At 41.5% G+C, this 69,452-nt stretch overlaps 7 protein-coding genes across 11 annotated transcripts in view; 5 read left to right on the top strand and 2 right to left on the bottom strand.

Annotated features, from left to right (window-relative positions):
- Positions 1-12,340, top strand: part of LOC308390076 (oxidation resistance protein 1) — a 21,830-nt gene extending 9,490 nt beyond the window's left edge. For 3 of the 5 annotated variants that reach the window (XM_080871775.1, XM_080871776.1, XM_080871778.1), the window contains 12 exons: positions 947-1,090; positions 1,569-1,742; positions 4,169-4,300; positions 4,388-4,572; positions 4,655-5,022; positions 6,469-6,628; positions 8,271-8,454; positions 8,672-8,788; positions 9,728-9,880; positions 10,843-10,938; positions 11,142-11,215; positions 11,360-12,340. In XM_080871775.1, the coding sequence (XP_080727901.1) occupies positions 947-1,090; positions 1,569-1,742; positions 4,169-4,300; positions 4,388-4,572; positions 4,655-5,022; positions 6,469-6,628; positions 8,271-8,454; positions 8,672-8,788; positions 9,728-9,880; positions 10,843-10,938; positions 11,142-11,215; positions 11,360-11,495 (1,923 nt within the window). In that variant the 3' untranslated portion in view covers positions 11,496-12,340. Of the gene's footprint in view, positions 156-946; positions 1,091-1,568; positions 1,743-4,168; positions 4,301-4,387; positions 4,573-4,654; positions 5,023-6,468; positions 6,629-8,270; positions 8,455-8,671; positions 8,789-9,727; positions 9,881-10,842; positions 10,939-11,141; positions 11,216-11,359 lie in introns of all 5 variants that reach the window. The other 2 variants (XM_080871779.1, XM_080871777.1) reach the window with 2 other exon arrangements.
- A 78-nt stretch (positions 12,341-12,418) lies between these two features.
- selenon (selenoprotein N) lies at positions 12,419-20,678 on the bottom strand. Its single transcript, XM_080871780.1, has 12 exons — positions 20,262-20,678; positions 19,454-19,571; positions 17,759-17,889; positions 17,224-17,436; positions 17,001-17,125; positions 15,557-15,694; positions 15,374-15,455; positions 14,882-15,070; positions 14,699-14,804; positions 14,256-14,368; positions 14,031-14,132; positions 12,419-13,617 (listed from the first exon to the last, which is right to left on the bottom strand). The coding sequence occupies exons 1-12, from the start codon at positions 20,448-20,450 to the stop codon at positions 13,450-13,452; spliced, it is 1,674 nt and encodes a 557-aa protein (XP_080727906.1). The 5' UTR covers positions 20,451-20,678; the 3' UTR covers positions 12,419-13,449.
- Positions 20,679-24,577: 3,899 nt separating this feature from the next.
- On the bottom strand, positions 24,578-26,459 carry znf593 (zinc finger protein 593). The gene is made up of 4 exons (XM_080870478.1): positions 26,360-26,459; positions 25,916-26,130; positions 25,419-25,481; positions 24,578-25,323 (listed from the first exon to the last, which is right to left on the bottom strand). The coding sequence occupies exons 2-4, from the start codon at positions 26,113-26,115 to the stop codon at positions 25,197-25,199; spliced, it is 390 nt and encodes a 129-aa protein (XP_080726604.1). The 5' UTR covers positions 26,116-26,130; positions 26,360-26,459; the 3' UTR covers positions 24,578-25,196.
- A 630-nt stretch (positions 26,460-27,089) lies between these two features.
- rlf (RLF zinc finger) lies at positions 27,090-52,092 on the top strand. The gene is made up of 8 exons (XM_080870472.1): positions 27,090-27,370; positions 29,249-29,403; positions 36,476-36,557; positions 37,629-37,764; positions 37,875-38,077; positions 44,581-44,717; positions 44,881-45,022; positions 46,950-52,092. Exons 1-8 carry the CDS (start codon positions 27,143-27,145, stop codon positions 51,564-51,566), a joined length of 5,700 nt encoding a protein of 1,899 aa, XP_080726598.1. The 5' UTR covers positions 27,090-27,142; the 3' UTR covers positions 51,567-52,092.
- A 984-nt stretch (positions 52,093-53,076) lies between these two features.
- Positions 53,077-58,267, top strand: zmpste24 (zinc metallopeptidase, STE24 homolog). The gene is made up of 9 exons (XM_080870473.1): positions 53,077-53,452; positions 54,522-54,668; positions 54,763-54,966; positions 55,290-55,442; positions 55,600-55,741; positions 55,968-56,143; positions 56,412-56,516; positions 56,630-56,773; positions 56,860-58,267. Exons 1-9 carry the CDS (start codon positions 53,345-53,347, stop codon positions 57,082-57,084), a joined length of 1,404 nt encoding a protein of 467 aa, XP_080726599.1. The 5' UTR covers positions 53,077-53,344; the 3' UTR covers positions 57,085-58,267.
- Positions 58,268-59,368: 1,101 nt separating this feature from the next.
- On the top strand, positions 59,369-60,706 carry atp5if1b (ATP synthase inhibitory factor subunit 1b). The gene is made up of 3 exons (XM_080870475.1): positions 59,369-59,527; positions 60,185-60,297; positions 60,396-60,706. The coding sequence occupies exons 1-3, from the start codon at positions 59,384-59,386 to the stop codon at positions 60,535-60,537; spliced, it is 399 nt and encodes a 132-aa protein (XP_080726601.1). The 5' UTR covers positions 59,369-59,383; the 3' UTR covers positions 60,538-60,706.
- An 851-nt stretch (positions 60,707-61,557) lies between these two features.
- rpl13a (ribosomal protein L13a) lies at positions 61,558-64,790 on the top strand. The gene is made up of 7 exons (XM_080870474.1): positions 61,558-61,643; positions 62,360-62,432; positions 63,420-63,485; positions 63,704-63,805; positions 64,011-64,096; positions 64,294-64,353; positions 64,537-64,790. Exons 1-7 carry the CDS (start codon positions 61,623-61,625, stop codon positions 64,744-64,746), a joined length of 618 nt encoding a protein of 205 aa, XP_080726600.1. The 5' UTR covers positions 61,558-61,622; the 3' UTR covers positions 64,747-64,790.
- The last annotated feature ends 4,662 nt before the right edge of the window (positions 64,791-69,452 follow it).

Here is a 69,452-nt window from a genome sequence, read left to right as displayed (position 1 = left end):
TGATGAGACACAGATGTAGTTGGCTGTTTGTGGGAGGGCGATTTGGGGTGTATTTTGTTTGTTTTTAATTTTGTTTCTTGTCTTTTTATGAGTTTTTTCGTCTCCACGGGCCAAGTTTCCAGAATAAAGACCGATTGATATACATTGAAATCTGGGTGCGTTCGCTGTTTTCTCCACTGCATCTAATATGCACTGCACTCACAGCACTTATGTGTACACTTACTTGTCAAACTAAGGTATTGTGTATTAATGAGATGTTTGCTGCAACTCGCCAAATTATTGTGCGTTAGCCGGCACTAATGCGTACATGTCCATGTCCTAAGACGCGGCTAAAAGCCCACGCCCACACGAGAGCACTGTGATTTTCCACGGTTATATAATATGTCAGGCGCCACTAATAAAATTTAGGTCGATGGATCCATCTGTCAGCCGATGACAGTCGTTATGCTTTACTCCCACTGTTTCAAATTGATGATCTTACGTGTTTGTGTCTGTGTGTGTGTGTGTGTGTGTGTGTGTGTGTGTGTGTGTGTGTGTGTGTGTGTGTGTGTGTGTGTGTGTGTGAGAGAGAGAGAGAGAGAGAGAGAGAGTCCACAGGTTTATTGGAAATTCAATCCGATTCTCTGATGTTTGAACTTGTTTAAACTGGAAGCGCACAGAGGGCTCCATAACAAATGATGTCCCGATGTGCATTTAAGGAGGCTGTATTTATATTAAACCAACTCTCTGATAAGGAACCGAATGGCTTTTGCTGCACACAAACAATCAAATAAAAAAAATGCAGAACGATTATATATTTTATTTGGTCCCGGTAGTGTACTAGGCAAATCCAAAACAGGCCCATTTATATCTTTCATTATTAAAATATGACCTCTCCTTGTGTTGTGTAATCACATTTCAATTTACTGACGGAGACTTTCTTGTGTTTGTGTTTCTCCCCACTCAGGGTCTCCCTCGGGATGGTGTGTTCAGCGTCTCATCTAAGTTTAACAGTAATGCATCCTCAACGGAGGAGAGCGACATGGGTCACCAGTCCACCCTTACAGGAACTAAACCGTCCTCGTCGTCTGCTACCCTCATCGCCAGAGAGGTAAGTGTCAACTGTAAGCACACGATAGTTGCTGACATTTGACTCACATATTTAGTGCGCCTGTTAAGCGTGTACACACATCAGAATGACACATCTGCTGCAGCTGATTTGAAATGCAAAGCAGTGCCTCCCTCTTGCCTGCCTGTGAAAGTGTTTTGTTTTGTTTTTTTGCTCCACCTTAAACCAATGTATGCATCACTACCCAACCAGAACTTATGTTTATGAGAAAGAACAGGCTCAAAGTCATAATTTCTTTAAGTGTTGTCACATTAATGCTTTAAATTGGTATATTGTGGCTGTAAAACAAAGTGCTCAACCTCGCATCCAGAGCCCTATATGGAGCCTAGATGTCACTACAAACAAAGAAGTAGGAAAATGCGGGGCTGTAGAATGAGGAACTGCTCTGTTCTCTTCCAGTGTTACACGGTGTGCCCACGTGAGTGTCACAGCTATTCTTACAATGGCATTTTCTCTTAAGCAGCTGGTCGTCCCAAAAGGAAAAAACACTTCTCCTGGAGAAGGATCGTCACATCCAGAACTGGATTCCGATACTAAGGAGAGACCAGAAGCGGAAGTAGATCAAGACCCTTTGAATCCACTCGCTGCTCAGCCTCAGTCCCCGTCACCAGAAGCAGAATACGACAAACTACTGGTAAGCAGAAATACAACTGATAATAATAGCATGTGGTGCAATCCCGAGAGTACTGATTTTGCAGTTTTGTTGTTTTTAAAAAATGTGACTGAAGTGAAAGTAAGTGGTAAAAAAAAGCCCACTTTTATGCTTCCTTATGGTTTATACAGATATACTTTGCTATTTGATATTTTCATAGCTGAGGATCATAGTTACTTTGTATATAAGATTATAATAAAGACTTTGTAGCATCGTTCAGTAACATGTGTCTGGGTCTAGACTTTTGAATCCACTTCAGTTTCCAGTTCTGCCTGTTATCAGGTTACAAAGCCATAATAAAAGAGTGGTTTCATAAACATTTCTATTTAAAACTGATGCATCAGTGTTTGAATCAGGGATAGTATCATGGCACCATAATATGGGACTCTGTATGACGTATAATTTGGTTGGTTTGTGAGGCATTTAACTGTCCCCTGCAGTTTAATGAGAGAAAACAGTCATTAAGGTGTGTTTGCTCAAAGGGAACTGTTGGATTTCTTTTTATCATAAAAAGTATTTACGTGACAGTGTAAAGAAAGGACCGTGAAATGACTAATGTAAGGAATTGGTGCCATATTAAGAAAGCGTAAGAACTTAAATGTGGTAGTCTGAGACATTTTGCCTTTTTCAGAGAGCGTAGTGGAGACAGACGGGAAGAGTGGGAAAAGCATCGGGGAATGATTTGTAGCAAAGGTCCAGTTGGCTGGGAGTCAAACCCAGGAGCCAGCTGCTGAAGGCATTTTAGGCCATGTGATATGCATCCTTACTTATCTGTAAGGCTCCAGATCACAGTTTTTAATCAGCCTTTTACTCTTACATTGTGCATTTATTGCAATTATTAGGTTCGGTTTCTCCTCATAAACAGCCGATAAGTGCAGCAGAACATGTTGTATTGTGTAAACATTTGGCCAGGGTAGCTGCAGAGGGAAATGCAGTAAATGCTTACAAAAAAATAAGTGGCTGTTTTGAACCATAACAGCTTCTCTTGATGTAATTTGTATTTAACCCTTAGAGGATCCTTAAAAATCCTGACTCTCTCTACTCTAAGGACAGAAAACGCCATCTTCCCCAAAACTGCTGTAAAAATATTATATAGTAATATTGTTTTCCACTTTAAATGACTCAGTCTTTTAAAAATATAGTTGTCCTTTGGATAAAATGTGGCGTTTTTTTTGCATAGCTCAGCCATTTTAAGAAACTGAGACAACAATTCTTAAATTTACAGAAAATAATATCGTAAAGTAATGACAGATATGAGCTATATTCATTCAGAACAGCCAAAATAGCATGAAAATAACGAAATGGAATGGCACAAAATGTCCTCAGGATCATCTCAGGGTTAATCATTGTCTGGTCATAACATCACATTACCCCTTGAACTCCAAGTCGAAACGTTCCCTGCGGAGTTTTATTTTAACAAAACACCCAAATGTTTGGTTTTTTTTCCCCGTGGCACCATACTGGAAAAAAAAACATTCTCTTCCAACAATTCAGGGACAATTCTGTTTAAATCTGTTCATTTTCTAGCATGTTGGAGCTGATAATGCTTAAATAGATCCCCATCAATCAGGTTTTCACCCAGAAGCTGATATTCTGCGTGCCACAGAGAATTACAGAAGTTAATAAGAAGAAGGGTCAACATTTTAAATACTGAGTCTCTCATAAATTAGATTGTAGATTGTAAATATCCTCAGCACCCAAAGTATGTGTTAGATATGTTTGTTCATGGCATTAATTAATTAATGTGATGCCCATCCTTTTTATATTTATATGCATGAAAATATTCACTCATATTTAATATTTTGACATTTCCAAGTGACATTTTGATACCCAGGGTGCATTTTCGTGCTAACCTTTTGAGCTTTTTTTTGAGAGTCAGATTTTTATTGCAGATCTGTTATTAATAAAAGTATTTATAAACTCAGATATTGGTGCTTTTGCTTAAGACCTGACTAAAGCTGAATATGACAAGGTGATCCACAGCCAAGTCAACGTGAAAAACGATGGATTAATAATAAAGAAGCTGAAGAAGATTATGATTGTAATGAAAAAAACAAGAAGCTTTCATTATGGGGCTAATAACGGTTATTAGCCGTGGTGAGAAAAACATGAGGCCAGAAGGCTGTAAAATGAATCAAATGACTGTTACTGTGGAAACGAGCAGCAAAAACATCACAGCTCTGAGAACAGGCTGGAAAAGTGATGTGGGCAGTGAACAAACAGCAACATCTGACAAATGATGCACTGATACAGATATAAAATGCTTTTGATGTTATCTTCAGTTTAAGACCTTAAAAACAGAAACAGGTCAAACATTTACATTGACTAAAGCCAAAAAGCTTGTTGACTAAAAGTCCTTTTACTCTCTATTAAACGCTGTATTTTGTTGTTACCTGCGATCCCGACAGGATGTGGAGGCAGTACCGATGCCTGATGGGCAGCTCTGCTTATTGGCTCTGCCACCAGAGTGCTGTGAGGGGGAGGGACCAGAGCCCATGCCATATCTCAAACTGATCTGCCGCTACATCACTGATCGTAAGGTGAGTCTGAAGAACAGGTTAAGAAGGTTGGGGTTTTTTTTGGACGTTTGTAAGTTAACGTTAGCATTTTCTGTCTCTCTTTGTCAGGGTTGTGTTTCAGGCATCCTGCTGGTGACTTCTAATAAAATCTTCTTTGATCCGTGTAAGACACATCCTCTGGTGAAGGAGCATGGCTGCGAGGAGTACCTTCTGTCATACTCTGTTGACAATCTGGCATCTGTCTCCTTCTTCTCTGATATCTCACATGTTCACTTCAACACCTCTCAGCAGAGGTCAGCAGGGATGCATAGTTAAGCACGTGGATATCGGATTACATGAAATGCCAGTATAACCACTTTTTTTCACTTTTTTCAGGAGAAAAGGGAAAAAACTTTTCCAGAAGCTGAAAATGGCCAAAAAACAAGGTCAGTTGAATCACAAGGGGGAGTCGTGCCCACCTCTGGTGTCTGCTGCTCCAGCTGAATTATCCAGACTGGCTCTGAGCCCGACCAAGGAGGTTTCTGAAGATGAGGAGGCAGAGAGCAAGGACATGGCTGAAGTTGAACAGGAGCTGGATAGCAGCCCTCTGGAGGTGCTGACTGAAGCATCGGTCGGCAGCCTGGCTGTCATGAGCAGTGCTGCCACCTTCTGCTGTGGAAGTCAAGAGGTGGCGAGCAAAGTGAACATGGACCAACTGCAATCTGAAGAAATGGAGAAGACCTCTGTAAAAAATCAAACTGCAGGTCTGAATGTGAATTACACTCAACAAAAATATAAACGCAACACCTTTGTTACTGCTCCCATTCCCCATGGGATGGACATAGAGACCTAAAATTCATTCCAGATACACAATATAACCATCCCTCCCAAACAGTGGTCACAAATCAGTCCAAATGTGTGGTAGTGGGCACATCTGCTATATTGAGATAATCCATCCCACCTCACAGGTGTGCCACATCAGGATGCTGATCTGACATCATGAGTAGTGCACAGGTGTACCTCAGACTGCCCACAACAAAAGGCCACCCTGGAATGTGCAGTTTTGTCTCACAGCAAAATGCCACAGATGCCACAAGCAATGAGGGAGCGTGCAATTGGCATGCTGACAGCAGGAATGTCAACCAGATCTGTCACCCGTGCATTGAATGTTCATTTCTCAACCATAAGCCGTCTCCACAGGCGTTTCAGAGAATATGGCAGCACATCCAACCGGCCTCACAACCGCAGACCTCGTGTAACCACACCAGCCCAGGACCTCCACATCCAGCAGGTTCACCTCCAAGATCGTCTGAGACCAGCCACCCAGACAGCTGCTGGAACAATTGGTTTGCACAACCAAACAATTTCTGCACAAACTGTCAGAAACCGTCTCAGGGACGCTCAACTGCATGCCCGTCATCCTCATCGGGGTCTTGACCTGACTCCAGCTCGTCGCCATAACAGACTTGTGTGGGCAAATGCTCACATTCGATGGCGTCTGGCACGTTGGAGAGGTGTGCGCTTCACGGATGAATCATGGTTCACATTGTTCAGGGCAGATGGCAGCTGAGAACGTCCCAGTTCTTGCATGGCCAGCATACTCACCGGACATGTCACCCATTGAGCATGTTCGGGATGTGCTTGACCGGCGTATACGACAGCGTGTACCAGTTCCCACGAATATCCAACAACCTCGCACAGCCATTGAAGTGGAGTGGACCAACATTCCACAGGCCACATTGTCAATCTGATAGACTCCATGCGACGATGTGTTGCACTGCATGAGGCAAATGGTGGTCACACCAGATACTGACCGGTTCTGGGTCCCCAGACCCCCAATAGCGCAAAAAACTGCACATTCCAGGGTGGCCTTTTGTTGTGGGCAGTCTGAGGTACACCTGTGCACTACTCATGATGTCAGATCAGCATCCTGATGTGGCACACCTGTGAGGTGGGATGGGATTATCTCAATATAGCAGATGTGCCCACTACCACACATTTGGACTGATTTGTGACCACTGTTTGGGAGGGATGGTTATATTGTGTATCTGGAATGAATTTTAGGTCTCTACATCCATCCCATGGGGAATGGGAGCAGTAACAAAGGTGTTGCGTTTATATTTTTGTTGAGTGTATGTCTGTCTGGCTGATGTGTTAGATGTGTTATTCCTTTGACGTGAGGCCATCTTTGCTCTTTGTTTCCTTCACAGCACCTAAGAGGTCATCAGCGAGCAGTCCTGGGGGTCTGATGTTTGTGAGGCTGCGGGTTCAGCCATCGGCAGGAAAGAAAAAGGGTGTCGGAGGTCTTCACCTCGGACCAGCCAAAGCATTACCTAAAAGGGATACCTGGCTTGCACTGTCACAGGAAAGGTAACCAAAGCACTTCTAAGAAAAGTATCAAAGATTTAAAGAAAAACTCCATCAGACTTAAAATAATCACTGCATTTCTTGTCATGCAAATCAGGAGAGCTTTTTAAAGACTCCTAACCTTTACAACTGCACTTTATAATGAAAGCTCTTGGTTAAATCTCGAGCCCACGCCGCTGTGCTCTATAATCCAGGTTACTCAGAGGAGCACATTCAGCCAGAGAACTAAAGTATTTAAATATTCCACCCTGTCGTCATTCTGTTACACAAGTCCTCGTCTTTCTGCTTTAGCAAATTCTCCGGCTCCCACAGTCTTGTCCATCAATTTCAGGTATCAACGTCATATTTCCAGATACCGATAAAGCACTGATCAACTTTTATTAACATAATATAAAATCTTCTGAGCTAGAGAGGACATGCCAACTATTTTAACTGGCTATGTTGTCATCCATCTACAGTGCTGTGAACACCCTGTGTGAAAAGTAAAGCCCTCCACTTGTTCATTGCTACTAGACCTGTTGAATAAAGAAATCACTTAAATAGAACCTGTGTGGCAAAGTTGAAGTGGGCTAATAGACCTCAAAAGCATCATATTATGGGGCAATCTAAAAATGCCAAGTCATTGAGATTTATTACTCTGCAAAGGGTCTTTTTCAAGGCATTGGGACTCCAGCAAGAATCATTATGGACAGACTGAGAAATCTTGGAACAGTGGTGAACTTTCCCAGGAGGGGCCAGCATACCAAATTTACTCAGAGAGTGCATTTGAGGCTTATTTAGGAGGTCAGAAGAACCCCTAATATTTAAATTTGTTTGATGAAATGAAACATGTAAGTGTGACAAAAGTGCTTTTTTCCAGCACTGTACTCGTGCTAACAAGGGTCACTTCGTTAAATGCTTACTTGGCACGCTTATCTTTTGCCACTCAGCGAACAATGGACACATAAACATTACTTTGTCTTCAGAAAAATAGAGTCAGTCTGTCAGCTTGTGTGTGCATAATAAGGGCCACTGTGGCATCCAATAATAAAACGATGTTGGTCAGACTCGGTGCCAGTACCTGAATCTGTATAATGGTTTTAGTCAACTCTAGATTTCTACTCTATAACATTTCATAAATTCTAGTGTTTTTGTTTCACAGCTACATTTATCCTTCTCATCTATAGTATGAAGTAGTTCCAATTAGCTGTGCGTAAGCCAGCATCAGTAATAGTGATGCAGTAATAATAGAAACAATGTAACAACACTAAATTCGACCCTACTGCTGTTTTTCTTTCTGATTTTCTTACATGCTCTGGCATCACTACTTTCAAGTAAATGATTGTGAATACTTCTCACACGGCTATTCAAATGTAACATCCATGCAGTCCAAACAGTGACTCTTTAACTGAGCGATCCTCACCGAAGCACTGACTCCGTTCTGAGAAAGCTGAATCTCAGGAAAACAATGCAACCAGAAAATCTGCGGCAGTAAAAGGATAATTGAAAGCCACATAAACGAGCTGAACCAGCGTTCCCCACCTCTCCGCCTGCAGCTGAGCAGAAAACCACACCCGGGTGCCACGCTCTCACTGTGTTGGTGCAGCTGTCGTGTTGTTTGTCGATTCAACATTTCTGAGCGAGTGCCTTCTCCTCCCTGCTGTAGCTCCGACGAGCTGTACGCCTACTTAAAACACTGCCGACCAGACTTGTGTATGCTTGAGGGAGGAAAGGAGGACGGGGAAGGAGACCGTGATGATGAGGAATTCGTACTCATTGAAGACGAGGAGGAGGAGGAAGAGGAGGATGAGGACAAGCTGCTTCAGAGACACTCAGGGGACGAGTGGGAAGTGAGTGGATTATTATTGTTTGGGTCTCACAGGATAGCAGACGATGAGAGATGAGGTCAGTCGGACTTTTATGCCGATAATGGAGAATAACGTTTGTAAGTTTGTGACCTGCACTGCAGGTTAAAACATTTGTTTCCTGATGAAGAAAAACTTGTTTTTATTAGAATATTCTAGAAGAAAAACAGCTTTTTTCAAATGTACAAGTGTCTTTTTGCAGATGGTGTTGATGGAGGAGAGTAGAGACAAGCCGCTCTTGGTCGTTGATAGAGACCCCGAAGGACTCAGTAATATTGTTGAGAACAGCCAGATTTTGGAGGCTTCACACGTCAGAGAGGTTGGTGAGACCAAACAAGCGTTTATATGTGAGTTTTAATCATCTGATGATGTAAGAGCATCTAGGTTTAGCTTCAGAATTCAAGGGGACACAAGAAGTTAAAGGTTCTTTAAGTAAAGACATAAAGAAATTAAAACCGGGCTTATGATAAACAACAGCTTGTCTTTATGCAACAGAAATTACTGTCCTTTTTGCCTTTTTGAGACTTTTTAAGTAAATATAAGTAAGTATTGATGAAACTAAATATGCATTTGAAAATCATTTTAGCCTCCCAAGTTTTAAAGGGTTTCATCAGATTATAAGATAAATGTAAAGTGGGTTTTTGTTTTCTTACTTTGAAAGAGGAATAGCTAATCTTATTTAAAATGATGTAAGAAAAGAACTGTTTGACCTCATAAGCGACAGTATAATACAGTTAGATTTACTGCTTAGTGTTTTATGGCCAAGTATCTTCAGGAGACTATTTAAAGAAAGCTGAGTTGGCTCACACACTGCTCTTATATAGATGTCCTAGAGTAGTGGCACTCATTCTGTGGTGTTTCTGCTTAATTAAAGGTTGACAAGAAATGTCTTGATGCAAGCTCAATCATGCAGTTAAGGAATTCCCAGAAAGACGTTTCTGTTCATGTGCATAATGACCTGTAGTCAGCAGATGCTGAAGGAGTGACTGGGATGATTCTCACACTGAAAACGCTACAATCACATGAGCAGAATAAAACTTGTGGGGTTGACACGGAAGAGATACCATTACTTTTTCAATGCCTGTTATTGTTGTTATTATTATTACAGGTAGTTCATTATTCAGAAATGAATAAATGCCAGTTTCCTAACATTTTCTAGAAAACACACACAGATGGTATCTCCAGTATTTAATTGCTATGTCACCCTTTCTAATGTTCATTTCATTTATTTTACTTCCCGCCTTTCATCTGTTTCCAGCTGTGTAAGGAGCTTCCTCCCAGGACTGTTGGCTACACATGGCAGCTGGCTTACAGCACGTCGCGTCACGGCGCCAGCCTCAAGTCTCTTTACAGAAAACTCAGCGGCACGGACTCGCCTGTTATTATTGTCATCAAGGATGCGCTCGATGAGGTAAAAATGTACTGTCAGCTCTAGAGCCAGACCAGTCTAGGATTTCCATGACCGATATTTGGTGATTTTAAAATCTGATAAATCAGTAGACTATCAGCAGATTTCCCTAATGTTTGTTATGTGTAGTATTTATAAGTACTTGTTAAGATAATATGATTGTGCTTGCTTTATTGCCACAAGTCATAGATTACTGCTGAGAGCTTCCCATGAAGCACTGTTTCTTCTTCACTCACCTTTTCACTCACTATGTGTTTATACACCTCTCTGTATTTAATCTTTAGTTATTATTAATCGCTCGCTCTCTTCCACAGTCCTGTCTTCCTTCTTTCACCCCCAACCAGTCATGGCAGATGGCCCTGCCCCTCCCTGAGCCTAGTTCTGCCGAAGGTTTCTTCCTGTTAAAAGGGAGTTTTTCCTTCCTGCTGTCACCAAGTGCTTGCTAATGGGGGATATTTGATTGTCAGGCTTGGCTCTGTATTATTGTACTGTCTTTACCTTACAATATAAAAGGCCTTGAGGTGACTGTTGAATTGAATTACTTTTTCACGCTCTGCCGAACTCTCAGATCAGCTGGTTATTCTGGTTGTCGTGTTTGTGGTGTTCCAAACACACATTTACAGTACGGAGGTTGCAGGATGGCCAACTCTGAAACATTAACGCGTATAATATGGTTGAACGGTGTTTCTCCCTTCTCGTCTTTACTCGTCTTTTAATTTATCATTCATCAGCTGCTATAAATGAATATATATGTATGTATTATTGTACGGTCTTCCGTGTTGTTGTGATTTGGCACTGTTTAAATAAAATTGAATTGAAAATACCAATATATCTGCAAATATTGGCCGATACTAGCGACTTACCAACATATCGATTGGTAAAAATGAACTATTCTATCTCAAATAAACAATATATATCTTTAGTCTTTAGTTTTTTAATTTTCTCTTATGACTTTTTCTAATCAGATATTTGGGGCCTTCCTCTCTCACCCTTTGAGGTCTAGTGAGATGTTTTACGGTACAGGAGAAACGTTTCTCTTCATGTTGCATCCTCGCTTCAAGGTAACCAATCCAGATTTTTTTTTCTTTAGTGTAGAAAATATATTCTAAACCGTTTAAAATGCAAAATAACAGGATGGTATGACTGAAGGAATGGATCTGAGTTGTGATGAATGATGCTTCCTGGGAAAATGAATTGATGGAGGTAAAACAGAGACACTCCGTGTGTTATAAATGTGAGATGATTATCTGATGTCTCTCTGCAGTGTTTCAAGTGGACTGGAGAGAATTCCTTTTTTATTAAGGGAGACTTGGATTGCTTTGCTATTGGTGGAGGCAGGTAATTAAGTAGCTTTCTCAACTTCCACTCTTCCATAATTTATACTTCTGTGGCTTACAAAAAATAATATTGCTCTAATTTTCAAACCAAGCCAAGAAGGGTCGGTTTCCTTTCGCTAACCACCGTCTCCCTCTTTTTCCACAGTGGTCACTTCGGTCTGTGGGTGGATGAGAACCTATACCTGGGCCGTAGCAGTCCCTGCTACACTTTTAATAACTGCTGCCTTTCAGAAACCGATGACTTCCGAGTCATGGAGCTAGAAGTGTGGAAATTCAGCTGAGGAGATTGGACGTTTCAGCTTGTTTCACGTCGTCGCTGCTGATCGGCTTTAATTGAGACAGAATTATCACTGAGCGGAAACATGCAGCAGCTCCTTCATTTCATGGTAACATCCATAAACGAAAACAATCAACCTTAAACTTCTGGATTAATCCATGTGATTAAGTGCTGTGGATTTTAACAAAGTGAACTGAAATAAAGCTGATCCGTAACAGCCTACTGTCAGAGTGGGCTCTGAGGGTGGACTGCTTAGTGGCCGACTCATTCCTGTGGGTTTGGCAAACAAACTAAGTTGTGCTACAGTGAACTGTAGAGCTGAACTGGATTCTTTGAATCCTAATTTTTGGATGGACTACGTTACAAATGGAGTGAGTTATAAATCTCAGACTGCACTTTGCTGTTAATATGAATCGGTAACATCACAATATCCCATTATTTATTGTGTAAACGTCTCCCTTCATAGTTAAAGCATGCCCCCACTTCAATGCTTTCTGAACTGCATGTGTACAGCCCAAACTCTCGCAAACACTTCCCTTCCTTAACCACTAATCATCACTTTAATGGCTTTTCGTTCATCGGTGACGCAGACGGCTAAAATGAACGCCGAACACTTGGAGCTCCGCTTTTAGAAAGCCTTCTGAATAGAAGATCATCTGTACTTCTGACTTTAACAGCCTCATTTGTCACTATTCACCACTGTGGTTTCTGAACGTGCAAAAATCAATACTTCAGATTCATGTAATTATGTCATTCGGCTGTATCTTACTCTGATAGACCAATCTACTCTAACTACACTCTACAGTACTGTAGATGCGTTAATAAAAATCAGCACAATGTGAATTTAAACGTGTGTGTGTGTGTGTGTGTGTTATAAAGAAAACAATTCTTTTTGTTTAAAAAAAATGTTTTTGTTATACAAGTGAAAATCAAACGGCACTGCTAGTTACAGAAGAATATTGGGGGAGTTTTCTCTCTAAAGGCTCCAAGCAGCAAGATATTTCACATGGGTGTGTGTGTGTGTGAGATCATTGGGCTCTTCTGTTCTGAAATTAGGACTTGAAGATGCCAACTGTTCTGTTTATACGATGGGAAGAGAGACAGAGAAATTATTTGCTCCTCACTAAAGAAACAATCCAACTGTTTTTCACCCTGATTTACACAGATATGAGCCATAATAGGAAAGCAGCCTAACAAATTCATCTGCTTACACAGTAAAAGAGAAGTTCTTTGGTGTGGTCATATCGTTCTGTGAATAGATTGTAACATTTGGTTTTAAACACAAGCTATATGGGAAAACGTCTGATTCATTCATTTTACGTTCTCCAGTCCAGTTTCTAAGTTCCTCTTCATGCCTTTGTCCCGAGTCAGAGAAGGGTGTTTCCCTCCAGCAGCCTCAACAAGAACATCAGGCGTTACCCAGCTCGGGGAGAGCTTTCAGGCAAAGCCTTCACTAACTGCAGAAACACAGCTGGAGGAAACAACAACAGCAGCTCCGTCTCTGGGTACACTCAGCAGAGAAGCTCAGTTAGTCAATAAATACTGCACATGCAACACCACCACATAAAAGAAGAAATACTGAACACAATACTGGATGTAACGCACTAAAGAATGGTACTGACACTAATCTGGGACTTGGTAGGCCTCCATCTATATCTTATAGCTAAGTTATTCAGCAGCTACAAGGATAAAGAGCAAGTCTAAATGTGTGACATACTGTATTTGTTCCTGCTCAGCGTGGAAGGCCTTTGGATTTCTACTTGTCACAATACAAATACTATATAAAACTTTTTTTTTTTTTTTTAACCGAGAGAGTCGTCCAAATAAATAGTAGCAAAGAGTACAGAAGGCAAAAATGTTTCCAGCTGCCAACACACACAGAAGAGGAACGCCACCAGATGCTTAGTAGGTTTTCCTAATCTTGGATCATTTGCCCAGTCTGGTTAAGCTCAAACACATTACTGTGCCAGGTACTCCTTGGCTTTCTCCAAGCCCTCTTTCAGAAAGCTGATATAAGTGGATGTGGAGGGATCTTCGAAGCCGCCAGAGAAGCTGAAAGTTGCTTCTTCCTCCTCGGGTTTCATGGCAGTTTGATCTAAGAAGAAGTTGGCATTGATGTGATGAACCTGAAACCACATAAAAGAGGATAAAAGGCTTTAGAGGCTTCTTTCTTCTTCGCATCTATACTTGGTCAGTCAGGGTTAATATGGCATTTTCAAAGTAAGACTTTCTGCAATAGCTGCTAATAAAACTGTAAATAACTTTCTATGTAGTACATTTTTGGCAGAGTCTTCCATATCTCTGCCAGTTTTATTATGCTTGGCTAGTGTGTGGGCACTTACAGGGATATGATGCATCCACTTAAGCTAATGTTACCGTATTTCATTTTTATTATTTCATTGCCATCAGCCTTACAGTTGAGTGTGTCGTTTCACTGCTAATGCAACATGGAGAATGCAGATAGCCAACATTTATTATCCTAATATTCCCAATAGTGTGCTTTTGCCTATGATTTAATTCTATGAAAAATAATATTTACAATGGTTCCATTGGGCAGAGCCACCATCATCTCCACAGGAAAACTGTACTTTTCAAGGTGTAAGCGAGCCTTTTCACTCAACGCAGGGTTTTGCTCATCAGCCTGGGAAAACAGGAAGCAGGATATTTATTAAGTGGAAACACAGCTGTACTTAAAGTAAGAAGATAAGCACATTTTTCAGTAATTGCACAACTTTCTGGATTTTTCATCACTGTAGCTGCTTACTTGCAGGTTCTCCAGCTCTTTGACCAGAGACCAGCTGCTTATAAAGCTCTGGTTGAGGAGGGCGAGGACGGGCGAACTTTCCAGGACTGTCTCCCGGAGAGTTCGCCCCGAACCTATAAAAGCGTGGGGAGGAGACAAAGATACGGTGAACATATTAGGAACAAGGTAGAACTCCAAATAGGTGTAATGGTCGTCAAAGTTGGCAGACTGAATGAATTATAATTAACCAGCACAGGTATTAATAATGACATGAGTAACTGTCACAGATCCTTAATTAACATAATTAGTACATCATTAGTAACACCTGTATTTACCTGCCATTTCAGAAAATGGGCTTAAGTGCACTTTACAGTAATATTTAATTGGTAATGGTATGCCTTTAGAAAGCTAGCAGCTTAAATTTAATGACTGTGATGCACTTTTGAAGCATGACATTATCTCACCTCAGCATGACTGGTCATCTAAAGCTCCCCACAGCAGAATAGAGTGCACCAGCTTTTTCTCTGCTTGGGCTCGATCGAAAGCCTCTGAAAAAGGCAGGTAGGACACCTGGGAAGGAGCACAGTGTTACACCGACACTGTGTGCAATAACACAATCACCAACTTATTCGAACATAGAGAATTACCTTCTTAAAGGGATAGAAGGTGACCTCCACGCGGCGAGCAGCTTCCTCCTGACTGATCTCAGAGGTCCAGTGGATTTCCTCAAAGACAAACTGGATGGGCTCATTGCTGCTGTCACGCCGATCAATGATATTACCCTGCTCGTCAGTGATGACGGAGGGAGTGGACGGGCCCGCCGACTGGAGCTCTAACTGCAAACGCAAGTTCTCGTTAGACATAGTACACACGCTTTACATCAGACACTCTTGTGTGTCTTTTCTGAGGATCATCTTTTACATTCTGTGAAATTCCACACGTTCATAAGTATTTAATCCATATGTATTTTAAATTAAAGTCAAAACAGGCAGTTACCGTGACATTAATACTGTTTGATTGACTGGAAATCAAATAGATGTGACTTAACTTAAAGACTAAGTTAGGACAGTCAGCCAAAAACAATACTGATCTAGCTACACAGTGATGAGAACAGTTAGTGTTGAGATAAACAGCCATACCTGTGGCAGGTAACCAATGTCCACCTCCATATTGCTGCTCTCACTGGCTCCGTAGAGCCACTCCATGTCTACATTCAGAGACCTGTAACACAGCACAGGTGGCACCCAAACTTCACAACGATCCATCGATAGGGGAGTATATGAACACGTGTGACAGTTTGTGTGTGTATGAGAGGGATTTACCTGTTATTGGGGACATAAAGGTGGAAGAGGCGGACGTGAGAGGCGTCTTTAGAAAGGACAATATTGCCAGTGAACTGGCCTGGTGTGAACCAGAAGGGAAAATCTGGAATATCATTGAGCTGGAATTCTGCATGAATCCTGCAGGGGGTGAACAGAAGGAGTAAAAATTGAGAGCACGTAAGTCTCTGTCAGAAATCCCTACAAGAACTAACCAGGGAGTCGGGTCATAACATTTGCACGGTGTTTTGATTTTCGACCTTCACAAAGCTGTCAGAGGCTTTATTTTACTACAGCAGCATCACAAAGACTTCAAACCACAGGTGTCAAACTCAAGAATTAACTGAATCCTACCCACATATCACTTTGGGTTTTCAGGACATTTTGGCCAGCCCATTTCTGGGAATGGTCCCCATAGCAACATGCATCTCACGCACACAGCAAGTTAAAAAAAGGGTGCCCTTCCACTGCACCTGCAAGCTACTAAGCTCAGAGTAACAGAAAAGGCCAGTTGATGCTGGAGGCAGACAATTTTGCGAGAGGCGGGAGACTGATTTTTTATTTACCAAGTGTAAGGAATGGTCTGTACAACCATCTGCAATGAGATAAAGGCTACTGTCAAAGAATTTTAACTACTATAACTACTAACTGTTTTTCTTTTAATTGAAATCTCCCACATGAGTACTGAGTTGTTGCTTTCAGGCCCCTGAAACAGGCTCCGTGAGATTTGTAGAAATACATGCAAGATCACAAGTAGTAAATCTTCATTATTGTGTTTTATCTGATTGAATTTTGTCTTCTAAAAGCTGCCACTAGTTGTCACATTCAGGCTTGTGAAACGGGTTCTTGTGAGTTGATCGTAGGGCAGTCTACATATTTATTTAAAGCACATCAACATACGTGCTTTTCTCATTTTCCAACATGCCTTTGAGCGAGTTTGAAACTTCTGCTTTAAATATTTACAATTAGAGTGCTTTTTCAATTCAATTGTATTTATATAGCACCAAATCACCACAAAAGTCACCTCAAGGCGCTTTATATAATAATAAAGAGAAAACCCCAACAATCAGCCCACTCCCTGTGACAAGAACTTGGCGATAGCAGGGGGGGGGGGGGGGGGGGGGGGGGGGCAGAACCGGGCTCACTCTGTCTATGGTTTGTGGCTGTCATATGGAACTAAAGCTGGAAACTAAAAAGTCATGAATGAGCATAAAAACAAATAATTCCATCTTTTGCTTCCTTACGAACTAAAAGTGGAATTCATCCACACAGAATTCCTGTAAAACCTTTGACAGAATAATAAAGTGAACACAGTGACTCGTAATAAATTTAAAATTCACTGTGTGCTTTAGACATCAATCAGCACTAATGCATAATACACATATTTTGCAGTTTAATAGTTCAAACGTATTAAAAAACACCGCCATCCTCCTTACTCCCTCCTCACCTGAAGATAATGTCATAATAGAAGTCGTTGCTGGCTCGGATGCAGGCGACTGCACCCTGTGGAGCAAAGCGGGTTTTGATGAAGGGCCGAGGGTGGAACATGCTCAACAAGGAGTGGATGAGTACCTGCACCAAGAGCCAAAGAACCATCAGCCACTATACAGTGCAATAATCGCATGTTACAATCTAACCATAGGCCAAACAGAGATGGATTTTTAGGCTACCTCTCTGCCCCTCGGTGTGGGAGGGTGATAACGGTTATTGGGCAGGTATCCAGTGAAAATGTTGAGCTCGCTGGGGATCACCCACCACGTGTCACCGACTTCTATCTTGTTCTTCGGGGGCAAGAACACCCTAAACTGGCTTGCAGAGAAGGACGAAGAAGGCACTGCTGGGCTCTTCCAAGACCGCAGCCCGCTCAGAGAGCTGTGAGAAACCTGAAAGAGATGGAGGAAGGTAATTTTGGAAAGCACAAGCATTACAAATTCTCAGCAGTTTCATTCTGGATTCAATTCAAGGCTGCTTGCACCTTTTGAATGAGCTGCATTCACAAAGAGCTGAGTAAGACAGTCAGACAATGTACAAGCACATTTATCAACAATAACTGCATCAACATGCTATAATTTAGCCCCTTCTGGGATTTTCTGTGCTGTGATTTTGATTAAAGCAGTCCTCTGCAGACGCTGTAGAGCAGCGATGAGAAAGAGAACAATAAACCAGCAGCATAAAGGAAGCACGCAGAGTTTGGTATTGTCTTACTCCAAGGAAACCATCTTTGCTTTTTGTCATGGAGTCAAGCAGGAGAGGCTGCATTTTGGCTTCCAAGGTTAAAGTCTCCCCGTTGGGATCATGGATCGCTTCCTCCTCAAAATCCGCTGGGTTTGTAATCCCTGTAAGTAAACCAGAGTCAGTGTGAGGCTATACATTTGTGGTCACAAGTTTACATACACTCATGTATGAATGTGAGAGTGAATGAATAGTGGTATTGTAAAGCGCTTTGGGTGCATTGAAAAGCGCTATATAAATCCAATCCATTATTATTATTATTATGTACGTGAATGTCATGATGATTTGGGGCATTTAATTTTTTCTTTGAACTGTTCTTTTTCAAGGATGGAACAAGTAGACATGCTTTATAGCTAAGTGGTGCCGAAGGTTCTGTAATGTCTTTAACCTTGAAGGCCAAGTCCAATTAACTTCTCCTTAGTGATCATAATTGACTACAGCTGGTAGTTTCTCTTAAAGATGTATGCTGCACAATCATTCCACCCTGAAAAAAAGAACTATTCAAACGAATCAGTAAAATCTGATTACTTTGAAATAGGGCTGCCACGATTAGTCGAATAGTCACGATTACGTTGACTATCAAAACCGTCGACGACTGATTTAATAGTCGACGCGTCGTTTGAAGCTTTGTAAGATCACAAAAGCCGCAGGAATAAGTAGTAGGATTTAAGAGTGTAATAACGGACTGAAACAGAAGATGGCAGCACTGCATGTACAAGGATGCCAGCTGCCGTTAAACCCCGAAGAAGAAGAAGCTGTGTCCCAGAATTCATAGCGCAGCCCAGCTCAGTTTCCAACAGTGGTGGCAGCTAGTTTTAATATTACTCTTATTATTCTTTCTGGGTCACAAAATAAATGTTTAACATATTTTCAGGCGAGAATGTAACTGTGTAAACCTCAAATATCTGCTTAGTTTATCAGGACACCACATATTTTCAAAAGCGCTCCGACGTTTTCGGAGACGTCTGTTACCCACTAGCTCGATAGCTAGCCGGGGGCTAGGCTAACTAGAGCCGTGAGAACACCGGACTCCCGGCAAATCGTTTTCAAACCCACTGCTGTCTTTCGCTACTCAGGTTAAACATATATAATTCACTTAGATAACTTACAAATGTTATTGTTTGGCTTTTTTTTAGTATTTTATTTGTTCCTGAGTAAATCGGTTTGGCTGAGATTAAAGTTATAGTTTTTACACAGCTGAATAAATGTCAAGCAGACAACTGATTATCAGAAGTGTGAGATGCTCGAGAATATACTCCAGTGTCCTGTTATATTTTAGATAGCAAGGAGTTTATTAAACTTCACCGAAACAATCTGCAAATTTCATTAAAATGTAATAAACTATCATCTTGTCTTTATTTTTAGTTAGCACATACCTTACACACTTAAAGCTGTAAGCTAATGATAGTTATATAAGAGCAGATGCATGCTGGTGCAATGAACTGTACGTTTTACGTCCAATGGATGCATGATCTAATTAGTCGACTAATCGCAAAAATAATCGGTGACTAGTCTACTATCAAAATAATCGTTTCTGGCAGCCCTACTTTGAAATTCATGCCTCATGAGTATATGTAAGCTTGTGACCACAAGGATAGGTAACAAAGGAGACTGAAGGAAAATGATTGGACAAAAGTGACAAGCACAAAGAAAGGTAACATGATGCACCTGTGAGCTTCTCTGCAATAGGTTTAAACTCCTCCAGACTGAGATAGAAGTCGTGGTCCGTGTCTAAAGAGGAGAAGAGAAAAAGCCCCTCGGCACCCAGTGTCCGAACACTCTCTTCCTATTGGAGGGACACATGCATTAGACTGATCTTCACGGTCAATTCATATGCTTTTTTTTAATGCAGCATAAAAAATATTAGGACATTAAGACCCCATCACATGAAATGCAAATATTTTAAATTATTACAACTACAAAAACATTCGCTCAGATGTGTGACACATTTAAAGTAATGTGCTACATTATCCCAAATGACTGAGCATCCTGCCTGGATAAAGATCATCCCTGAGGAGGCAGATTCCTAGCATGCATTTCAGTCAAACCACCCTTTCTGAAGCAGACGCGTGCCTACCAGCGACCTTACAATGGAGGGAAGAGGGGGAGGGAGGTGCAAGAACAACTTGGAGACCCTCAGTAACCAAACAAGTCTGGATTTGGACAAGGGGGTGAGTTTTAGCAGCTGTGACAAAGACCCACCCCCCTATAATAAAATACTACGGGGGTGGAAAAACTGCAGATGTGGAGCTTTATGGTGACTGCGTGTCCGCTAAATAAATAATCGAAACACATCGGTTACAGAGAAAACTACTGCAAGATAACAGCAGAATGTCCCTGCGCTGATTTTAATGTAATCATGGGTCCTCAAAAGGACGAGAAGGTCACTGCAAAGTTTCTATTAACACAGCTAGACCCACCAAGTCGAGATCACTGTTAAACTGTGATATAACATAATTACAGATTTGGGTCTTACATGACGTTTGAGGAGCTGGGCATCTTGGTAGTACTTTATCCCAAAAGCGAACAGAGGAACAGCACAGACGACCACCCAAGTCCACATTCCCCTGTAGATCCAGGATCTCGAGCCCGGGCTCTGCTTCCCATTCTGCGGCGCAATCTTTTTCTCTTCCTCCGGGATTCTTTTATCTACGTCTGCGGCCATCCTCGACCTCCACCACAGCTATTTAGTCGAAGGCATGTTCGTCTTTCAGTGTAAACTTGCTCTTTTAAAAAGTGCGACGAGTCTAGCGGGACTTTTTCTGTCCCGCAGGAGAGGATCTCGCTTCTTCTCTGGCCGTTACCCCCGCTGGCAACAGCTGTGCAACGTTAGCTAGCAGCACAGATTTCTTATTTCCCACATCCAATCTCGAGCCATATGGATGCAGTTAAGGTGTCAAGCTAGCATGTAATTGGCACGGTAAAGCGGATGTATAGTGTTTTGGCGTTCAAAATAAAAGCGCGAGAGTGTCGTAATGTAGCAATTCTTTGATGATATTATGATCAACTTGTTTTGAATTCAAATATTTTTTTTTAGCAAAATGCCAAAGTTGTTGTTGGTTACTGGCAAAAAAGAAAAACTCAATTAAACTAAGCTAAGCGCTACGATTTATTTTGAAAGTAATAACCGGAAGTATAACTTTACAATCTTTCTACTGGGTACACTGGGGCACTAGCTGTATTTAAAGACGTAGGGTTGCATTGTTCACGCAACAATGCAACTGTTTTACAATGAGTTAAATTATAAATGTATCTGCCAAATGGCTCTGTCCAAAATTTAGATTTTACTTACCTTTATTTCATGTAAGTTAATCTAGAAGCAGAGGTTTAACATTTGTTTCTTTTTATCTTCTCTTTAATGGTTAGATTTGTCTGCAATAGAATTAAACACTCCATTAAAACTATCAAACCTTTACTTTGATGCTGTGTCATAAGCGTGTGCTAAGATGTAAGAAGCTTTTTGCTTAAAGTGAAAATCTCCGCTCTTACTTTTAAACAGAAAAATCAATTCATGTATCACTTAATTAATTGGGTTATAAATGCATTGACGGTTTGTATTTATTTATCTGCTGCTTTGTAATATATACATTGCGGGGATAAGGGTCCTGTTCAAGAGCCAAGCTCAGCAGAGCTGGGGTTTGAACCTATAGCTATAGCTGATCTATGGACACCTCCTCACCTCAAAAGGTGGCATATGAGTTACGAAAATCCATGGGTTTATAAATGTAAATGTATTTATCATTGATGTACAATAGGCCCATTTAAAAGGTTACTCCCCCAAGCAAAAGGCACTAAAGTAGCCTTATCTCACACAGAATCCTCAACATTTTAGTGCAATATCAATTCAGTGCCACAGGATTACAGGCCTGTGGGACGTTGTGAAGACCCTGGAAAGACTTATCGTTGCCCAGCCCCGACCCAGTCAGGCCACATCAGAATCCCCTTGAGTTTGCTTGCCAGCCCCACCTCAGAGCTGAGGGCGCCATCATCTAACTGCTCATTCTTGTCTACGCCCATCTGGGCCAGCCGGTGAGACCTGTGAGGGTCATGTTTTTCAACTTTTCCAGTTCATTCAATACCATCAGGTCAACCCTTCTGAGTGATAAGCTGACAGTGATGCAGGTGGATGCATCTCTTGTGTCCTTGATTGTTGATTACCTTACAGGAAGACCACAATATGTGCGTCTTTAACATTGTGTGTCTAACAAGGTGATAAGCAACACAGGAGCACCTCCCCTTCCTCTTCACCATCTATATTACAGACTTCAGCCACTGCACAGAGACCTGCCATCTTCAGAAGTTTTCTGATGATTCTGCAGTGGTTGGATGCATCAATGAGGGTGATGAGATGGAGTACCGGGCTGTGGTTGACTCCTTTGTCACTTGGTGTGAGCAGAATCATCTCCAGCTCATCATCTATGTGTACACCATACCTTGGTGTACTCATAGAAAACACCAAACACCACTGCACTCTACAGTAAGGTCCAGAGTTGTCTCCATTTTCTGAAGCAGCTGAGGTCTTTCAATATCTGTCGTGCAATGCTCAGGAGTTTTACAAGTCTGTTGTGGCCAATGCCCTCCGCTACGCTGTTGCATGCTGGGGCAGCAGGTTGAAGGTTGCAGATGGCAACAGGCTCAGTAAACTGATCCACAAGGCCAGTGTTGTGGAGACGGAGCTGGACTCCCTTAGGGTGGTGTTAGAGAAGCGGATGTTGTCCAAGATAAGGACAATGCTGGACAATACCTTTGCACGCACTCCATGACCTGCTGGCCAGTCACAGGAGCACGTTCAGTGAGAGACTGAGATTACCCAAATGCACCACTGAATGACACAGGAAATCATTCCTGCCTGTACCTGTCTCTTTGTACAACTCCTCCATCTAATGCACAGTACACACTGCTATAGTTACACCCTTTTGCACATCCTCTACAGTAAAATAACAAAGACAAAGTTGTACAGGTTAGAGTAAAATGTTAATTATATATATTTGACCTCTGTAACATTTTTGATATGTATAAATGAGCTAATTCTTATACTTTTAAAAGTTTGTAATATATTGTATTATACAATTAGTGTAATCTGTTACTATTATTGTCTTGGAGCAACTGTAAACCACATAGTTTCCTTAGGGTTTATTAAAGTATTCTTATTCTGATGATAAACTCTGACTTTCGCATCTGGAGCCCAAAGGAGGACTAAAGAGCTACTTGTCTCTCTATGTGTGTCCATTACTCCTGAATGGCCAAGAACCTTACAGCGGTATATTCCAGTATTCTTTCTCTGGAACTTTATTTTGTGGTTTTTCTGTTGTTTTAAAAGGTACAGATTAAATGTCTTCAGTCTGTGTATCACAGTGTCCCTGAGAAAAATACTGAACCACAAACTGCCCTCAATACACGCACAGGTGTGTGTGACAAGATAAAACCACTGAAGTGCAAATATAAATGTGAACAGGTGAATGTGGGTTTTCATATACAGTCAGGTCAATAAGTATTGGACAGGTCAATATGTTGTTATGGTAGTTTTTCCTCTGTACACCGCCACAATGGATTTTACATCAAGTTAAGCTGTGATTAAAATGCAAACTTCCAGCTTTCATGTGAGGGATTGAACAAAAGTATTGCAGTAAATGCTTAGGAATTATAGCCAACTTTATACAATAATTGGACACCTGATATACCTGATTATTCTATTAAAAATGAATAAAAGACCTGCAGTTTATTCCAATTTTTCAACTTGCATTTGGTAGCTGGTCACTGGATTTCTCGATATGAGGCCCAGAGAAATTATCAGGGAGGCTATGATTAGCTGAAAAGCCAGAACAAACCTATCAGAGTGGGAGCTAAAACTTTAGGGTTGACCAACCTGGTACAGTTCTGCAGGGGGGAAAAAATGCAGTGACCAGCTCAGAAACGCAAAATGCCTGAAAAACCACACAAGACAAATACAGCGGAAGATCGCAGTTACTGCCTTGCTTCAGAATCCCCTTCACGACAGCTATTTAAGTCAAGAGCACTGTTGAGGAGGAAGGAATATCATTATGAAAGTCTACAATCAAAAGATGACTTCATGAATACAGGATTTACAATTAAGTGAAACCCACTGGTTACACTCAAGAACAGGAAGACCAGATTAGGCTGCAAAGGAAAAAAAAATTGTCGGAAAGATGAAACCAGTGAGATAAAAGTATGGAGAAAGATCTACACTAAACCACATTATTTTTCAAACATGGTAGAGACAATGTTTCGGCATGGGCACGTATGGCTGACAGTGGAAGTGTCTGCTGATAGAAGTAGCAGAATGAATTGTGAAGTGTACAAGGCTATACTATCCGCTCAGATTCAGCCAAATACTGCAAAACTGATCAAAGCTTCACAGATTCACAGTAAACGGATTCTTGCTCAACGCATACTTCAAAAGCAACCCAAGCGTTTCTCAAGACAAACATATGGGATATTTTTCAATCCGTCACCTGATTTCAACCTAACAGATTAGCTTTTCGGTAATTAAATTCAAAACTGAATGAAGAGACTCACAAACAAACAGCCGAAGGTGGCTACAGCACTGGTAACGCTCATGGACTGTAGATTTCACACAGCCATCGAGTGCCAAGAATTTCCACTGAAGCATTAAAAATACTCCTGATATTTAAAATTATGATAGTTTGCTCAGTTACTACGCCACTGAAAATAGGGGACTACGTGTGAAACCCAGTGCCTCCAACTAAAGCACAAGCACTCCAACTGTGTCATTCCCAATCCTTGTGACCTGTAAAATGAGACATGATGATATGATCTCTGTGCAGTGTTGTCTCAAGATTGTTTAATTAAGAACATTTAGAAGTTTAACGAGGTATAAGTTAGCCTGGTCGCAGACATCTGAATCACTATGCACATCTCCAATTCCCTCCATTTGAAGCAGTAACAAAATAAGGTCTACAGTACACAGCAGAATTACATTTTCTATCAATAGTCAAACTTAGTTAACTGTCCAGTATTTTAAATGAACAACTAGAGTGAAAAATAAATATTACTTTGTGTACAGAAATGCATGTTTTCCTCTATTTCTTTGTCTGGTAAGTTCAGGTACAGCTCTAACTGCACTGCTGTACTCCACATGTGTAATGTGACTTAATCAACTCCACAAAATTTATTATTGTAGAAAACATTCCACCATCCTTTGTATTTACATAGGCAGACAATGCATCTGATTGTAAGGAGAAGTCTTCTGAACTTGGTGATGGAAGTTTAACAACCACGTTTCTCACAGCTGGCTGAAAAACAAACATTATCTGTCACAAAAGGCATTTTCAGATTTGCTACTAAAGTATGTGACAACAATAACTGCAAGCATTAACTGCTAATGCCTCTTTTATGAGTTAATCAGTCTGTGGATTAATGTCAGAGGCTTTCATTCCATGTCCTCCTCTAATGGTTGGGTCTTCACTTCAACAACTTTTGGAGGGATGTATGAGCCCATGCCTGCTGCTCTCTCTGCCTCTTCCTGGGTGTAGGGCTCTTCTCTGAGCTGTTTCAGTCTGGATGGGGAAAAAAGGAGGTAAGCCATGAAACTTACATGGATAGGATTACGAGCTGTAAGTCCAAATATGTGACTGTAGAGTGGTCCGCTTACCGTTTTTTATGCACTTTAGTTTTGAAGTGCTCTTTCAAGGATCTCATATCCACAAAATATCTCCTGCAAAACAAGAAGAGCCATCACATTAAAATAAAATCTATATTTCTTAAAAATTTAACAGATGAACAGCTCACAGCATAAGAGAGTATAAGAAGAGGGCATTTCATTTTAAGGAAGCCATGAGGATCTGGAACCCTGGATTAGGACTGAAATTTGCTCGAATCATTCATCATTGGGTACGCCACCCTTTTCCAGCTGAGACCTGTGGCCTCAGACTTGGACAATACAGAATATTTCTCCATTCCAGCTTTTCATATGGGAAGATTTACTTCTTTTCCTACCCCAATGGGAAAAGTTCGGCAGAACTTAAGGTGAAATATTAAATATCTTACTAAAGGAAATACTGATGAAGACTAAGAGTTTAGTAAGCAGCATATATATCAAGCAAAGTCAGTTAACAGATGGACTGTTACAGTAAACAGAGAAATACCTACGCGCAGTGTAAGCAGTAGTGTTGTGCACATCCGGTTACATCGTAGTCAACCTCCTGATGCAGCAGTTTAGCAGCTGTGTCAGGCTTCATGTCTGAGTGGATCTGATCCAGGTCTTTGGTCCTGCGCTTTGTCTTCCAGGTCTTTGCAATGTTCTTCTTCTTGCCATTGTTGTGGTTTCGGGTTTGTTTGGACTTCCCCATGATAACCAGTTGGTACTGTGTGAAACAAAAGGGTTTTAAACACCCAAAATGAACGCAGACACGTCACAGACTTGTGTCAACATTAAAATCTTTCGATTGTTTCACTGATACTTCCCAGTTAATATTCTTAGAATCTATTTACAAATACCGATCAAAAATATGCGTTCAACGTCTAATCAATCGTTACTGCAGCCGATCTACATCTAATAAGCCGTCGCAGATGTTATTTTCAGACTTTGCTTACCTTCCACACGTGTGACCGAGAGAAGTGAAATCTATTTCCGGGTCAATGGAGTAGAACGATACTACGCAGTCACCTCCAGAGGGCGCGAAACTCCCGGTCTCTAACAGTGGGGCGATAATAAAAACACCTTAACTATTTTAATTTAAACGCTAACAAAATTATATTTAATCGTAATTCACTTCAGATTAACATTTATTTTCCTAGAATATCGGATTTTTACTAATAGCGCTAGCTGAGCACTTATTTGGCATGCAGTTTTAGCGAAAAATTGCCACCGAAGTTGAATAAAGTTGAATAATATTTGATCAACCAATTATTACGATTTTTTTTTTTGGGGGGGGGGGGGGGGGGGGGGTACAGTGCAGTTGATTTTTTTCTGGTCTGATAAACTGTCAGGTGTGTTATGCTCTATGTCACGCTACCTTTTGGTGCTTTGCGTAACTATCAGTGTCAGTGTACCACCCGAGAAAAACTGTAATAAAGGTTATTATTTTCAGGCTGAAAAAAATAGAATAGAAAGAGATGGATGTAAGAAAAAGCACACAGAGCTAAAATCAAGCAGAATAACTGAATTACTGTTCGCATAAATTTAGAGAGCAAAGTTTATATTGGATAGAAAATAAAGTATATCGATATTGCGGTTAAAAAGGAATAGCAACAACGGCCTGAATATAACAGTACAAGCCCACTTTGTATTTCTGCTCTTACCACCCCCTCTACTTACTTTTCAGGTGATCTTGGTGTCAGTTCAGCTGATGTATTTAAATATTCCGACAGCATTGAATGGGGTCGTCAGACTGCACTGCATACGCGCTGTGGTGGAGAGTGAAGATGGCGGAGAATAATGTCGAACCAGAGCACGAATGGAGCGACTGGGCCCTGGACACGGCCGAAGATACCCTAGTTGCAATGGAAAACCTGCTGGCCACACTGAGAGCTTTCGAGGACGTCCTCAGGCAACAAGAAATCTCCGTAGCGTCTTCCACGGAGTACTGCGATAACTTCTGTCAGGTAATGTGTACATGCAGCATCGAAGCTACAATTAGCCTATCGTTAGCTCACCGAGGACTGTTTTTTTCCCTCTCGCATCCCGCAAGCAGAATTACCAGCAACGATTGCTGGCCTGTTAGCTAACTGGCCAAGTTTAGGTTAGGATTACACCCAATTGCAGTACGTTTATTTTTGCGCATATTTGCATATGCTTTTGTGTTTTTTGTCATTATTATTATTATTATTTTTACACCCAAACAACTCACGGCCGTTGGACTTATTTGCAGCTCAGTGATTTGTTGCTCAATTTGCAGGTTCGAGTCGCCTTACATTCAAAGATCAAAGGTCTTTTAGCTTTGCTTTATTTGGGAAGTGATTATGGTGGCAACGAAGAAAATGTAATACAGATGTTTGTATGAATTTATTGACACAGTTTGCAGATCATGTATTACTGCATGCCTGTGGGGCGGGGCAGCGTCGAGATATGTTTATCATAATATTTTTGTTGTTGGGGGGCGTTTAGCTACTAAGGAGTGTTGCATTTTGACCACTTTCAAGAAAATAAGCTTTTCCTGTGCTCTTGAAATGTGACAGTTTCTAAACCTGCGCATCTGTCAGTTACGACAATGGAGATTTTTAGTCTCCCTTAAAGAAATCTTAGATTGGAGTCCAGTTAAAACACAAATCTAGTCATCATGGTAGGGAAATTACTGTGGCTTCCGCTTTCTAAAGGATCTGATTTAACTAAAAACTAGGTATCACTTTCATTTTTGCTGCTTAAGGGACTCTGCAAGTTTTTCAACCATTAGAGAGCTTCCCTTGAAACCTGTTCAGCAGCCTTTGAGAATGGTATAGCAGGAGTAATTCATTAGCTAGTTCACCCTGACAGGTCTTCTTTAATTAGGCTGCTTTTGAATATTTCTCAATGATTTCAACAGCTCTAACTTCCCCCTTATAAGTAAGTTGAAAGATTGTATGCGTTCCCATGTTTGGTGTTGGTAACTGTGTAAAATGACACTTGATTTAACACTAAAACTCAATTTCAGTACAGTTTTAACTTCAATCTTCCAGGTTTTCGTAAAACAAAGGCAAAAAGATCTGTGTGACTCCCAATTCCAGTCGGAAATCTCAGGGATGTAATTAGTACACTGATGTAGGTCTTTAGGGCCTAGACTTTATTCCTACCTTCCTTTGAGAGGGTACTGTATATTTAGACAGAGGGGAATTAATTTAGTGCCTCTGTGGGCACGAGAACCACCTAGAAAAGTTCCTTCTATCTGGCAAATGAGACTCCTGGGATGCTGATAGCGCTATGATTTTAATGTGTATACCCACCAACTACAAGCAGGTGACAGATGGGTGTAGATGTTGACTTCTCTGTTCCTGAAGGACAGCTGATCGCTGAGTATTTGCGCGAAACGAGACCTTCCTCCCTGTTAACAGTAAATGTTGAGTTATATAAAACACCTGTTTCTTGTAGGTAATATTAATTTAATTAATTGAATTTGATTCTGTTTTAAATTGTGTGAAATTATACCAGGTTGAATCATCCCAAGAACTCAAATTTAATGGTCATATACAGTATGAGATCATTATGTATGTGTGATGATCATGTACTGTATGAAGTCTTCCTTCCTTTTTTTGTTTTAAAGCAACAGTTAAGTCCCCTCAGGCCCAATCTGGAGCACAGCAGGCACACACCAGACAGTGTGTCAGCTGGGATCAATCAGGTATAGACAGGCATCTCCCTAAGGTGAAAACCTTTGCTCATCCATGGCAAATGCTTCCTCTTCTGGTTGTAGTTTTTGAACATTGCTACTACATATTTCTACTCTACTTTCAAATCTGCTTCATCAACAATTTTTTTTCAGTTTCTGATGCCTTTGTGTGTCTTTGCAGGCACTGATGCACTATGCTGGAAGCAGGAATTCCATGGAACATGGGCTGCCTCTTCTGGAGGTCTACTGTCTGTCCATAAACTGCTTTGCTTCAGCTCGATCCCACCTCACGGCAGAGTCCGACAGAGTGGCCCTCGTTTTGAAGCGGCTAGCTTTGTGAGTACTGTAAAATATACTGAATTATGAGAGATAAGCAATTGATTATCTCATGAGAATGTGTGCGAGGTGTCATAGGTGTCAAAGTAGTTTGAATGTCTGGTTTATGCATGGGAGCAATTTGAAATCATTTCAATATAACTTGTATAGACAAAGGCTATACGTATTGTGTGCATGTGTAATAGTCATATGACAACAAATGTCATGTCAGGTATATCAAACTCAGTTATTATGCTTTGAAACAAAAGGAATACCAACATGTTTTTTTACTAGTGTAACTTAATGTTTTTGGATACACAGCCTTTTTTTTTTTTTTTTTTTTTTTAATTTTAACATTACAAAAATCGCCTCGTTTCGCGCCGACAGAAATGCAGCTCTGTGCGGTAAGACTCGCGGTGGCGGCTTGTGTGTTTACATCAACGAGAAATGGTGCAAGAACTCTGTGCTAGTCTCTAGTTATTGCTCATCGCTGGTGGAGTTTGTGACTGTTAGATGCAGACCTTTTTACTTACCACGGGAATTCACCACTGTTTTCATTATCGGAGTGTACATTCCACCTAGCGCTAATGCTAAGGAAGCGCTATGGGAATTGTATACAAAGATCAGTGAACTGCAAAATACACACCCGGATGGACTGTTTATTGTTGCTGGGGACTTCAACCATGCAAATCTCAAGTCAGTGCTTCCTAGATTCCATCAGTATGTGGACTTTGCAACGAGGGGAGAAAACACGCTGGATCTTGTTTACACAAACATCCCCGGCGCATATCGGGCAGAGCCCCGCCCCCACCTCGGCTACTCAGACCACATCTCTGTTATGCTAATTCCAGCATACAGACCACTCGTCAGGCGATCAAAACCGGTTCTGAAGCAGGTGAAAACCTGGCCAGCAGGAGCCATCTCTGCTCTTCAGGACTGTTTTGAGAGCACTGACTGGAACATGTTTAGAGAGGCTGCAACTTACGGCGACTTCACTGACTTGGAGGAGTACACATCATCAGTGTCCAGCTATATCAACAAGTGCACCGATGACGTCACTGTCTCCAAGATCATCATCTCACGACCCAACCAGAAACCGTGGATTACTGCGGAAGTGCGTGCACTTCTAAGGACCCGAGACTCTGCCTTCAAAGAGGGAGATAAGATGGCGCTTAGAAGAGCGAGGGCTGAACTTTCTCGGGCCATCAGAGAAGCGAAGCGCGCACACGCCCAGAGAATCCACAACCACTTTAAGGACAGCGGCGACACACGACGCATGTGGCAGGGCTTACAAGCCATCGCTAACTACAGGACGACACCACCTGCCTGTGACAGTGACGGCTCCCTCCCAGATGTGCTTAACAACTTCTATGCTCGGTTCGACAGGCAGAACGACGTGGCGGCGAGGAAGACCACCCCTCCTCCGAACGACCAGGTCCTGTGTCTCACTACAGCTGAGGTGAGGAAAACTCTACGCAGAGTCAATCCACGTAAAGCTGCTGGACCAGACAACATCCCAGGCAGAGTGCTCAGAGAATGTGCTGATCAGCTGGCAAATGTTCTCACCGACATCTTCAACATCTCTCTGAGCAGTGCCGTTGTCCCCACGTGCTTCAAGGCCACCACCATCGTCCCCGTGCCCAAGAAGTCTTCTGTGTCCTGTCTCAATGACTACCGCCCTATCGCACTTACACCCACCATCATGAAGTGCTTCGAACGGCTCGTCATGAGACACATCAAGACCCTGCTGCCCCCCTCACTGGACCCAATGCAATTTGCATACCGCCATAACCGCTCAACGGACGACGCCATCTCCACTGCACTCCATCTTGCCCTGACACACTTGGACAAGAAGGACTCACACGTCCGAATGCTGTACATAGATTTCAGCTCAGCATTTAACACGATCATCCCCCAACAACTGATCGGAAAGCTGAGCCTGTTAGGCCTGAACACCTCCCTCTGCAACTGGATCCTGGACTTTCTGACCGGAAGGCCTCAGTCAGTACGGATCGGGAACTGCACCTCCAGCACCACCACACTGAGCACTGGGGCCCCACAAGGCTGTGTGCTCAGTCCTCTGCTGTTCACACTGCTGACTCATGACTGTGTAGCAACACACAGTTCAAATCACATCATTAAATTCGCTGATGACACGACCGTGGTGGGTCTCATTAGCAAGAACGACGAGTCAGCGTACAGAGAGGAAGTGCAGAGACTAACGGACTGGTGTAAGGACAACAACCTGTCTCTGAATGTTGACAAGACAAAAGAGATGGTTGTTGACTTTAGGAGGACACGAGGCGACCACTCACCGCTGAGCATCAACGGCTCCTCTGTGGAGATCGTTGACAGCACCAAATTCCTGGGTGTACACCTGGAGAAGGACCTCGGCTGGTCCCTCAACACCAGCTCCCTGCACAAGAAAGCCCAACAGCGTCTCTTCTTTCTGAGAAGACTGAGAAAGGCCCGGCTTCCACCACCGATCCTGACCACCTTCTATAGAGGAACTATTGAGAGCATCCTGAGCGGCTGCATCACTGTCTGGTTTGGGAGCTGTGCCATATCAGACCGCAAGACCCCTACAGCGGATAGTGGGAACAGCAGAGAAGATCATCGGGGTCTCTCTACCCTCTATTGAGGACATCTACACCACACGCTGCATTCGCAAAGCCACCAGCATTGTGGCTGATCGGACACACCCCTCTCACACACTCTTTACACTCCTGCCATCTGGAAAAAGGTACCGATGCATTCGGGCATGCACATCCAGACTGTGCAACAGCTTTTTTCCACAAGCCATCCGTCTCCTCAGCAAAAAGGGACTGACTGATAAACACGCACACACACACATACACTAACATTATCACTCAGCTTAACTCAAATACCTCAAAATATTGAGACTGGACTGACTAACCAACACAAAGCGCAAACACACTGACCTACACCACCAAACCATCGCACACACCAACCTGTAAATGCTCTTTTGCACAATATTATTACTAGATATATTATATATTATTTTTTTTTTTTGCACTAACTTGTCTTGTAGCACCTTGGTTCCTGGAGGAACGTTGTTTCGCCTCACTGTGTATTTTTAAACTGTATATGGTTGAAGTGACAATAAAGTTGAACTTGGAACTTGGAATCAACATTCTTGGTAGTGTGTCATACAGGCTCTGAGTGTGCACTGCAAAAGGAAGTGAAAGCACCAAACAGAAAAGAAATGCAGTAGACTAGAGAAGTGACTGAGTCTGATACAAACACCTCCTGCAGGATCAGATTGGGTTATTTTGCATGCGTTCTGTGGGGGTGGGCCACCTGAGACCTGTTCACAGTAACATCCCCCCCTTGTGCCTCATTCCCCACAGCGAGAGGGATGGGGCAGGTGGGCCTGTCCTCTCTCTGTCTACTAGTTTCCAGTGAATAGCTCTTCTGAGAGTTTGTGTCTTCAGCCTTCATCTTCTCTGGTTAGACAGGAAGCCTGTTTACTACAGTTCTATTGCAGGGCTCCATCTTTTACCACTTGCAAACGGCTTTACCTGCAGCACCACCGAGAGAGCAGTTTTACACGAACAATATCCTCACTCCTGATCAGAGAAGCAATAATACCAATTCCTCAATCAGCAGGCAAATCATTTGGTCAAAACATATTTTATATTAATAAAATTCAAGAAAGGATTGTTTTACACAGATTATAAAAACACATTTTCCTTTATTTTTTATATTGTTTTCTCTACAGCTGCACTCCCCTCAGCTTCTTCAATTATTTACAAAGTCCTTAATAGCCTGCTCACTCAACTTTGTCTAATGTAGCTCAAATTCAAGCATTTTCTGTAAACTCAAGTCATTACACCTATACAGCAGGCTTGTGCTGTCTGAAAATGAGATCAAGCGTTGACAATTAAAGACACCAACGCTGATTGTTTCTTTCCTAAGTGGTAATAACTATTAACCAGTGGGAGTGAGTCTAGTCTCCCTCTTTTCCATCTGCCAATCCTCACAAGTACACTTTGCAATCTGACTAAATGCTTTATTCGTGTTCTCCATATGCCTGCCGCTATTCCGAGGCACTGATGATCCTGGCGCTTTTTTCCGTTCAGCCTTCTTAACATGTCTTTTTCTGTTGGGTTCAGTTTTATTTTTTGTTTCAGTTTCGCTTCCTTTTTTTTCTTTCTTTGCTTTGCTTAATAAATTCAAAGCAGAACATGGAGTTGGGGAGAATGTACAAATGAAATATTCCAGATACGTCATTGGTCTAAGAACATTAAACAAATGTTTTTGCAGTATGTATATCAATGACTGTGTGCGTGTGTTTTTTTTTTTTTTTTGTTTTTTTTTTGTTTTTTTTTTCCCCCATATTTGAATGGGTAACGAAACACCAATAAAGCACTCGTCCTGTAGAGTGAGCAAAGCTTTTATATGCATACAGGAGTCCAGAAAGAGACATAGTATAATAGGTGGCTTTCCTAATATGAAAGACTTTTAGCTTTCTCACAACAGTCAGAGTACAAACAAGAAACTAAATATTATGGAAATCCTCCAACCGATTTGGTGCAATTGCAGCCTGCCTCTGCCCAGGGCATAAAAGTACATTTATACGTTGAAAATGGGAAAACATTGCTGAAATATAGAGGGTAAATTGCCAACACAGGAAATAAGTGGTTTTGTAAATTGATGTAAATGTCACAGCTATGGTTTAAATCTGAGGTATGCAGTGATACTAAGTGTAAAACGTAAGCAGTGGTAACTGTAATAATAACCTCAGCTAATTTTGTTCTTCATTTTGTGCACAGTTATATGCATGCTGTGCTTCCTGGTACTAACTGATGATGATTATTATTATTATTATTTTTTTTTAAAGGCTATAGCATTATTGGTTTTGTCATTTAAAAATATTAGTTTAAGTAACTGTCATTTGCAAACCAAAACAAAAAGAAATCAAAGCTCACACTGACTGGGATTGAGTGGCTGTTGTTTGGGATTAGATGTGCTTCAAGACGTCCTTGAAGGGGCATTAAAGGTCTCGTACTACAAATGAGTTATCTAAGATATTTTGTGACTTTCTCAACATGAGCTGAACTAGGTCAGAGATTTGTGCCTTTGTGTTCATTGCTAGGACCAGTCATACGTCTTCAGCCAGGAAAGGTTTAGAGGCATGATGCGATCAAAGGTGTAGGGAGTTGTCTCATTACATGTGCACTGAAAATCCACTGTTATCCTGAATAAACTGTATTAGTCATGTGAACGGTATGTTAAACTTCTTCAGCATGCTGATTTGTTTTTAGGTTTAAAAACACTGTTTGAATGCACATTTTGTTAACCTGTTTTTGCTGCAGTTTGCAACATGTGGCCGCTTGCTTGTACACAAACTACACAACAATTTGCAATGCTAGGTTAGTGATGAAGAAAAGCATACATTTCTGGTTAGGAGGGATGCACATACTTGTAAACATGGAATGCTGTTGTTGTTTTGTTTTTTGGGAGTTTTTTTTTTCTTTTCTTGAGGTAGCTAAAAGAATCTGTGGGCAGTCACAGACTGCCAGTCTACATGTAGAGGGTGTGCTTTGTCAGATGGAGTGGGCTACTCTTGCTTATGTTGTTGTTGGTCTGTTAGCCAGCCATGGAGAAGAGCCAAGTTATAACATACAAAGACCTTAAGTGAAATCAGCCCACTTATTAACTGACACGTAAAGCGCAGTTATGGTGGTTAAAACCAATATGCTATCTGAACAGAAACTCGTATGTGAATGGACACATTTGTATAACCATTATTTGGTAATTAGACAATTTGTGTGCAAATATCTTTACACAAGCCTACAGAATGGTGCTTGAAGAATTAAAAAAAGCTGTGGACGTACGGTCAAACGAGTTGGCCACTGCTGAAAATGTTTTGATGCAACGAAACAAAATAATTGAAGCACCTTCACTTTTCAATATTTGTGTACTATGCAGTTATTGTCACTGACGTCATAGCGAGAAGATTTTGTATCTGGTCAGCTGCAGTGTTTCAGTGTGTTTGCATGTTCTCCATAGGTCCGTGTGGGTTCTCTCTGGATGCTCCAGCTTCCCACCACAATTGTAGTTGTCTGTGGATGTGGGTATAAATGGTTGCCTCTCTCTTTTTGCCAGCAACCGGCTGTCTGTTGAAGGCGCACCCCACTCTAATGTCAGCGGTAATAGGCTTCAGGGGATCCTTGTTGGACAAGGATCCCCTGAAGCCTAAGTTCAAAGCTTGAACTTGAGATGATTATTCATGCTTTTATTTCCTCTCGTTTAGACTACTCTAACGGCCTTTTTACTTGTTTTAACAAATCAGCCTTAAATTGTCTTCAGACTGTGCAGAATGCTGCAGCACGTCTCTTAACGGGCACCAAGAGAAGATCGCATATCACTCCAGTCTTGGCCTCCCTTCACTGGTTGCCTGTAAATTTTAGGTTTCATTTTAAAATTTTAGTTCTAACCTTTAGGGCCCTACATGGTCAGGCTCCTCAATATTTATCTGACCTGCTGAAACCACATGCATCTTCTCGGGCTTTAAGGTCATTAGATCAGAGACTGCTGGTGGTACCGCGCACTCGTTTTAAAACTCGTGGTGATCGGGCCTTTCAGACTGTGGTACCACGGTTGTGGAATTCTCTCCCACTGTCTCTTCGCTGCACGGACTCCATTGATTCTTTTAAGAAACAGCTGAAGACATTTTTATTTAGAAAAGCATTTGATTAATTTCTTATGCTGTTTTTATAGTTTTATTGTTTTACATTGTTTTATTTACTGTTATATTGTTTTTATATTCCCATTTCCTGTGTTGTAAAGCACTTTGTGATTTTTATCTGTGAAAACCGCTATATAAATAAATTTTACTTACTTACTTACTTATAAGGATATTAATTGGCATGCACTCAGATCCATGTGTACAGGAATATTAGTGAATATTAATATTGAATTATTAGGAACACTGCCTTGTAGGGGGGCGGCCATGGTGGCTTGAAGGTTGGATCATACTCTGCACACTCTTCATACTGTCGTTGGCTGTTCTGTTTTGCACTGTTTTATTATAGTGTCATAAAACACCTCCTTGTTTTTACTACAGGAGCTGTTTTGAACTGTTGCTGTCAGTGCCTGAGAATGAAATCCCATATGAAGCCTGGGTTCAGTTCCACCACTCTGTTCAGGTACAGGACCTTCAAAGCATTGTTTGCTGATGGGTGACTGCATAGAGAAAAGTAAATTTGTGTGTGTCTGTGAAGGGGGGGGTCAAGTTGAGTCTTTGGGCGTTTTCTGTAAAAGCCCTCCTAAAAGTAAACCCAAAGACGAGCTGTTTCAAATTGGTGTGGACAGCATTGTTTTGTTTTTATTTACCCCGTGGTGAGTCTAAAACATCTGTCTTTATAACCTCTCACTCTTCACAGGTTGTCAAATCTGTACTTCAATATGAAACCAATCTAGGTGTGAATATCTTCAGTATCAGGCTTGAAATAGTTAGTTATTTTCTCAAAGGATTTAAAGATACAAGACTTAAAAAGAATAGTGTTTCAATTTTTCTTACATTCAGCAGTTTTGTTTCCAAAGGATGAAGTGAAGCGCTTCCGTCTCATGGGGTGGGTCGCATGGCTGTGGACTTGATTTCTTGTGGCAAATGTGCACTGAAGAGTTGGCAGAATACGTTGCTAAATTGATTCAATATGTTCAAGCTGAGCAAAACTGTGACATACTGAGAAGATTTATGGGAATGTAATAGCTCTGTAGCTGAAGTCTCATATAGGTTTTTAAGTACTCTTACTTTCTTTGATACTAGATTTTGGGCTGCGAAGTCACTATATTAAGTTTAGTTCACCCACATGCTGAATGACATTGATTGATTGATGACATTTCAAAAAGGAGAAAAAAAAGTCTTAATTTCTACAGACAGACTTGTCAGCAAAGAAAAAGTAATTCTAAACCAGGCTGTGCTGAGCTGTCACCTGTTTTCCTTTTTAGATGTGAACAGTGACAAACGTTTCGCTTGGTGTAGAGCAGATAATGAAATATCGCTTGTGCTGAATCACAAACTGTGACAGCCTTTTGAGTTGTTCATTTATCATTTTATCACACATCAACAGAGAGAAAGCAGCACTGCTGCCTCCATAAAGGGAACATAGCCCTTAATAATTATATTTTTTGTATTCATGAAAATGAATGTTTATAAAGATGCTGACCGAACAATGTTATTGTATTTAGCGTTACCATTTTTGTGTTGTGTGCAGATTGCCCATGATACCCTGCTACAGTATGGAAGCACAGACCTTCAAGCATTACTCCAAATCACAGGAGAGGGAGGGGCATGGAGCAACCCTGTCCTTACATCTCTCCTCACCGGGCAGCTGACTAACCCAGAAGAAGGTTAGGATCTAATCAACTAGGTTCTTTTTATTTGAAAACTATAGTTACTTAGAACTACGTTGGCTTTTTCTTTATTTGTGACTTGGATTTTGTTTGAATTCTGTCTTTAGTTAATGCATATATCAGCTTGGAGGGCGAGGGCTTCATGGAGATGCGGGTGAAACATCTGGAAAAGATGGGCGAGATTGCCAAAGCTGTGGTTTTGGCCAAAGCTTGCACTGAATGCAGCACCTTTTCTAATCAAGCCACGTTTCGTCAGACATATGTCTCCCTGCTTTGTCACCTGTTGCCCAACGAAGAGGCCATAATGGAGGTATTCCAGCAGTTTCTTTTTGTGAGCTGGGATTGGTTGCTTTGGTGACTTTTGGGTGTTTCAGTAAATTAATTAATGAGTTTCTACATTTATCATTTTCACCAAACCAACGTGAAGAGTATCAAAAATATAAGAAGCGTTCAGTGTGACACAGAATGTGTGCCAGGTGATCACGACTGATGGCCTCCCAAAGCTTTCAGAGGACAGACAAAAGCATCCATTCTTAGTATTCAGTCACACATACACAAGCAATCTGTAACTGATATTAGCTGATAAAGAAAAATGGGGCATATTTGCAAGTCAAATCTTTTTAGAATGAGTGTAAAAAATTTACCTATTCATAAGGGTTTTCTGCACTGACTCCAAAAATAGAGCTTCAAACCCACATGCAAATTGAGCTTTCAGTTTTCTGGCTTTCAGTTGGAGGACTCAGAAAATCCTCCAGCCGATAGAACATTTGGGTGCTTTGTGGCCTAGTTTCAGTTTGGCATTATATTGTATGCTGTAAAAGTGTTTTAGCCTGCTTCTTTGTACATAAATCTAACCCATGTGCACACAGAAGAACCTTAGCATAATAATTATTCTTTGTCAGTTACTATTGATAATTCCTGTACTAAGCAGTAGGGCTGGGCCATATTATACCGTTCACGGTAATACCGGTATAATGTTAGGCAACGATAGGAAAATGAAATATCGCGATAGAATGGGAGTAAAACGCGCATGCGCAGTGCCTTTGTTTTCATACGCACATGGCCGATTGTTGAGTGAAACAGATGAACCAGAATTGGTTTGTAAAAATGGTGCAACTTCCGTGATGTGGAACTGGTTTGGTGTTTGTCCGTCAGATACACAACAAAGCACATTTTTTTGCAGAACATGCAAGCGGCCGTTGTCATTGTCATATTTGTCGGACTAAGATGCTCTTAAATCTGGGAGTAATCTGGGTCCTAAACTCCGTATGCTTCAGGTCAAACAACACTGCAGCATCACTTAGAGTTAAAAACTGTCTAAATTCTTTCATCTTTAATAAAACGATCAGCATTGCTGCTTTACCAGGTGTAACTATAAAGTTTAACTTCCAGGCATCCATGAAAACAAAAGTTATTACATTTAACGGAGTTAGAAGTTAGCAGGAAGCTAGCGGAAGTTAGCTCGCTAGTTTCGCTAGTTACCTAAGCATGATATTGCATGTTCTGACTGAGAGATTTCTGAAAAAAATCAAACGTACAGCTCTGCTATCACTTCCAACATAAATGAAGACAGGAAACTAAACAGCAGTGACGTTTGTAGGGTTACTGAAGTTGGGCTAGCTGGTATATAATGATGTGCTACGTGATCGCTAGCGATACAGCTATGTTAGCATAACATAAACAGTGAAGCTGGAGGACGAACACTAACACTTTTCCACTTATAAAAGTTAACGTGAAGGTTCTTCATGGTTAGAGACAAATGCAATCGCATGGCAGGATGCTGTAAACGGACCAAACTTCAGTCAGGAGAACAACTGAGATAATCCATCCACAATACGAGGTTAGTCATTAATATACTGCAACAACATGGGAATAGAACAGCTGCCAGAGAATTCAACATTAATGAATCAATGGTACAGAAGTGGAGGAAGCAAGAAGAATGAGTTTAATAAAGTTTGATTTATCTGACTGCTTTGTTTCGCTTAATGTGCCTTATAATCCCGTGCACCTTATGGTCCGAAAAATGCGTACTGCACACTGCAGTTTAATGTTGCAAAGCACCTATTTTTAACTTCAGTGGATATTATATATGGTTATGCTCAGGATATGTCAGCCCATTTCTACTGGAAATGCCTTTTGGTTAAACTTTCAGCAAGGAATTTGCATTTGCACTGTTACATTTTTATAAAGCTTTAATGTACATAAAAACCAGCTTCTTGTTTAAGTGAAAATAAATGGAAGGTTGTCTTTTTGCGCTAGTAATGTTGTGGAGTTGTATTTTGTCTCGCATCAATTATATCGTCGGTTATATCGTTATCGCAAATTTTCAAATATATATCGTGATAAATATTTTTGGCCATATCGCCCTGCTCTACTAAGCAGTGTTTGGATTTGTTTTACATGCTGTCTCCTTTTATTCTTTTGATTACAGTGTCTCGCCAGTGTTTCAGATAAAAGTGCAGACTAGGTATAGGATTTGCATGATCAGAAAAGAAAGAAGTGTAATTTTATTACACACACAGAGTTGTCAGTATGTTGGGCATTTTTTTTTTTTTTTTTTATATTCATACAAAAGCCACACAGCTTTGAACTCGGGATAAAAAAAATGATACAAAAATAGTTTTGTTTAATCAAACGGCTCACATTTCCACACATAATGTCTAAGTGAGCGAAGAAAGAGGCTTTTATACTTTATAAATATAAAGCTGTGAAGAAAACTTGAGTCAGCGGTGCAGTGATATTTAGATCGAGTGTCCTATTGCATTTTCTGTGTGTGTGTGAGAGAGTGAAATGGAAAAATGGCCTTTTAAATAAATATAACATAATTTCTCTGCCATGAAGAGAGAACATTCATTATTATAATACAGTGAAGGAAAAAAAAGTTGTTGTTTTGTCAGGAGGAAGTTTTTAGTTTGCTCTCTTATACATTTTATAAATCAGACTAGTATGAGCTCCTCCTTGAATCGCTACCTTATCGTGGTGGAGGGGTTTGTGTGTCACAGGGATCCCAGGGGCTATGTTGTCTGGGGGCTTTTGCCCCCTGGTAGGGTCTCCCATGGCAAATTGGCCCTGGGTGAGGGACCAGACAAAGAGCGATTCATAAGACCCTTATGAAAAGGACACCGAGGGAACAGTTTACCCTGCCCGGGATAGGGTCACCGGGGCCTCGCCCTGAAGCCAGGCCCGGGGAGGGTGCCCGAGGGCGAGCGTCTGGTGGCCGGGCCTTAGTCCATGGGGCCCGGCCGGGCACAGCCCGAAGAGGAGACATGGGCCCATCCTCCCGCAGGCCCACCACCCGCAGGAGGCGCCATAGGGGTCGGGTGCATTGTGTGCCGGGTGGCGGCCAGGAGCAGAGGCCCTGGCGGACTGACCCCCGGCTGCCAAGACTGGCAATAGGGACATGGAATGTCACCTCTCTGGTGGGGAAGGAGCCTGAGTTAGTGCGTGAGGTTGAGAGGTACCGGCTAGATATAGTCGGGCTCACCTCTACACATGGCTTGGGCTCTGGAACCAGTCTCCTGGAGAGGGGCTGGACTCTGTCTCAGTCCGGAGTTGCCCCTGGTGAGAGGCGGCGGGCTGGGGTGGGTATCCTAATATCCCCTCGGCTTGCTGCCGGTACGTTGGGGTTTTTCCCGGTGGACGAGAGGGTTTGTTCCCTGCGCCTTAGGGTCGGGGAACGGGTCCTGACTGTCATCTGCGCTTATGCGCCGAGTGGCAGTTCAGAGTACCCAGCCTTCTTAGAGTCCCTGGGGGGGGGGGGGGGGGGGGTGCTGGAGGGTGCTCCACCTGGAGACTCTGTTGTCCTGCTGGGAGACTTCAATGCTCACGTGGGTAACGACAGCGAGACCTGGAGGGGTGTGATTGGGAGGAACGGCCTCCCTGATCTGAACCCGAGCGGTGCTCTGTTATTGGACTTCTGTGCTAATCACAGTTTGGCCATAACGAACACCCTGTTCGAACATAAGAGTGTCCATAAGTGCACGTGGCACCAGGACGCTCTAGGCCGTAGGTCGATGATCGATTTTGTAATCGTATCAGCAGATCTGCGACCATATGTTCTGGACACTCTGGTAAAGAGAGGGGCTGAGCTGTCAACTGATCACCACCTGGTGGTGAGTTGGATCAGGTGGCGGGGGAAGACGCTGGACAGACCTGGTGCACCTAAACGCGTAGTGAGGGTGTGCTGGGAACGTCTAGCAGAGGCCCCAGTCCGCGAGATCTTCAACGCACACCTCCGGCAGAGCTTCAACAGCATTCCGAGGGAGACTGGGGACATTGAGTCCGAATGGACCATGTTCAGCGTCTCCATTGCCGAAGCTGCTGCATTGAGCTGCGGCCGCAAGGTGGTTGGTGCCTGCCGTGGTGGTAATCCCTGAACCAATTGGTGGACACCAGAGGTGAAGGGAGCCACTAGGCTGAAGAAGGAGTCCTATCGGGCTTGGTTAGCCTGTGGGACTCCGGAGGCAGCCGACAGGTATCGACAGGCCAAGCGGAATGCGGCTCGGGCAGTGGCTGAAGCAAAAACTCGGGTGTGGGAGGAGTTCGGAGAGGCCATGGAAAAAGACTTTCGGACTTCCGCGAAGAGATTCTGGCAAACCGTCAGATGTCTCAGGAGGGGAAAGCGGTGCTCTACCTGCACTGTGTATAGTGCTGGCGGAGCGCTGCTGACGTCGACTGAGAAAATTGTCAGGCGGTGGAAGGAATACTTCGAGGACCTCCTTAATCCCACTGAGACGTCTTCCGAGGAGGAAGCAGAGTCTGGGGATGAGGGGAATGACCCGCCAATTTCCGGGGGCGAGGTCACTGAGGCAGTTAAACAACTCCTTGGTGGCAGAGCCCCTGGTGTTGATGAGGTCCGCCCCGAGTTCCTGAAGGCTCTGGACGTTGTAGGGCTGTCCTGGTTGACACGCCTCTGCAATGTTGCGTGGAGATCAGGGCAGTACCTGTGGACTGGCAGACCAGGGTGGTGGTCCCCATCTTTAAGAAAGGGGACCGGAGGGTGTGTTCCAACTACAGGGGGATCACACTCCTCAGCCTCCCTGGGAAAGTCTATGCCAGGGTGCTGGAAAGGAGAGTTCGTCCGTTAGTCGAACCTCGGATACAGGAGGAACAATGCGGTTTTCGTCCTGGTCGCGGAACACTGGACCAGCTCTTTATCCTCTCCAGGATACTTGAGGGTGCATGGGAGTTTGCCCAACCAGTCTACATGTGTTTTGTGGACTTGGAGAAGGCATTCGACCGTGTCCCTCGGGGTGTCCTGTGGGAGGTGTTGCGGGAATATGGGGTGTCTGGCCCGTAGCAATGGGCCATTCGATCCCTATACAACCGTTGCAAGAGCTTGGTTCGCATTGCCGGCAATAAGTCGGACTCGTTCCCGGTGGGTGATGGGCTTCGCCAGGGCTGCCCTTTGTCTCCGGTTCTGTTCATAATTTTTATGGACAGGATTTCTAGGCGCAGCCAAGTGGCGGAGGGCTTTCGCTTTGGTGGCCTCAGAATCTCATCTCTGATTTTTGCAGATGATGTGGTTCTGTTGGCTTCATCGGGTGAGGGCCTCCAGCTCGCACTGGAACGGTTCGCAGCCGAGTGTGAAGCAGCGGGAATGAGGATCAGCACCTCCAAATCTGAGGCCATGGTTCTCAGCCGGAAAAGGGTGGAGTGCCCACTCCGGGTCGGGGATGAGTTCCTGCCCCAAGTGGAGGAGTTCAAGTATCTCGGGGTCTTGTTCGCGAGTGATGGGAGAAGGGAGCCGGAGATCGACAGACGGATTGGGGCTGCAGCTGCAGTAATGCGGACGCTGCACCGGTCCGTCGTGGTGAAGAGGGAGCTGAGTGTAAAAGCGAAGCTCTCAATTTACCGGTCGATCTATGTCCCTACCCTCACCTATGGCCACGAGCTGTGGGTAGTGACCGAAAGAACGAGATCGCGGATACAAGCGGCAGAAATGAGCTTCCTCCGAAGGGTGGCTGGCCTCTCCCTTAGAGATAGGGTGAGAAGTTCGGCCATCCGGGAGGGGCTCAGAGTAGAGCAGCTGCTGCTCCACATCGAAAGGAGCCAGCTGAGGTGGTTCGGGCATCTGACAAGGATGCCCCCTGGGCGCCTCCTGGGTGAGGTGTTCCAGGCATGTCCCACCGGGAGGAGGCCCCGGGGCAGACCCAGGACACGCTGGAGAGATTATATCTCTCGGCTGGCCTGGGAACGCCTTGGTATTCCCCCGGATAAGCTGGAGGAGGTGGCTGGGGAGAGGGAGGTCTGGGCCTCTTTGCTTAGGCTGCTGCCCCCGCGACCCGGCCCCGGACAAAGCGGATGAAGATGGATGGATCGATGGACTAGTATGAGAATATTATCCAGATGTTGCATGTGCTTTATCTTCTTCTTTTTTTTTTTTTTTTTTTTTTTCTTTTTTTTTTTGCGCTCCTGCCTCTGTGGCTCAGTTACCCCGCTTTTTCTATATGCCTCCAAGGGCATGCTCACCCCATTAGAGTTTAAGACTATTTTCTGTCCTCATGGGGTCATGAAATTCCTCCAGAAACATTTAAACATTTTAAAATGTTGTACTGCAGCTACAACAGCACTACTTCTTCAAAGGTCTGCATCTTAGAAAACAGCAAATTTTGTATTAAATCATACTGGGAGAACATTTTATCACCATATTCTGGTGGTAGTATATGACTGACATAAAACTAAATATACAAAAAGATACACGTTTATCCATGGATGTTGATTTTTCTGGCATTTGTAACTTTTTGTTGAGTGACTGGAGATGTGTTGCCTCTTTTGTTGTTTGCTGAGCAGCCAACATTATGTTTCCTGTAGATATCGAGACTGGACTGCAAGGACGTACTTGAGATCACGTGTAATTTGGAGACAGAGGGGGAGGAGAATACAGCGTTCATCCTGTGCACAACTTTCTTGACACAGCAGCTACAGCAGCAGAGTCTTTACTGCTCCTGGTGAGTGGGCTCTCTTTAAAGACAAGTTTTCTCTTTTAATTTTCTTTTTTTTAGACTTGATGTAGGAATTTATTTAAAAGAAAGTGATTCTTTGGTAATTTTTGCATTCACAAACAACTATATGTGTAAACTTTTTCTTTTTTTTTTTTTTTTTAAATTAAAGGGAGTTGATTTTATTGTGGAGTAAGCTTCAGAGGAGGCTTGACCCCTCACCAGTGTCTCTTCTGGAACGATGCCTTCAGCTAGGTGCCATTGCCAAAACAGTCGACCATTTGCTTTACTTGGTCCGTGTGATTCAGACAGAGGTGAGTGTGAAAACCCGTGCTTTACACTTGTGATACTAAAAATGGAACAGGTTGTTTGTAGAGCTGGGCGATAGAACGATAACGATATGTATCGCGATATAACTTTTACTCGATAGAGAAATTAAACTATCGCGATAGACTTCGCCGCTCTTGTCCTCTTAAAAAAAAAAAAAAAAAAAGGTCAGCCAATCCAAATTAAGTAGCGCAGAGCCGAACCAATCACAGCCGCAGCGTCACGTCGCGTGACTTGTTACGTACAGCACAAGTGCCAAGCCGCACGTGTGTTTGTTTGGGAAGCAGCCAGCGGGTAATGGAGGAAATGAGTGTGCCGACTAGAAAAATCAACCGAGCGTGACCGAAGAGAAAACAGATGATGGTTCCAACGCCGGAGAGATTGTCGAACGGAAGAGCCATAGAAGTTCCGTAGTGTGAAGGTATTTCGGCTATTTCAAGTCTGACAAAAAATAGAGTAGCGTGCACTGTAAATTGTGCCGAAAGCAAGTCTGGAAATACAATAAACCGGTGCATGCGTCACACTGCGCCACGTTATTGTTTCGGTGAAATGAATTTCTACAATACTGTTACTGTTAATTCTACTCTCTGCAGTGTTTAAATGCTTACATATACACACAGTTACTGTCCCTCCACACATACGACTCGGTTCTGCTTCTATGCCCCAGCTTTGTTTACTTTTTCCCACCGAGGCTTCTAGACTTCTGATTGGCCAACATTTCTGCACGGTTAGGAATCTAGCGCCACCTGCTGCTTTGGCATGTTCATAGCAGCGGTTTCCTTCATTTCTGCCTTTATATGTGGACGGGATTATTTTTTAAAACGAAAACGGAAAATCTCCGTTTTCAAAAATACCCGTGTACGTGTGGACGTAGCCTCAGTCTCTGACTGGAAGCGCTAATTCGTCATTCGGCTTTTGTCAGACTAAAGTAACTGTTAAAACTGTTTGAAAAGCTAAGCTATACAACAAGGAGAGATTGAGAATTTCCTTTTAGTTCTCAGTTTATTTGATATTGACAAAAGTTAGTCAGTTTTGTCTGTTCTTCTGTAAAACAAACTAAGATTTATTTTTAGAATTAATATTTTGTTTCTAAGTGGAATTGACAATTTAGTAGTCTGTTTCGTTTGTTCTATTTTGAAACTTAAACGCTTTAGCGGCTGCCTTTTGTGTAGTTTGAAATATTTGCCTTTATTTATCTGAAAAAGTCTCATGTTCCTTAAGTACATCTACCCTGTTGAACTTATTATGGGAAATAAATATTTAAATAAAAACAAGCTGCTGATTATTTCACATTTTACTTGTGAGCAACGGCACATTTAAATCTTACAAATATAGTTATTTGGCTTATATCGTGATATATATCGTTATCGCCTGAAATGAAAAAAACATATCGTGATATGAAAAAATCTCATATCGCCCAGCTCTAGTTGTTTGGCATTATGGGGGCAGGCAGACTATATTTGCATTACTTCTTACTTGACTGGAGAGTGAAAACAAAGATGTATGAGACAGATTGGATGCCCTGCTCATTGATGCCCTGGCCCAGATCTGGGAGGACAAATTTTAGCCTAATGGACTAGCGTGCCTGTTATTTTTCACTTTGACTTTCAGGGTGTCTTTGAATTCAGCACTTTGTAGGTTTATCATTTTCAGTTTCATCAAATGATGTGGAATCCTTTTGTTCCTGACACAGTAACCAGTCCTTATCAGTGTAGATCAGTATGGATATGAGCCCCCTGCTGCCTTCATTGAAGTTGATGTATTTTCAAAGTGTTCCTTTAATTTAATTTTAATTTAATTTTTTAATTTTTTTAGCAGTGTATTTAGAGGCTTATGTAGCCAGTGTAACAGGGTATTTTTTTGTATTTCCCAGCACTCTATAATGGGAATATAACTCTTCATATCACTTTTTAGGCGGAGGAACCAGGGATACCTGCGTCGGTAGAGCTTTGCGTGAAAGCCCTTCAACTTCCAAAGCAGGATGACTCGGAATCGAAGATCTCTGTCTGTAAGACGGTGTCCTGCCTTCTTCCAGACGACCTTGAGGTTCTGCGTGCCTGCCAACTCACAGAGTTCCTGCTTGGCCCTGCTCAGGAAGCCTTCAGCTGTCTTGAGGAGCTCTACTTGCGCCCAGACCAAAAGTATGACCAGGACAGTGAGGTTATTCCCAACTCACTACGCTGTGAGTTGCTACTAGCACTGAAAGCTTACTGGCCTTTTGACCCCGAATTCTGGGACTGGAAAACTCTAAAATATCACTGCATCTCCCTTCTGGGGCTGAGGCCAGAGTCAGAAGGGGAAGAGGAAGAGGCCGTTGAGAAGGATAAACTTCATGAGCTGCAGGGAGTCACTGTTAAAGTAGAATCGGTGCACCAAAATGGGATAAATGGAGGTCTTGACAGTCATGAACAGCTAGATCAAAAACAGTCTATTAACCAAACAGACATCAAAGGTGATTCTGAGGCAAAAAAACAGAACTTCTGCTGTCACATTTGTAAAAGGTCTATCTCGGACACCCAAGTAATTCACCACTCAAAAAGACATGCAGAGGATAACAACCACCCCTGCCCTATTTGCTTGGAAAAGTTCGAGAGTCGGAAGAAACTCGTTCCTCACATTAAAAAACACATTGAGAGTGAAACACATCTTGTCAAAAATCATGCCAAGACTGAGGAAGTACAGAAAACGATAGAAGAAGATGACGACGTTGAACCGGGTGAGATCACCATCGATCCTTCTCTAATGCTGTATTACAAATCCACCCATGATCCAGATGTCTTGCAGCATATTGTGCAGCAAGCCAAAACAGGGACAGAGAAACATGTGGACAGCGACGAGCATGTAACTTTCGATTACATCGACCAACATTTCAAACTGCAGAACAGGGATGAGTATCCCTGTCCAGGAACTGGATGTACACGAACTTTTAAACATTCCAAGTACTTGTATGTCCACTTAAAGTCGGAGCACAAAGGTGATGAAAACGTGAAATATTTTCACCAGATGAGAGACAAGCGGGAAAAGTGCGTCTTCTGTAGACGTCATTTTGTCTCAGCTTACCATCATCGCAAACATATAAGAGTTCACTATGGTGATCAGCCTTACGCGTGTGTGGTTATAGGCTGTGGTGCGCAGTTTAATACTTCCAATGAACTTGTCACACACAAGCAAACCCATGGCTATCAGCTCAACTACCAGTGTCAGCTCAAAGGCTGTTATGTCACATACTCTGACTTGGGACAGATCTATCACCATGAAGCACAGCATTTCAGAGATGCGGCATTTACCTGCTCTAGTACTGACTGTAGAAAGTATTACTTGTCCAAAAAGGAATTTATAAAGCATCTGTCAACACACAACATCACTTTCTCTGAAGAGGACTTTGAGGCTCAAAGGAAGGCAAAGCGGAAACTTTTTAAGACTGTTACTGATGCAGCCATTCGCCTTACTAAGTCAGTTGAATCTGACACTGTAAATGGAGACGTCCTGAATGCTTCGTCAGTGAGTTGCTCCTCCTCCTTGCAGGAATCTGACGTCAAAGAGCCCAAAGCAACAATGACTTTGGTGGCTGTGTGTTTTGATGGAAGTAAATTCACTTGTGGCTTTGAGAAGTGTGGCATGACGTTTTCCAGAGCCAGAGATGTCCAGAGACATCTTAAATGTGCTCACCCAGAACATCTCAAACTGGAGAACAAAGAACACAAACATGACAATGAGCAGGGATCCAAGTCCAAATGGATAAAGTCTGAAAATCAACCGGAGAATGAAGAAAAGGGACAAAACGACCCAACTCCATTTCAACCTGTGGACACTTGCCAAGAAAAAAAAGCTTCCACTCATCCCAAAAGCAGTGAAACAAACTCTTTAAGCCTTCAAACAAAAAACGATGCTCTCAAAGAGATTCTCATCGGGCTCAGTAGACTGGACCTGAATTCCGACAGTTTGCCAAACGAACCCACTCAGTCCAGCGTGGACTCAAACACGTCTCAAATATCTCTTCATCAGGCAATTATGGCAAAGCCCCCTGTTGTCTTGCTTCAGAAGAGACCACATCTTTCAGAGGAAAAGGTTAAAGTCCTCACTCAACAAGCAACCACTGAGGAAGGTGGTAGTGAATCACTAGCCAGTGCTAAGCCCTATGTTTGTGAGATGAAAAGTTGTGGCTTTAGAACGGCTCAAAGTTACAGCTTACTGCGCCACTATAACACCAGACATGGCCGTACCATTGAACAGGCCAAAAGGTTGACTTCTTTGAAAACCACCTGTTTTAAGCCTTACGTGTGCCACCTTTGTTCCAAGAGCCACAGGGAAAAACACGTGTTGAGGGCCCATTATATTCAGTTCCATAACATGAGTGAGACTTGCGTAGATCAGATTAGTGTAACATCTGTACAGCATGAGGGAAACAAAGTGTCCAAATCTAAAAAAAAACTAACAGCGCCTTTGACAAACCACGGCCTAAAGGTAAAAAAGAAAGAGCTCCCCAAGTTGCAACACCAACAAGAGACCAAAAACTCAACAGCGATAAGTGAAAATGGAAAAGACTTTGATAATCACTCCCCATCTGAAGAGGAAGGGGAAGATGAGGCAAAGGGTAGAGAGGAAGATGAGCAGAGACAGGAAAGTGAGGATAAGACCACACAGCAAGTCAGAACGACAAGACGCTTGGTAGCCAAAAGTAATCTGTGCTATATACTTGATAAGTTCAGTAAACCTTTTCATTGTGTGGCAAAAAATTGCGATGCAGCTTTTTCCACCCAGGGAGGTCTTGTGCGCCACCTCCAGTTAGTACATCATTACAATCGCTCTCAGCTTTTGTTGGAAAAAGATATTGATGTGCACCACAGTCAAGAAGTGAGAAAAGAGCCTGCCAAAAAAAGGCCTCTCCCAAACTCAGATGAACCTCAACCCCAGTTCAAATGTCACTTTGCAAACTGCAATGCTTCCTACCACCTTAAAAGCAGCTTAGTGCGTCACACTCGTGATTACCACTCGCAACCACCTGAGCTATTAAGGTGCAAGTATGACGGCTGCACAAGAGTGTTCAGCCATGACGGTGCGCTTAAAAAGCACACTCTTTATAGTCACTGCGAGTTGTACGACTCGCTGGTGGTACGTCTGCAGAGCACTCACAAGAAGTCTATTACCGGGTGTCAAAAGAAGCTTATAGTCACACCAGAGAGTCCTCAGAAAGAGGAACCTGGTTCACCCACCGCACAGGCTGAGAGTCCAAAGCCTGAAGTGACAGCTACGTCAGAACAACTGGGTGATGAGGGTGCTGCGGAGAAAAAGGTCTCAGGAGAGAAAAAGCGAACGAAAAGAAATTGTTTCAGCAGTTACGTGTTTAGATCTCACGAAGAAGCACTACAGATGTGCCAGGATCGCTGCTTGCGAGTGGCCTACCCATGCATGGTTCAGGACTGCGATTCTGTCGTCACGTACATGCACAGCTTGAACCGTCACTACCTGAAGGTCCACCACATGCGCCGAGAAGATGTCTTTAAGAATGAAGATAAGCTTGTTTTTACTGCCGAGCAGCTCGAAGAACTCATTCAAAGGAAGTCCGCCAGACCGACTGTTGCAGGCACGTGCGTCCCTAATGGGGTTCTTAAAATGGAGTACCAAGCAGAGTCGGAAAGCGCAGGGGCACAGCCTGCACCCGTGAGTCTTCATTCCATCAAAGGGGACACGCAGGATGAGGACAATCATGATGCACTGAGCTTCCCTGGAGAAGAAGAGCAGGAGCTGCCACCTGTTGAGAGAAATGGTGTCCTCGTTGGTGCAGACGAGGTGCTATATGGTGAGCCGAGCACAGGCGGGCATGCTGAAGACGCTGCTGCAGGAACACCAAGCACTCAGAAACCAGAGGAGAGACTGAGCTTGGATAAAATCAAGCCTCTGCTCCGCCCGGTCACTGTTGATCTCTCACCACCATGTTCACTTCGTTTCACTACTGAAGAGGGCTTCCAAGATGGATCGGGCAACAAAGATGGTAGTAAAACATTAAATGGATCCGTAACGTTGTCCAGTCCTCCCGTTCGCCAGCCCCTGAAAAGGATGAACGAGCTGTCTGAACAGCCTTCAAACGTAAAAGACTCTCAGTCTCGTAGTGCTTCTCCACGGGCTTTTGACATTGCTGGCTATAAGCCTATGGGGTTTGAGTCTTCATTTCTTAAGTTCATACAAGAAACCGCTCCAAAAGACAAAAATACAGGATTAGCAAAACGGCGGGACACTTTCAGACGTAGTTGTTCTGTCAAAGAGAACAACCAGCTAGGAATCTCTCACACCCGCAGCAGACGCACTCATTCCCCACTGCTGAAGCCCCACTCTATGACTGGGGACTTCACGTCAGTCCAAAACTTGAAGTCCATCCTGGACAAAGCCCTGGCTGGGTGTGGGGACCTGGCAATTAAACAGCTTCAGTACCTCAGACCCGTGGTGGTCCTGGGCAGACCCGTGTGCACCACCGCCCTCCCTGACCTCTTCCCAACAGACACCAACAACAGCAAACTGCTTCTTGGAAGTTAGTTTAACCGAGCACCTTTTTAACATGGCTATGGTAAATGACTTTTTAGTTTCACAGCTGTGTATCAGTATTTTTATTTCTCCCAACCATGATGATGCTGTTATGTTTTTGCTATTTTTAAGTTGCCAAACTGAACAGTTGTAGTAATTAGCATAAAATTAAAAAACAAGCTTAAACACTGCACACTAGATCCAGCTGATTGTTTGGGTTTTTTAGACATCTGTAATGAAGCATTCAGATAACACCTATTATGTTAAATCCTGGTCACAAGTGTATATACTGTAGTTCTCTGAGATAAATGTACAGCTTTTCAGATTGTTGGAAATGGTCAGTAGCGAATTGCAAGGCCTTTTCACTTTTGTGAAAATGTGACTGAAAATATTTCCTTACTACAAAGTCCATGAAGGAATACGTTTGGTTATTTTTCACCTCAGTTTATAATAAGTCAGTGTTGGGTTGCAGTGGACAGGTGTTGGCCAACATGTATGTAACACTTTCTAATAAAATAAATGTGGAAATGAATTTACAGTCTTGACTCTCTGGATTGTTTATTAGTTTGTTAAATTTCCAAGTAAATTACTAATTTTCTTATTTCTTGGTAAATGTTATTGTCTTCCCTCAGATTAAAACTGTTAACTGAAAAAGTAAGCTTAGCGCTTTACATTATTTTATGGATCAGGCAAAGACGGACATCGTTTATAGTCCCAAACTCCTAAACTCCAAACAGTCCAGCGTTAGCTGTGCAACACTTCTTTGGGCTTAATTTTCAGTGAATTACAGTATTCGCTCATGAGAAGTATTCAGGAGGCCCTGCCGGAAGGTCTGTCAGAATCCAGTTTGCCTGGCACATGTGTGGTTAAAATTTGCAGATGCGACACTGCAAATAAACAGATTCTGTGCACGGGAAGGGTTGGGGGCAGCTGTGTGGTTTTAGTATTTAAAATTTTACATGTCTAAAGTGTTTTTAATTAAAGGTAAATTATTAGTTATTTAAATCCATATTTATATAGATATGAAAAGCCACATTAATATATACTTTATATGTGTGCGTACTTTGTACTGAATAAAATGGGTGTGGTACAGGATCCGACACGTTTCCTGTTGTGTTGAAGTAAAAACCGTTATTTTATCGGTGGTGATTGCATGTAAATAATCAAAATGAACCGAGAAGAGGAATTAAGTAGCAAAAGTCAACATTTCCTGCGCTGCCACGTCTGTTTAGCTATCATGCTCATGGGATAAATGGGGCCGCTACCGCCAGCAATAAACGTGTAGTTCTAGTGCTTTAAAAAAAAAAAGTAATACTCTAAAACCATAAATTATGCTTTATTAGGGGTTTAAATAGTGTGAATATACATTTGCATTCGTAGTTGCATTTTACACGAATATTTGTGTAGAATATTTATTAATGGGGGTTGAAATAAAGGTGTTTTCTCGAAATACAAAAATTTGAACTCTTTAGTGAGTCAGTCAAATTAAGAAAATCCACTGCGGAACCAAGTTATAGAAGACGTTCCTTTGGGTGCCGAATTCGTTGATACGCATAACCAACGGGCTCGGTAGTTGAGATGAATGGAATGATGTTAGTTGTAAAAGCCTAGACTTTTCTTAGGAATGAAAACTGGATGCAAAGATCTAAACTTTAGTCTGTATCTGTCTATTTGACGGAGGGGCATAGTTCCCATAATTCACGGTTAAAGAGCTGTCTGTGAGTGTGTGTAGAGCGGAAGCTAATTAGCTGCTAGCCTGCTTAGCTAACTGCTAGAGTAACAGAGCAAAGATGGTTGAAACTATGTTTGACCTGCCGGTGGAAAAGCAGATATTTTACGCTGTCCTAGGGTTTTCATGGACAGTATACCTTTGGGAGGCATATCTTTCTTACAGACAGGTGAGTCAATTGTTTACCAGATTAAATCCCTTTGCTTTATAATAAAAGCAGAGCGTAAATCAACGAACCGCTGACAGTGGTTAAAACGTTTGATTTTAATCTCCCGTGAACTCACTATGAGCTGTGTCTTTCATAAAGTCTGCATTTAATATAGGATATTCTGACAGTTGAATATGTGATGCGACCAAGGGGTCCGTTTAGCAGGGTTAGACTTTTATTGCTATTCAGTATTCTAGGTATTTAGTTTCAAAACACAACAGCGTAAGATTTCTTAATACGAAACCACAAAGCTATGAGTCCATAATCAGCTTGCTGGAAATGTTTACTGGTCTATTTCACGCCCAGACACGTGGATGTGAAATATGAAGCTATTTGAATCCTATTAAAACATTTTTTTATTCACTTCAGTTAAGCCACATTGAAAAGTATCTCACGACAGTGTTGGGATGGGTGTAGTTCCTCTAGGAACAGGAACTGATGTAGCAAATAATACAGAGAACGTCTTTAACCGAGAACATTATCACGTAGTCTTGATATGCTAGTACACACATGGAAAGAGTGCAGAGAGCAAGTTTTATGAGAATATGGACAAGGATTCACACGATTATCAAACACAATTGGCCTTCCTGTAAATCATTAGATTCATGGCAGTAGGCAATGTTTACTTGTTCTGTGAAATTTCTTTAGTTCAAATTTAGTGATTAAGAGCTAAAAGACTTCAAAGTAGATTTTGGTATCCCTAGTATAAAAACCCCCCACACAAATTATTGGCCTCACCTACCAGCTCAAAGGTCGAATTGTTGCAATATCGTTCACACGATTGTATAGTATTGACTCAACAAGTTAAAAAGTTGCTCTTTGAAACACATATTTAAAGGAAAACATCAAATTGGATTAGTATTGATTATATTATGTGATACTTGTCAAGTTTTGAGTTTAACACTTGAAAAATGCACATCTGAAATACGTAACTTGGACAGTTACACTGACTGCATTGGATCCCTACATCAGTACCTTGATGATTTTCACTGTTAATGTAACTTTATGCGCACGTCTTCCTACACTGCAGAGGAGGATATATAGAACAACAACCCATGTACCGCAGGAGCTGGGCAAGATCATGGATTCTGAAACATTTGAGAAGTCACGTCTTTACCAGCTGGATAAAAGCAACTTCAGCTTTTGGTCTGGACTCTATTCTGAGACCGAGGGGACGGTAAGATCATTTAACTAAAAGACACCGTTGTTTTAGCCTAGTAACTCATTCTGTATGCCACACATTTAAAATATTGTGCTCAAAACGGTTTCAGCTGATTCTGCTACTGGGTGGAATACCATTTCTGTGGGCTGTCGCTGGTTCTGTGACTGCTCGCTTTGGATTTGGTCCAGAATACGAGATCACCCAGTCCCTCGTGTTTCTGACGCTTGCTACCCTGTTCAGTGCTATAACTGGACTCCCCTGGAGTTTGTACAACACTTTCGTCATTGAGGAGAAGCACGGCTTTAATCAGCAGGTACACTGGCTGGAATGCACTCACTGTTTGTTGCCGAGACTAACTTGAGTTTGATTGGATTGAAGTTACCACAGTTGATGGGCTCCAGAGCTCATATTGAAGCTGTGTCTTTGTTGTTTAATGTCAAAAACACAAACGATTTAAAATGTAATAAGAACTTTGATGGACTGAAGTTTTTGACTGTGAAATTTTGTCTGTTTAAACCCAAAATGAATTCAAAGACCGGAGAATCTGTGAAGAAGTAAAAAGAAATCAGAACTCTAACACACTGTATTAATCTCCTGTTTACTCTGTTCTCTTTTAATGTCTGCTCTTCCTCTCAGACGTTGGGGTTTTTCCTCAAAGATGCCGTGAAGAAGTTTGCTGTCACTCAGTGCATCCTGCTTCCTGTGACCTCCCTGCTGCTGTACATCATAAAGATCGGCGGAGACTACTTCTTCATTTATGCTTGGCTCTTTACCCTGGTCGTTTCTCTGGTTAGTGGCGCATTCGCCTTGCTCTGTGAAAACGTTGAAAATGCATCACTGTGTAATAAGAAAATGGGTTTCTTGTCAGATAACTAGTGAGAAACTCAAAAGAAGTACATAGTTGATACTACACCTGTAATACATCCTGTCATCTCTGTCTTCTAAGGTACTTGTAACCATCTATGCTGATTACATTGCTCCCCTGTTTGACAAATTCACACCATTGCCAGATGGAGAGTTAAAGACAGATATCGAAGCCATGGCCAAGAGCATAAGCTTCCCCCTCACCAAAATTTACGTAGTTGAAGGTATGTCTTGAATGTGTCTTTTTAGTTATCATTCCCACTGTCACAGAGTGCTTGCTCATTGTGGGTCGTTTGTTGGGGATTTCTCTCTGTTGTTCTAGAGTCTTTTCCTTACATTATCAAGCCCCTTATTATTACATTGCAATCATTAGTATGTTGTTTTTTGTTTTTTTTTACATTGTGGAGCGATGGTTGGTTGGAGATCCATGAATTTTTGTCTTGTTTCCAGGTTCTAAACGTTCTTCACACAGCAATGCATACTTCTACGGGTTCTTCAAGAACAAACGCATTGTGCTGTTTGACACACTGCTGGAGGATTACTCACCGCTCAACAAGGCTGGAGAGTCACAGCCTGAGCAGCCAGAGAGTGATGAGACATCCAGCGAGTCTAAAGCCAAGCCCAAGGTTGCGAAGAATTTCACTTGATTCATAAAAACACTTTTAAAGACAGAGTATTCTTACTTGTCTTGAAACACACTTTGGTTGATTTTTGCTTGATAACAACTGGTCTGAGAGCTTGAAAGATATATATCTTTTTTGTCATTAAGCTCTGTTTTGCTTTTAAAATCCTTTAATAAAGGATTGGGAAAAGCCCAAAGTATTAAATGTATTAATGTTTAGGCTTGATGTTGTTGGAAATTTTAGGTGACTGATTTTGAATCTTCTGTCACAGAACAAAAAACAAGGATGCAACAACCCAGAGATCCTTGCTGTTTTGGGTCATGAGCTTGGCCATTGGAAGCTTGGTCATACCGTCAAGAATATCGTCATTAGTCAGGTGATTTCTCCCAGATGGATGTCTTTTTGTTTTATCCCAAAGCATATAAAAGCCTGATTAGATCATACTACAGACATTCAGAGATTGAACTGAATCTATTTTTATCTCTTCAGATGAATTCCTTCCTGTGCTTCTCCTTATTTGCTGTTCTGATTGGACGTAAGGAGCTGTTTGTAGCTTTTGGCTTCGATGACAGCCAGCCCACATTAATAGGCTTGATGATTATCTTCCAGTTCATCTTTTCTCCTTACAACGAGGTATGTGTGAGATCATGAAAGTTTGAATAATTAAACCCTGTTGTTTTGAGATGTTTAAATATTTCTCTTCTTCCTCGCTTTTGTAGGTTCTGTCTTTCTGTCTGACGGTCCTGAGTCGCAGGTTTGAGTTCCAGGCAGATGCTTTTGCTCGCGGCATGGGCAAAGCCTCAGAGCTTTACTCGGCTCTCATCAAGCTGAACAAAGACAACCTGGGCTTCCCTGTTGCTGATTGGTTGTTTTCCATGTGGCACTATTCCCACCCTCCTCTCCTTGAGCGCCTCAGAGCACTGGGCAACACCAAGCAAGACTGACGGGGCAGGAAGGGGGAGCGGCGACCGCTGCCTCCTCCGAAGGGCCTCCGCAGACCGCTCCTGGCCCTGTGATGCACCCTGGTCTTTTTCCTTCCCTTCTGCCCCCCATTAGCAAATTTTATCTTATTTTATCCTTTTCTTCACTTGCCATACTTTGTTTTGTTTTTTTTTTCTTTGAAAGTTAGTTTTAAACAAAACCAAAACATATCAGCACAAGGCAACCATAAAAAAAATCTAAGCCTGTACTGTTCTTTTTCTTTTATTCAGAAAAACCATTTACACACTTGCTGTGTGTGATAGATCTGGACAACGTGTAAAGAAAAAAGCAATTGTCAGAGCACATATCAGATTTCTCAGATTGCACTCATAGATTTGTTTTTAGAAATCCTTTTATTTTTGTACAATTTATTCAGTACATCCTTCTTTTTCCCTTCTAAGTATGAAGCTCAAATGAAATTGACAAGTTATTTGGCTGTTAAATGTTAAGTTGTTTTTTTTTAATTTATATTAATTTAAGATGATTAGTCATACAGTATATTTACTCATTACAATGCTTTTTACAGATGCACGGGCCAGATTGATTTGTACAGCAAGTGCAACATTTATTGTCAAGTTCAAGTGAATATTCATGAGTCTACTAATCAATTCAGTGCTTTTTTTAATTTTTATTTAAAGAGAAACTCTGTAGATTCTTTGTCACAGTGACAAAATACGAGTGCCTCCAATTCTCCTCTTTGTACCCATAATGATCACCTAGTGAACAGAGCGGTGCGAAATGTTTCGTTTGAACATTACATTAGACGTGTTATTTTTGTTTTGTTTTTTACATGCAATGAGGGGCTGCTGTTTTAATTTTCTTAAGCACCTGCTTGTCATGTAGGGTCCAACCATACCTGTACATATGTAACTTTGGTGATTAGAGTAATGATATATGGAGTGAATTGTTGAAAAAAAAAATGTTGAATGTGATTTGAATTTTTAAGTTCGTGTAGAGTTTCATAGTTTTTGTTTGGTTTTTCTCTTTGTTTCATGCCAGCGATACCTGGTAAGCAAAGTATTTATAGGGGACTTATGGGAGGGAGATGGCAAGATTTCACCACGTGAGCCAGAGTTTGGTTTGCTCAGAGAGGGGGTGTATGCTTTCTTTGCAGTGTTGAATAAAATCTTCTAAGCATTTATCTTATTTGGGGTGCTTGTTTTACTTAGAAAAAATTTTGCGAAAATCACACAAAAGATAAGATTTACATCCAGTGATGACTTTGGAATATATTTTTAATTTTACATATATATGTGTGTGTGTGTGTGTGTGTGAGTACAGAGATGTTCTGATCTTTGGCTAGAAGGATGCCAAGAAAATATCCCCTGCACCACCAACACCAGAACCATTAATGCAAGGCAAGACAGATCCATGCTTTCATGCTGTTTTAAAAATTCTGACCCTAACATGAATATGACAGCAAAAGGTAAGTCTTATCAGATCAGGGGAAATTTTTTTTCTTTTTTTTTCCAATTTTGGTGAGCTTCTGAGATTTGTAGCTTCAGTTTCCTTAGCTAACAGGAGTGGCACCTCATGTGATTTTCTGCTGCTGTAGCCCATCTGGTTCATGGTTTGGCATGTACATTCATGTATTTGAATTACTGTTGCCTTCCTACAATCTCTGTAAACTCTAGAGATGGTTGTGTGGGAAATTCCCAATGGATCAGCAGATTTTGAAGTACTTATAAAAACCATGCTATGGTCAAAGTTAATTAAATACCCTTTCTTCCCCATCCTGATGCTCAGCTTAAAAATAAATTGATGTTTTATAAACTTATTTCTTTAGATAAAAAATTACTGTGTACTAAAATATCAATTTTAAAAAAACCCAATTCACAAGTTATTTAAGCTATGTAAAAAAGTAGAAATAACCATTGTTATTGTTGATTTTGTTTTTTTGTTTAAAAAACATTTTAAACCCCTTTTTGTTCACTAGCTGTGAATGTATATAGTATTTAAATTAATTAAAAAATGAATTAAAAAAATCACACATCGTGTTGCGTTATTGGTATGTAGCATAACAAAAATTATAAGGTCAGCTGCTACGTAAAGAGAGGCAATGCGGTGTCCATTTTTAAGACCATACCACTGCGGGAATTAAACACTGTGTTTTTTCTGCACTATGTTATTATTCCATGTTATGTATATGAAATATATTTAGCAGATAAATTGAAATAATACATCATCGTATGAATAGATTTTTTAAATGTATCATTTAATTGAACTAACGTATCTTCTGTTGGCACCCCCGCCTTGGACATAATGGCGCCGTCCTGTGGTGTATTTTTGTGGACAAGGACAAGCTCGACACTACTTGTCAGTGGTGTTTTCATAAACATGGCGAGGTTTTTGAGGCCTAATATCAGGACTTTTGTCACCTCACAGCTGAGAATGTCATCCGACCAGGTAATAAACGTCCTGCAACCGCCTCACTTCATTGCAAATACCGTGTAACCGTTATACAGCGGTGTGACATGTTTAGCCTCATCATTTTTGCTAGCTGAAAACCTTAATGACAGGTTCACCTGCTGTAGCACTGTGGTATTAGCTTTCTAATTGAACATTATTACCTAATAATTATAGGTTATATATGCCAAGGGGGTTAATTTTGTATGCACTGCCACCTGTCAGACTATTCAGAAAAAGAATTTGGTTTTGTGAGCTGCTTTGTCCTCTCAGACGTTTAGGTTTTGCTCAAAAAGCGTTTCTGGTCTGTTCGAGATATCTCCATTATCACCTTGGAAACAAAGAAGCCTTTTAACCCACTCAAAAAATATAAAACCTTGACCTTCAACGTGGGCTTGTTTTCACAGTGTCCAGCAGATTCACCTTAATATCACACAGAAAGCCCTGATCACTAAAGTTGAGAAAGAAAGTAACTTTAAGAAATGTTTAATTTTAAGCTGCCATCTGTTAAAGAAATGTCTTTATAGAAAATACTCAGAGCTCTATTTTTTATTTATGCATTTATTATTGGGTTTTGGGGTTTGTTTATTTTTTTGCTTGTTGCTGAGTTAATTCACTAAACTTGTTTTTCTCTTAAATACTTCCCCACCCACTCAGCTGGGTGAGCTGGGTAAAGGTGCCGGGAAAGGTGGTGGTGGTGGAGGCTCTATCAGAGAGGCAGGTGGATCCATGGGGAAGAAGCAGGCTGCAGAGGAGGAGATGTACTTCAAGTATGAAATTCAACTTATAGAGACAGTTTTTTGTCCACTTTTTCCACCTCTTCTACATGAAAATAAGCTTGCGTGATATCTGTCTTTCTTCATATAAGGCGCAAGGAGAAGGAGCAGCTGGCAGCACTAAAGCAGCACCATGAGGACGAAATTGATCACCACAAAAAGGAGATTGAACGTCTCCAGCGCGAGATTGACCGCCACAAGGGAAAGATCAGAAAGCTGAAGCATGATGACTGAGTGAAGCCTTTAAAATAAAACAAAAGTTTTGTTTTTTTTCTCCTCACTGTCCAAGACTCATTTAGTAACCACACTAGTTTCTGCGTGCACTGTGTTATGCCAGTCATGAATGTTTGAGTGATGGTACTTATGTAAATTCTTGAAAGGTATTAAAATTGATTAAAAGAAATGAGTACGGGTTCCATGGCATGCTCTCCAAGAACATTTTCCTGTGTGATGTTGTTCATTGGTGTGCCGTATGTCACAGGTACAATGCCAAAGTGAAAAAGACTAAATATAATCTGTGCTTCATGCAACTGTTTTATTTCAGTGAACAGTTTGTGAACTTGTGAGAAACATTGTTTTCAATGAGCAACAATAGGCAGCAAATCAAGTGATAAAATTGACTAAGCTGCAACCAGCACACCTTTAATGTGAGATATAAAAATGGTAAAAAAAAAAAAGATAATTAAAGTTATCTGGCACCACAAATATGTGACCTGGTCAATATGTGTTTCAAACTGCTCCTTAAAGCCATCTTGATCTGAAGTAGGGTAATATAAATTTAATACTATTAAGATCTTTAAAAGTATTTAACACCTTTATGATTTCTTTTTTCTTTGTTTGCTTTTTGCCTACCTAGCCTACCTAGGATATTCAAATTGATATCATAGGTACATCTACTGAGTTTTCAAGCTTGAAAGGACTTTACCACTTATTTTTTTCTCCCTTCCCCTTTAGAAGTGGACACTGGTGCATTTTGGATCATTGTCCTGTTGCCTAAACTAAGTGTGCTTGAGCTTCAGGGCACAAACTGATGATGGAACATTCTCATTCAGCATTTTCTGGTAGAGAGCAGAATTACAACAAGTTGTCCAGGTCCTGGAGCAGCAAAGCAAAACTGCGATTGCTATATAATTAATATATAATTATATAATACATAATAGTATACATACCGTAATTTATAATACTGAACTTAATTCGCCCAACAGTGGCGCTATTTTTTCATAGCCTGTGAGCCACGAGAACGAAGGAAGCTGTCGTCACTTCCGCCCACCCCTGCCTTTTACCACGAGCAACCCCGTTTGTCTTTCTTTTCGCACATCATGGCGGACCGGTTCAATAAGGTGGGAAGCTGCTCTGGAGATATTATATCATTTTTCAGCTCTGTAGGCAAAATAAAACCTTGTGTTTTGCAGTTAAGCGACTGGCGATAACTTGGGACAGCTTTGTGTAGTCGTTGTTTTGCTCAGTGTTTTTTCTGAGACTTATTTTTAGGGAATGTCTGAGGCAGCTCGCTATAGCCGAGTGAGCGTGCCTTCATCATGGCAGCTTCCCTGAGTCAACGCTGTTAGCTTGCGAGGCTAGGTTTAACGTGTGTACTGGATATACTGGATATGGTCGTATGGGAAACGTACCGGCAAACTTAACTAAATTTAATGGGTGGTATTTCGTTGCTTCTGTGTAGGGAACCTTTCATGACATTTCAACTCAAAAAATACAAGGTTAATCGTCAGCGCGGTTTCGTTTAGATGCTAAGCAAACGTTATGTCTCAACCGGCAAGTCAATAGTGTCCCATGTGCCATTTATCACAGTGACGTGGAGCCAGAAATACAGTTCAGTTCACAGTAAACCCCTTTATTAAACAGTGATGGGGTTAAATGCGTTTTATTACCGTTTAACTTGTATGTTAGTGCAAGGCTGATAATGTGACGATTGTCAAGTAGATAGTAAATGCAAGTTGATTAACATTACTATACAAGATTATAGGGGAATTACTAGGATGTTTTTTCACGGTGAGGATAAAGCATTGATATCCTTTTCCCCCACCTTTTATTTTAGGTTCTGCTGCTTGATGGCAGGGGCCATCTGCTCGGCCGACTTGCTGCCATTGTGGCTAAACAGGTTCTTCTGGGTAAGTTTTCAGAGATTAATAGGAATTTTGGTAATAAACAATATAAATGTTTGATAATAAACAATTTAAGTTAAGTATACACTGTGCGATTTTTGGACTGTCCTAGTCAAAAGGTTCGAATTTAGCTGTTGTATCACACTACATGCATGGACTCCTTGGAGCAATATCCTGACAGTGTCAGAAATTTTGTAGCAGTATCTCATAATGAGACTGCTGCTGTACCTGCTGACCATTCAGTAGGAATGCAGTGCAAACTAACCTGAAATAGCTGAGCCATTGTGGGGTGCTGTTGGAGGTAAACTGTGCAAAATAAGGTGGTTTGGATTGTAACACATAATCTAGTATAGTTTTACACACCTGAACTGTGGACAGTGTCAGTAGTATTGTTTCTGAAAATACTCATGATGTCCACTTGCTCTGGGAATTCTCTAGTTACTGGCTCTTGTTACATAGCATCAGTTAGGAATTATACGGTTATTCGAGCACTAGAAGGATGAGTATTTGATTTCCATTCCAAAAAATTTGATATTTGTGTCCTCATGTGTAGTTCAGGTGGGTAATGTCTTTAAAAAAACACTTGCATTTTGTATGTGAAAAATGACTGTTTGTGCAAAAGTCCTGCAGAGAGCATTGTATGCTCTTTCTACACATGGTCCAGATGCAATCACACAAAACATGCAGACACACAGATGGCTACAAAGACCGACCAATGCTACGATGAAACTTTACCTTTAACTTCCAGACTTGTGTCAGATCCATGTCGCACAGTGTGTTTTGCAGCATGTAAGACTGATGAACAATGTGTTCATAGTTGGCTGCTGTTGTGTCATTCTGTCGATGATGACTGTATTAACTGCCTTGGTTGAGTTTAACGACAATGAGAAAACTCACATGCACTACCATCTGAGACAGGAAACAAACAGTATCTGCACCTGTTTGCTACTCTCTTTAACTGTTGGGATTAACTTTTGGCATTTTGTCTTTTAGGCCACAAAGTGGTGGTGGTGAGATGTGAAGGCATCAACATCTCTGGCAACTTCTACCGTAACAAGCGTAAGTAGGGTTATGTCCTATTTTCAGTCCTTTAAAATGCTTGTTGTCGGTGATGTTTTACTAGTTTGAGTTTCACAGACCATGAGAAAACCTTACATGCACTACCATCTGAGGCATCAGCATTACTTAATAAAGCAATGGTTGCCCCTTGCATGTATCTTGATGTATGTGTAATGTGGCTAATGTATATCTCTTCTGGATCATGTGCCTGTTTGCAGTGAAGTACCTGGCTTTCCTGCGCAAGAGGATGAACACCAACCCCTCTCGTGGTCCGTACCACTTCAGGGCTCCCAGCAAGATCTTCTGGAGGACCGTTAGAGGTGAGGAAGTGACACTACCGGCACATGAAGGGGTGTATTTGCATTCATCTATGATACTTGCTTAGCACAGTAAAGCTGTTTATAGCAAAGCTAATGATCTATTGATGAAGCAGACTTCAGACATCTGACTTTTTTTCAGTTTAGCATATGTTGATGGAAACTGAGGTTGTTTTATTTTTTTAAAGCACAATCTCTCTTTAAACAGGTATGCTGCCTCACAAAACCAAGAGAGGTCAGGCTGCTCTGGAGAGGCTGAAGGTGTTTGATGGTATCCCCCCACCCTATGACAAGGTATGCTGGTAATGTCTTTCCTTAATCTTTACGGCCCCCACAAGTGGCTTTGACTGTGCTGTCTGTGATGCCATACATCTTAACTGCCTTGTCTGAATAGTAACCATGAAAAGAAATGATGTCTGAGACACGCTGCCTATAGCAGTTCAGATGTGCTGTTGTCTTCGTTATCTGATTTTGCTTTATTTGATTTACAGAGGAAGCGCATGGTTGTCCCAGCTGCTCTTAAAGTTGTGCGTCTGAAGCCCTCTCGCAAGGTGAGCCTACAAGGTTGTTTTTTGTTAAGGAAAGAAAATAAAGGGTGACAATAAGGTTACTCCATTTACGATTATTCGGCTGTAAATTTTGAGTTTGGCAGGCACAACCATTTAGTTTGTGTAACATTGTTCTCTTCAGTTTGTGAACTGTTGATTTCATATGGTTTTTCATTTCTCCCTCAGTTCGCCCTCCTTGGGCGTCTGGCACATGAGGTTGGCTGGAAGTACCAGGCTATCACAGCCACTCTGGAGGAGAAGAGAAAGGAGAAGTCTAAGCTCCGCTACACCAAGAAAAAGACACTGATCAATCTGACCAAGCAGGCAGAAAAGAACGTCGAGTCCAAGATTGCAAAATACACAGATGTTCTGAAACAATATGGAGTTATTGTCTGAGCTAAACTCATCTGGCCAATAAAGATGAATACATGTTTATAAAATGTGTCATGACTATTTTATTTCTCATTGAAGTAAACTGCATTTACTACAACATGAATATGTTTAAGACGAAGACACTGCTGTGAGTGCAGCTTCTCTTTAAAAATTGTGTGTAGGCAGTTGTATTAGTAGCTATCACAAGAAGGTAGCATTTGTGTATTCATGGTTATATTTACTTGGAATATGAAAAGTATCACTCAGACTTTTGAAAGGGTTTTAAAAAATAAATTTGTCAAGAAGCATCACGAATGTAGATGTTCTTCAAAAACAAGTTTATGGTGCAGAGCTACGTGTAATCTAAGCCAGGAAAAGCACATTGGAGTTGCTTATTTTTCTTACATGATTTTGCATAATGTGTAAAATCAAAACATAATGAAATTTGACATCTGACCCACTAGTTTTTGAATTGTATAACAATTTGGTGCAGCTGTAGAGAAATAAAATTTAAAAAAACTGAGAAAAAATACAATTTATGCATGTGGGAACTTCTCATTGGAACCAAGCTTGACTACCAGCAGAGGGCAGTGTTGAACTGCGACACTTCCAAGCGTTACAGTTAACTAAAACATTTAGCGTTTTAGTTAAAGTAGTGTTCATATAACTGTAATATTGTTAAAGTATTATTCTCTAGAAACCGCTGGATCATTTTTATTTAGGACATAATCATACTGAGACTGGTTTTACTTATTGTTATTTTTTAAAGTAGGCTACAGGTTATCGTGTGCAGCTTAAAATTACACTGAAGATTTGAACTGAAACAACTGAATCTCCTTGAATAGCTGGCTTCTGCTGTCTGCTCTACTTAAGACAGGACCAGCTCTGAGGTTAAAAATAACCAGGTGAGTGTTTTAAAGCATTAAAAATCCCTTGTCCTCTAAAGATTTAATATATAAAAGCAACCCAGTGAAATGAAAGCACCTGTTCAGAGATGGTTGAAAGACACATGTCGACCTGTTTTCTCAGTCATCTGATTAAGTGAATTACTTAATAACCCCATCTTTTGCATGGTGGGATTCTGCAATCATATGTTCAGATTATTTAAGCATTCTGTGCTGACTGTTGATAATAACTTAAATCAGCAAAGGATTTGGCTGCAGGTTCACCCACATTTATAAATTAACCCCCATTTTCCCACTATTGAGGCTTGAAATAAGAGAAAATTTAGAGATTTTTTTTTCCTTACATGGTTTCATCTGAAGGAGTTTTAAACCCAATAAGACACAAAAGAGAACCAATCTTTCATAAGAAATAAAGGCAATTAATCATCTTCCAGGGTAGCTCAGTCATCAGATTTATATTGGGCTCATTACAGGAGCTCAATCATCATTTATTAATGATAATTTTATGTTCAACTGCTGTCTGAGTGTGGCTATCATCTGCTCTGTGTTTGAATTTGCCCAGTTTTTATGATATTGTGTACTAATTCTCTCTCTCTCTCTCTCTCTCTCTGCCTGCCTGCCTGCCTGTCAGTCAGTCAGTCAGTCAGTAATGTAGCGAGACAGATAGATATATGTCACATTCACATGAGGGAAAACTGGTTAGGATGTTCAGGAATAACCCAGGAACAAGGCTCAAGGCTCCATAAATGAAACTGCTGGAAGAGCAGTGTCAGTATCCAAAGTGAAGCAAGTTTTACATTACCACAGACTGAGACGATGCCAACTAAGAAAGGGTATCTTTAGATGTGTAAAGGTAAGACTTTCAAACCTAACACTGTACCAACTGTCAAGCATGGTGGTAGCATCATGCCCTGTGGGTCTTTTGCTGCTTAACTATTAGATTGCTGTATTAGCTAGTGGTTTTACACCCTTACAGTAATGGTAGATGTTAGATCTTGTAAGCCCTTTTCTAACGTTGCTGTGTTTATCCGTGAAGTGATCTGACTCAATTCAATGATTGTACAAAGACTCAATTCTTTGTACAGCTTTGTACAGCTATGATAACACACATCTAGAATTCAATTCATTTGCCTAAAAATAGAGAAAACACATAAAAAAGTTATAAAAAGTTCAATGGCAATTTCACCAATTTGATTCTTTCTCTGGTTTTCTCTCGATATCATAAAAATATCAATAATATTGTTATTTTTAATAAAATATGGTGTTGTGACATTCTGTTGTGGTGACTTGGTATATGTTGGTGAACTTAAGTTGCTTTTTTGATGGTGTATGGTTGCCTGTTTTTCTACGTCGCCCTAGCTGCTTTAAACTCACAGTGCATTGTGGGAGTTTTCTTTGACTTCTTTTTAAGTTAATAACCCAGATTCTCAGGTCACCTCTTCTCTTTTTCTGTCTGTGCTCTTTGCACTTTAATCTTATTATAGCACAACGGAACATGTGTGGTGACAAATCTGTTATACTAAAGCAGGACAGTACCATGTAGCTCCCGTCTTACTTCCTCTGGTTAGATTCCCAAGAATATCCTTTAGCAAAAAACCTCTGCATGCACCTGCCTTGGGTTTTTATTCAAGTACTTCGTAGTATGTTAAAATGATTAGTTAGTTTTGGCAATGCATTCGAGTCTTATAGTATTTCCTGATTTTACATGATTGTGACTGTGCTGAAAATACTGCTTAACCCCCTGATTAAAGTATATAGTCCATGAAGGAAAAGCTGATAACACCATCCTTTCTATGTTGGCCTATCCTGTCTACTTATAGATATCCACATACTAAAAGCACACATGCCTTCTATAAAAGCTCGCCCACTGAGGATCAGGCAGGAGGCCAATCTGCTGCCTGTCTACCTGCGTTAAGGAGGGACGTTATGTCTCCACCAACAGATGGAGAAATTACTGTGACGGCTCCAAAAATGAGATATTTTGTGATGCTGCCAGCAGCAGATCACTCTCTAATCACACCATCTGAAACAGATTGAAGAGACCATGATTGTCTGAAACTGCTCCTGCAAGCCAAGCCTATTATGGGTTCCAACATTTATAGACAATGCCCTACCCTCATCCCAAAAGAAGGTGCTTCAACTGTGAAGCTACTATAAGGAAAACATACAAAGTTCAGCTTAAATTTAAACTCTCCTCACGTTTTCAGAATAACATGTTTCTGGTTTTGAAACAAAACCTTATTTAAGCTTTAGTTTGACTTCATAAAGAACGTGAGCACTAACTTATTTGACCGGTCTTATTGGAGCAACACACCTGAGAAATCACAACACGGTCACCGTATATTGGTAACGTTTGCCTACGGTGTTCATTAAACTCACACAGTGTGTGAGTAATGAGAGCGATAAAAGACCTTTTCCCACATGCCAGCGTGAGATGATTAGTTTAAGCTTCTATTTGATGTTTTAGTAATGTCTTATTTCTACAGAGTCAGTCTCAAGCTTATACTGCTGAATCCTTTTTCAACCAAAATAGCTTTAAATCAGATTAGCTAAGAGGAGCACGTCTGGGTCACAGTTTGAATAACATATCTACTTTATTCCTGATGAAAACTTCCCATTTTTTTTGTATGTGGATCCACACAGAAGTGCTCCAGAGGGAAGATGTCCTCTTTGAACCATCCGGTGAAAGGTTTTGCCGTCTCTGTTGAGGTCACCCTTGGACAACTTCTTAGTAGTTACTTTAAGAAAAAGATAAAGAGCAAAAGGAAAAGATGGAGATGTTGTTTGGTGAGATGGTGAAAAACACGGGCCTCGCTGAGAGTGCAAGCATTCAAAAATCAAAAGCTTTCACACATTTCACACATGCTATTTTACTAGAACTGTTCTCTTCAAAATCTATAAACCATATTTACAGCATAAATGCATTCAATAACTACTTCTACTGTTCCCCACAGAAAAAAAGTCCAAGGATTTTCTCCACAGTTCACTGCGCCGTGGGGAAAATACGACACTCACATGTATTATTTTTGCATTTACTCTTGATTAGCAACACATTAAAACACAACTCTTCACAAATAATACAGATAAATCATCAGCCTTCCTTTCGTGCCTTCAGGCTTTAAAAAAAAATATTTATATACACCTTTACTTCTGATTATATGAATGATGATATAATAATAAAAAAATAATTTCCCCATTAAAATAACCTGCAGTGGTTAGGATGGGTTGGTTCTGTATTTAATGTCTCCCTCTGCTTTGTCTCATTTACTTGAAATTTACTGGATTTCTGGAATGAGAGATGATGGCTGAGTTTTTAAAAATTATTTATGTTCATTAATTACTAATTGGGATTTGATCATAAAAGAATTTCCATTTACCAATATATTCAAGAGAGGACAATTATCTCTTATGCAGATAGCTTACACCCATTTAAACTGTAACAGCTGCATGGTGAGGATCAGATTCTCAGATTTTTTACTGTATTTAACATGTTTCAGCTGCTGATACTGAGAGAGAAGCTACCAGAAATGTCAGCAAACACGTCCATCATCTCATGGATTACTGATTACCTGACAGACAGGCTGCATGCAGTATGTGAGACTGGGTGGTGCTTTGTCTGATTTGGTGAAGTGCAGGCGGTCCACAGGGGCCTGTACTGTCTTTCTTCCTGTTCATGTTGTACACCTCAGACTTTCAGTACAACTGCAGGTCATACCACCTACAGAAATACTCTGATGATTTTGCAGTGGCTGGACAGCTTAGTGATGGGCAGGAGGAGTACAGAGCACTAGGGGATGATTTTGTGGAGTGGTCTGAGATGAGATG

The sequence above is a fragment of the Rhamphochromis sp. 'chilingali' genome, assembly GCF_963969265.1.
Source record: "Rhamphochromis sp. 'chilingali' genome assembly, chromosome: 21".
NCBI classification, from domain to species: Eukaryota; Metazoa; Chordata; class Actinopteri; order Cichliformes; family Cichlidae; genus Rhamphochromis; species Rhamphochromis sp. 'chilingali'.
The sequence above is the reverse complement of the archived record's forward strand: the minus strand, read 5'-3'. Positions and strand labels throughout refer to the sequence as shown.

Bases quoted from the DNA above. Each gene is read 5' to 3' on its own strand.
- zmpste24 (XM_080870473.1), top strand. From the start codon at position 53,345: ATGGTTGAAACTATGTTTGACCTGCCGGTGGAAAAGCAGATATTTTAC. The intron at 54,967-55,289 runs GTACACTGGCTG...TCTTCCTCTCAG, and splicing joins AGCACGGCTTTAATCAGCAG to ACGTTGGGGTTTTTCCTCAA. The intron at 55,443-55,599 runs GTTAGTGGCGCA...CTGTCTTCTAAG, and splicing joins TTACCCTGGTCGTTTCTCTG to GTACTTGTAACCATCTATGC.
- rlf (XM_080870472.1), top strand. From the start codon at position 27,143: ATGGGGTCGTCAGACTGCACTGCATACGCGCTGTGGTGGAGAGTGAAG. The intron at 36,558-37,628 runs GTACAGGACCTT...TGTTGTGTGCAG, and splicing joins AGTTCCACCACTCTGTTCAG to ATTGCCCATGATACCCTGCT. The intron at 45,023-46,949 runs GTGAGTGTGAAA...ATCACTTTTTAG, and splicing joins TCCGTGTGATTCAGACAGAG to GCGGAGGAACCAGGGATACC.
- atp5if1b (XM_080870475.1), top strand. From the start codon at position 59,384: ATGGCGCCGTCCTGTGGTGTATTTTTGTGGACAAGGACAAGCTCGACA. The intron at 59,528-60,184 runs GTAATAAACGTC...CCACCCACTCAG, and splicing joins TGAGAATGTCATCCGACCAG to CTGGGTGAGCTGGGTAAAGG. The intron at 60,298-60,395 runs GTATGAAATTCA...TCTTCATATAAG, and splicing joins GAGGAGGAGATGTACTTCAA to GCGCAAGGAGAAGGAGCAGC.
- rpl13a (XM_080870474.1), top strand. From the start codon at position 61,623: ATGGCGGACCGGTTCAATAAG. The intron at 63,486-63,703 runs GTAAGTAGGGTT...GCCTGTTTGCAG, and splicing joins CAACTTCTACCGTAACAAGC to TGAAGTACCTGGCTTTCCTG. The intron at 63,806-64,010 runs GTGAGGAAGTGA...CTCTTTAAACAG, and splicing joins CTTCTGGAGGACCGTTAGAG to GTATGCTGCCTCACAAAACC.
- znf593 (XM_080870478.1), bottom strand. From the start codon at position 26,115: ATGGGGAAGTCCAAACAAACCCGAAACCACAACAATGGCAAGAAGAAG. The intron at 25,482-25,915 runs GTAGGTATTTCT...CTTGTTTTGCAG, and splicing joins CACTACTGCTTACACTGCGC to GAGATATTTTGTGGATATGA. The intron at 25,324-25,418 runs GTAAGCGGACCA...TTCCCCATCCAG, and splicing joins ACTAAAGTGCATAAAAAACG to ACTGAAACAGCTCAGAGAAG.